The sequence below is a fragment of the Vidua chalybeata genome, chromosome 1 (assembly GCF_026979565.1).
Source record: "Vidua chalybeata isolate OUT-0048 chromosome 1, bVidCha1 merged haplotype, whole genome shotgun sequence".
Taxonomy (NCBI): domain Eukaryota; kingdom Metazoa; phylum Chordata; class Aves; order Passeriformes; family Viduidae; genus Vidua; species Vidua chalybeata.
The window spans coordinates 127,785,545-127,857,045 of NC_071530.1; the positions used below are offsets into that span (position 1 = coordinate 127,785,545).

General features: G+C 36.2%; 4 protein-coding genes across 8 annotated transcripts in view; 2 read left to right on the plus strand and 2 right to left on the minus strand.

The window, feature by feature from the left end:
- OSGIN2 (oxidative stress induced growth inhibitor family member 2) overlaps positions 1-6,096 on the plus strand; it is a 14,681-nt gene extending 8,585 nt beyond the window's left edge. For all 3 annotated transcript variants that reach the window (XM_053964418.1, XM_053964409.1, XM_053964428.1), the window contains 3 exons: positions 1,370-1,561; positions 2,235-2,326; positions 4,280-6,096. In XM_053964418.1, coding sequence (XP_053820393.1) covers positions 1,370-1,561; positions 2,235-2,326; positions 4,280-5,327 — 1,332 coding nt within the window. In that variant the 3' untranslated portion in view covers positions 5,328-6,096. The remainder of the gene's footprint in view (positions 1-1,369; positions 1,562-2,234; positions 2,327-4,279) is intronic.
- Positions 6,097-15,022: 8,926 nt separating this feature from the next.
- On the minus strand, positions 15,023-36,824 carry NBN (nibrin). 2 transcript variants are annotated; one of them, XM_053956770.1, is made up of 16 exons: positions 36,694-36,824; positions 35,117-35,250; positions 33,374-33,519; positions 31,929-32,088; positions 31,422-31,525; positions 27,153-27,270; positions 26,677-26,867; positions 25,488-25,588; positions 23,877-24,009; positions 23,170-23,433; positions 22,462-22,894; positions 20,374-20,445; positions 19,019-19,174; positions 17,883-17,996; positions 16,843-16,892; positions 15,023-15,216 (listed from the first exon to the last, which is right to left on the minus strand). In XM_053956770.1, the coding sequence occupies exons 1-16, from the start codon at positions 36,722-36,724 to the stop codon at positions 15,186-15,188; spliced, it is 2,238 nt and encodes a 745-aa protein (XP_053812745.1). In that variant the 5' UTR covers positions 36,725-36,824; the 3' UTR covers positions 15,023-15,185. The 2 variants fall into 2 exon arrangements, with proteins under 2 accessions (XP_053812745.1, XP_053812738.1); XM_053956763.1 differs by having other exon boundaries at positions 22,426-22,894.
- A 395-nt stretch (positions 36,825-37,219) lies between these two features.
- DECR1 (2,4-dienoyl-CoA reductase 1) lies at positions 37,220-53,737 on the plus strand. Of its 2 annotated transcripts, none has more exons than XM_053955973.1 (10): positions 37,220-37,424; positions 42,185-42,387; positions 43,311-43,368; positions 43,519-43,605; positions 46,035-46,182; positions 49,575-49,674; positions 50,902-50,974; positions 52,924-53,070; positions 53,387-53,449; positions 53,542-53,737. In XM_053955973.1, exons 1-10 carry the CDS (start codon positions 37,374-37,376, stop codon positions 53,599-53,601), a joined length of 990 nt encoding a protein of 329 aa, XP_053811948.1. In that variant the 5' UTR covers positions 37,220-37,373; the 3' UTR covers positions 53,602-53,737. The 2 variants fall into 2 exon arrangements, with proteins under 2 accessions (XP_053811948.1, XP_053811938.1); XM_053955963.1 differs by lacking the exon at positions 37,220-37,424 and adding an exon at positions 39,139-39,219.
- Positions 53,738-59,370: 5,633 nt separating this feature from the next.
- Positions 59,371-71,501, minus strand: part of CALB1 (calbindin 1) — an 18,170-nt gene continuing 6,039 nt past the window's right edge. Inside the window, exons 4-11 of the mRNA XM_053944277.1 lie at positions 67,774-67,857; positions 67,629-67,685; positions 64,583-64,660; positions 62,279-62,334; positions 62,142-62,181; positions 62,002-62,055; positions 61,780-61,851; positions 59,371-61,364 (exon numbers count right to left, since the gene is read on the minus strand). Of these exons, the coding sequence (XP_053800252.1) occupies positions 61,251-61,364; positions 61,780-61,851; positions 62,002-62,055; positions 62,142-62,181; positions 62,279-62,334; positions 64,583-64,660; positions 67,629-67,685; positions 67,774-67,857 (555 nt within the window). The 3' untranslated portion in view covers positions 59,371-61,250. The remainder of the gene's footprint in view (positions 61,365-61,779; positions 61,852-62,001; positions 62,056-62,141; positions 62,182-62,278; positions 62,335-64,582; positions 64,661-67,628; positions 67,686-67,773; positions 67,858-71,501) is intronic.

Below are 71,501 nucleotides of genomic sequence, written 5' to 3' on the forward strand. Positions count from 1 at the left end.
ATGCAGGAATTCCAGTTGTCATGTCCTGCGATGTTTGGGCACTATCACCAGGGAACACGTACTACTAACATACATAAAGTACACATAGTTCAAGTTAAAATATTCTTAAATACTAAAATTCTTACTAAGATTTTATTTTTAGTTATACTGGGGACATATATCCTCTATAAATACAATCCATTTTTCTTTTTGGAGCAGTATGCATCCTTCAGCGTTTATGTTGTATTGACAGTTGCTCTTGTGCTGTAGTTGTTACCCATGTACAGGCCCAATTTTTCTGTCTGATTTGATTAGTTAAATCTTCTCCAGCATTCTTCTTTCCACTTGTCCATTGGTTTGCCATGTTAACACTGTTTTTCACTCACCTCACTGTACTCCTGAGGGATTGCTGACAATGTTATCACTGTATTGCCTTTGTGACTAATTGATTTGAAATACAAACATGGATTTATGTTTGTAGGGGGTAAATAGGACTTTGTTTGGCTTTGGATTTTGGAGGGTGTTTTTGTTTCAGTGCTGTGCTATTTGCATGTGATGTTTACCCTAGGTCTCAAGGGCTTTTTCTTTGGCAGGAGAGTAAGTTGCCTAAGTTTTGGCTGCAGGTGTTTCATGTACTTCATCCTCTCCCAACCCCCTGATATTTTGCCTAATTAGGAAGCTAAGCTGTACTTTGTCAGCAAAAATTGGTCTTATGTGCAGTTCTTTCTTCAAATCTCTATTTTCTCTTCAAATATTTGCTATTGTATAATTTTTGCAATCATTGCCATTTTTAGAACAAGACTGGTTAATAGATGCTGAAATGTGAACTTTACAAAGTTTAGAAATTTTTCTCAACATTAACTGGTGTATAAAACAATCCTAGTTTTACTTCTAAAAATAATGCTTATTTTATCTTCATTATTTTAAGATATAATACAGTAAGTGTTGGAACTAGCTAAGAGCTCTCAAAAGAGCCTTTTCTATTTGATGTTTAAAGCTTAATGTTTTTAGATTCCAATTTTGATTTATCAAAATGGGGCTCCTAGAAATATTAGCAGTCCTTTGTAAAAGCAGTCTGCTGTCTATAAATGTAGATGTTACTAAGTTGCTCTCATCTCTATTTGTCCACATATTTCTTTGTTTTACAAATACTGACTTGCCCCAGAATAACTGTTATTAACATGTAATTTTTAAATGAGTGAGATGTACTATTCAGAGTTATAAAAAACTGAATCATAGCAGTTATTTTTGAAAAGTGTTTTGATTGAATCTCTACATTAAATACCTTTACCTAAAAGGCAATTTGAATTATGTTTTCTGTTGCAATTCAACTTCTGCACATCAGAATAGCATGATGAACATTAAAAGTTTGAAATTTGTCATCCTTCAGGATCTGGAGTACCTGTCAGAAGGCCTGGAAGGACGCTCCTCAAACCCAGTTGCAGTGCTTTTTGATACGTTGCTTCACCCTGATGCTGACTTTGGCTATGACTACCCGCCTGTTCTGCACTGGAAGTTGGAACAACATAATTATATTCCCCACATAGTGCTTGGGAAAGGACCACCTGGTGGGGCTTGGCATGTGAGTAAAAATTTCATCTTGCTCCTAGAGTAACTTGATAACGCTGTGTTTTGGGATTTTTCTTACTGCCTTACTCTAGGGCTGTTTTAGATGGTAGTGCCAATTGCAGTTTCAACTGCTCATTAGCAAAGCCCAAGTAAGTGGGGGATATGAGAAAGGAAGGGGGAAGTTACCCTTTACTTGCGTGTTTGTGACCATGAGTGCTGTCTTACATTACCAGTTTTTTTGTTAGTTCACAATTAATGAATTATAATGAAGAGTATTTTCTATAACTTTTTTTCTTGTCTGCATTGTTTCCAGGTGCTTTTGTACACAATCTTAATTGTGGTGTCTTTATATGATGCTGCTTTCACAAGTTTTGTGTTTCTTTCCTCTTTTGTATTTCAAATAACTTGCTTTTAATTTCCCTTTTACATGCTCTCTCTTCACCTTCTTTATTAGCTCATGTGGTTGCTTATTATCTAAGTGTAACACAGAAATAGTTCTTCAGTTCTTCATTTAATGTCCTGGTTTTATATTGTATTCTGGTATTTTGTTGCTCTAAATGAGTACAATGAGAAGAGCTTCACTGGTTTTTACATTTGAATTTTTTTTTTGAATTTAAATTTTACATTTGAATTGAAATTTGAATTTTAAATGTGTCTGATCATGCATCTTCATGTTTTCTCCATAGTCCATGGAGGGCTCTATGTTAACCATCAGTTTTGGAGACTGGATGGAATTGCCTGGCCTCAGCTTTAAGGAGTGGGCAGCTAGCAAACGCAGGTAAAGATACTGCAGAATCTACTTGGGAATCCTAGTGGCTATAAAAATACGGATAAATGGAAAATATTCAAACTTCACTGTTCACAGGAGGGCTTCTTGTTTAGTTTATTAAATTGCCTGATGGCACTGGAAATTCTTCTGCTGTGTGTACTCTGATGGAAAAAAGTTTAACAATGGTCAGGCAGAAATAATTGCTGGTGAGTGCACCGAAAGCAAACGTACAGGCAGTGGTGTCTTCCAGCAGCATTTCAGAAAGAGGCACTTGCTGAAAGCAGTCCTGATCAGAGGTGAGGGAAGATGGAGGAATCCACTGAAGGAGGTATTGCAAGTTCCTCTTTCAACACCCATGCAGCTGAAGTTGCTGTGCACACCAGCTTTCTTGCAATTCTGGAAGTTATATATTTCACCATTTGCTTTTACAGGCAAAACTGCAGCATCTGAAGTCTATGAATTTTAATTTTAAGAGAATAAGTCAGTATTTATGTGTTAATTTGTAGCAATAAGTTTCTTGAAAAAACTTGAGAAGAAAAATTACTCCTGTGCAAGCTCACTGGTTTTACTTCAGTTCATAAAGGTCTGTGTCAGCAGATGAACCTAACAACACTTTACATGAGCTTTTTCTAAAATTTTAAATTTTTTTTACTTTGTTCTAGGAATATTAAAGGAAATTGGTTTTGTACCATGTATGGGAAAAGAAGAAGTACAGTTACTTGAGCATATGTCTTTAAGGGCAGACTGTTAGTTATTTCGGGGCAACACTTGAAGTGAGGAAACTGTAGCTTTGTTTTTTAATTCTTTTCTTAGATAACCACAGCAATCTTGCCTCCTTATTAACTGAAATCCTGCTTATTATCTGAAGCTATGTATTATAGTTTTCAACAATGCTAAAGCCAGAAATGCTGACCTGTTATACTACAATTAAACAAGCTTATTTAAAAGGATTGATGATAATGTAAAATTCTAGTTATGTAGAATAGTTTCCTAAGTTTCCTTGCAAGAGGTGTCACACTGTCACATTATTCTCTTCAATAAATATCTCATGAGGATTTTCAGAGTAGTAACCTGAGCATTTAAAAGAACATGTGCTAATATATTTTTAGTCTAAGAAAATGAGTAGCCTGATTACTTGTAAATATGATTTTAAGTGTAATTTAGTGGCAATCGTGATGTTCACTACAGTTTGTTTTGCCTTCTTCCTAGAGCTTACTTCTAAAGAAGGAGCAAAATTCAAGCAGCTGTTCCAAATAATTACACTGTCAGCTATTTTTCTTTTAAATAAGACTGCAATAATCATGAGAAAAGCACAGATGTAATAGCAGGGTTGCAGTGCAAAAATGTTTTTTATTGAACACTTGAACCTCACAATCCTGTTTACATAGTTGCATTAACACTCTGTGTCATGTTTGCTTTGCTCATTCATGTGACATGGAACTACTTCATTTGATACTTAGTGAACTTAACCATACCCGAGGGAGAGGTCTTTTGTAAAGCATAATGAATACTTGGTTCCAGTAACATATTGAACTTAGAGTTTCAAAATTAGCACTTAACTATGGCATTTAATTAATTAGATTGTAAGTAAGTGTATTCTCACTGGGTACAAGTTTAGCCAATACTGTATTGTTGATAGTTGGGATGTTAAACTTTGTAAAACACTTCCATATGGAGCTGCTGTGATACTCCAGAGCTTTGTTACACCTAATTTGTTAATCACCATAGCAATTTGCATTTTATAAAGACTTAAAACTATATTTAAAAAGTTAGCTGGTCTTGTGTATCAGGAAACAAGAGAACAAATAAATCAAATGCATTTAAAGATGCTGAACTCAGTGTCATTTACACTGAGTAGATTAAGTCCTCATAAATTTGACCTGTCATGTGGTATGTCATATCTGATTTTCAAATTACAAATAAGGTCTATTTATTAACTGGAACCATTCACTTTTCTTTCAGAAATATAAAGAGTGATCGAGTAATGCCAGAGGAAATAGCTTGTTATTATAAACACTATGTTAAAGTCATGGGTCTCCAAAAGAATTTCAGAGACAATGTTTACATAACATCAGTATCCAGGCTTTACCGAGAAAAGGATGATGAAGGTAGAAGTCATCAAAATGAAGATATTACAGCACAGCATTCAGAAATGGAAGATGGACAGAAATCACTTATTAAGAGAAACTGGGAAGTCAGAGGTTATCAACGAGCAACAGATGGCTCTCATGTGCCCTTCTGCCTCTTTGCTGAGAATGTGGCTCTTGCAACTGGAACCTTTGATTCTCCTGGCCGACTGCAAGTTGAAGGAGAAGACTTTCCTTTTGTCCTCCATTCCATGTCTGACTTTGGAGCTGCAATCAGCAAAGGAAAGTTACGTGGGAAGGCAGACCCTGTGTTGATTGTGGGTGCTGGACTAACAGCAGCTGATGCAGTACTATGTGCCTATAACAACAACATCCCAGTAGTCCATGTGTTTCGTAGAAGAGTTACTGATACAAGCCTAATTTTCAAACAGTTACCTAAAAAGCTTTACCCTGAATACCATAAGGTCTATCATATGATGTGTACTCAGTCTCATACCGTGGACTCTAATCAACATTCTGCTTACACTAGTTTCCCTGAACACAATGTACTTTCCTTCAAGCCTGAGATGAAATGTGTTCTTCAGAGTGCCTCTGGACTGAAGAAAATTTTGAAGTTTTCTGTAGCCTTAGTTCTGATAGGTTCTCATCCAAATCTTTTCTTTTTAAAGGACCAAGGGCATAGCATAGGTCATCACTCTAATCAGCCCATCACATGCAAGGGGAATCCTATAGAGATTGATCCATACACTTACGAATGCACTAAAGAAGCCAACCTCTTTGCTTTAGGGCCTCTGGTAGGAGACAACTTTGTACGGTTTTTAAAAGGAGGTGCGCTGGGCATTGCACGATGCTTGGCAATAAGACAAAAGAAGAAACATGAATTGATTGAAAGTGGGGATGGAGGAGGTGATGGGGTACCATAAACGAGACATTAGAAACTCTCACGTCCGGGATTACAGATGTAGTCTTAACAGAAAACTCACTGGCAGCAAAAGTTGATAGCAGTCACATTTCTGTTGTGTACAAGTAATCTGCGCTTGTATTGCTTGGTAAAGGATGCTGATATTATGATACTTCACTCTTTAAAAACACAAAATATTGATCTGCTATTTCAACTGATCTCAACTGGAATTACTTCCAGATAAACAGAAAATGAGACTAACTTATCTTGGCCTGCCTGTCTGTCATCTCTTGCTCAACTACAAGAGCAGACTTCGTCTGTGAAAGGCAATGCCTACCAGAGTGGTTTTTCGTTTGAGTGTCAAATGCGACAAGAATACTCTTACCATGAAATTGAAATAACTTCTAAAAGCAGAAAGCTTGTTTAGTACAAAGTGATTCTTTGTCCCAAAGCAAATTTGGAGCCTTCTGCTTGAAATAAGAATTTTATTTATTTGCCACAGTAATACTTGGAGTGAGCACTTAGTGAAATGGTTTCTACTATAAGAAGGACTTCTGTAAGCAAGAAGTATTCCTCAACAGTTTTAAATTATCCTGGTAATTGGAATAAAAGAATAAGCATTCCCATTTAATCTTTAACGATTTGACACAATCCATTAATGTTTCTTCACACTATGCCTAGACTTGGGTGAGTGCACAAAGACTAACATGAGATGTTCCCCTACAGTGATATGTACATTTCTGAGAAAATGCATTAACATAAACAATAAAGTACTGATGTAAGTGCTCTTATTACAGTGTCAATATCATGAATATCTAGTGTACTACTGAAAAATTAGGTACATGAGAAAATTAAGGGGTTCTTGCTTCCGAGCTCAGGAAGACTGAATGGGATCACTTGGCTGATGAAGGTGGGGTGGGTGATAGATATTCTCATCTCCCATTTGACCAAAAATTGGTTCTCTTTTTTTTTCTAGAGCAGTACATGACAGTAAAATATTTTAGCCTGCAGTTTTTGAAACTTAAGAAAGGCTTATATCTTACAGCCACCTAAAAAACAAACCAATCTCAAAACTAATATGCAATAGTTCCTTTAAATCTTAAAACTTGTAATGAAAGACAAGGACTTAACTTGTACCTACCACTGAATCCAAGTTTCATCTTTCTGCTCCATAATGTAAGACCTAGATATCATTTGCTGGGTTTTACAGTAGTTAGTTCAACTAAACACACTCATAGGTTATTTACCATCATGAGGTTAAGTTAGCAAAGTGAATTCCCAGAACTCTCAATAGACAAAAGTGATTGGTTTTAACTGTTTCTTTACCAAATGTTTTAATTCAGGTCCAATATGATGGAAAAGGTGTAATTTTTCTGTTTGGGTTTTTTTTTTTTTTGTGTTAAAGAATGCCGTGTTAGTTTCAAGTATTCTGTTTGTGTGATTAAAAATCTCCATATTGAACTTCAGCAGATTTTAAAAAGGAAGTTAGGCTTTGTGAAACTGATAGTGGTTGCTGGTTTCCCAGCTGTCTTTAACTGTCATAAATGGTAGATAGCTGCATTCAGTAAATGCCTGTTTTCTGTGCCTACTGAATTACAGGGTTCTGTGGCTACTGCAGGTCTTTATGCATCTGAGTAAATTACTCAGAATTTGGACATAGAAGTTGAAAAGGTAAAGGATGCAAGGATTAAAATTACTATTTCAGTGAAAGTCCAAAATAATTTATGAAATTATGCCACTGCTAATAATAAATTTTAGTCTGGAGCCAATCAAGAGCATAAACACAAACAAAGGAGCATTTCTATCAATTTCTGCATTGTCCACATGGTTGGCTTTAGCCATGCATTGTCAGTACTAGTTAAGGTACTTTTTTATACTGATATTGAGCTGATTTTGATTCCACTAAAATCTAAGCTTGTTTTCTTCATATTTTAGTTGAGATTCTACAATTTGCCTTCTCTGGAAGAAACTCTGTATACAGCAACTAATTCTAAACCTGTGATACCTAATAATTTTAACTAAGTGCTAAATACTTGATTGTAGAATTTTATTGCAGTTTAGTTACTGAGAATACATCTGCACTGGGATTAAATTCCTGCAGCTTTGTATCAATGTAACTGCCCAAATACAACATATGGCATGTTACTGCTTTTTCATTTGTCACAGGAGACATTTAAAATGCCAGCAAAAAAAAAGATTCACTTAGAAGTTATTTTGCCAAATGGGGGAAAAAACCTTCAGCCCCTTTTCTAGCCTCAGCTGCTGCAGCTACTCACAACCTCTGTGTGTTTTAGTGACAATTTTGTAGAGATCTTTGACCTATTCTTACTCAAGTATCTTTCACTGCAATCTTACAGCACCTTGACATTTAACTGTTTTTTTTTTCATCAATCTTGCCAGTATTTTTGAGATAAAAAGTTGCATATGAGACCCACTAGTTGGGCAGAGAAATCTCAGTGGTCATGTTTATTAAGCCAGTGTAAAAATATTTTTTTCAACCAAAGCTTTGCTAAAAGATCATCTTGTGTCTTCTAGGAATTGTTAGATTTCAAGTTGTAGCTAGACTTTTTCATTTTCATCTTTTTGATTTTGAGAGAAATTTCTGTTTCTCTCCTGTTTAGTATTTTGAGGAACTAGGTAATAGAAAAGTTTGGGCTTTGCCTTAAGATAGTTTTACCTACTGCATTTATTGCTAATTTGATGTTGGCACTGAATAGTTCTCTTTTGGGGAAACACCTTGTTTCTCAGATTAAAAAAAAAAAAAAAAGCATTTGAATTTCCTGTATAATATAATCATTTACAGAAGGGAGACTGTTTCTTTCAACTCTTCTTTCATTGCAAAGAATAAACTTTTAAACATAGTGAATTTTAAAAGGGTACTTAGTACTTAAGATTTATCACGAAAATGCAGACAGGAAGAACATATTTTTTAGCTGAAGTAAGTTAATTTGGATTTACAGAATTTGTAAAGCTGTGTTAACCCATACTGTGTATTTTCTAATAGGCTAGTGGAAAAACAGCTTTTACACTTGGATTTGGTTCTTAATGCTGTGAAAGTGTTTCCTAGTTAAATTATTGCTAAGAGCATTTCAAGTAGTATCCAGATGCTGAACTTGGAGTAACATTTCTCCTACTAGATTTTCCTAACAATCTGCCTCTTTCCAGTACCTCTTCTGACTGAATTGTGCTTAAAACTTTTTCCACAAAGGAGTAAGCCTAAGTTTCACCCAAGTGAGTAAACACAGGAATCCTTTCTGTAAGTAATCCAGAGAGAGTGGTGACAACAACACCAGATTCTTCTCTCTCTCAGTAAACTGCTTTGTCTTGGACTAGAAGCTTGAGCTTGCCAGTGACAGCATGAAAAGAGTATGGCTCCCAGGAACAGTGGTTATGCACTGAGAAAGGGACACCAAAGTGTATCCTACAGCTCCTGGTCCTTTGTCCTCAGCACTTAGGGAATTCTTGTATTTTACTTCTGGCCTGGTGGATGTAGGCAATTTCTTTTTAATGATTGCATAGAGTGATGTTTGCATAATGAAAAATACTAATTTTGTAAAAGGAGGTGGCTATAGCTTCTTTCTTTCACAGTTCAAGAACTGAAAAGGCTAGAGCCAGAAGTCCAGAGACTCAAAGCTGGAGGAAATCAAACTAAAACTTCAACTTTGAGACAGGCCTGACCTGCATACTCAGTTGAAAGGAAGGGCCATTTTTAGGCCAAATGCTCTTAAAAGAGAATGAAAGGGAGTAAAATTTGCAAACTTGTAGTGAATCTTTGCTGCTGACAAGTGACCAGTGAGGGATGATGGGAGGAAAGCACTGAAGAACGTGAGCAGCATGAAGTGCAGACATACAGGTGCTGAAGTGTCAATAGGCTGGGGGTGTCCCATCCTCCTGGGGGGAGATCTGGGTCTGTGACAAGAGCTCTGCACTGGAGCTGTTCATCCAGCACCTGGCCGGGGATTTGTAACTGGCCATTAACTCAGGTACACAGAATGCAACATGTATGAGAAACTGTCTTTGCTGACGAAGCTATAGGACCAGATCAGCAACGCAGTGTGCCAAGAGATAAGGCTTTGTTACTCTGCTACCATATTTTCTACTTCTGAAAAGCAAGTAGGTATCTTCTTGTAATAGCAGGATCTTGACAGTGTTCCCAGACATTTCTAACAGGAAGAGGTAGCACACATGTGCTTTAAAGGCAGCTGATTTTATTATCATCCATACAGTAATGATCTAATTTTGAGTAAGTTAGGGAACCAAAAATGCCAAAAGGTTTATACTGTTACATTAATTTAGATAACGCATTAGAACCTTACAATAACAATGTTCTGTCATAATTTTTGGGTTCTTAGAGTGAGAGCAAGACAGGAGCATTCAATAGATGTGAGAGCTTTTTGTACAAATATTTTCCCCATTTCCCCTTGCCCAACCTGAAAGAAAAGTTTTGTCTGAAATAACTATAACAGTTGATTTTACTTAGCAGAAAGAATGGAAATTGAAGCATCTTTGACAGAAAAAGAAAGGCTTTGGTGACATTAGGGATACAAACCTGAAGTAAGGAATTATAAACAGCTCTTTTTCTGAAACAGTGTATTTTTGGGAATATGGTACACTGGGAGTTTCAGTTTGATTTATTTTTGAAGCTTGAATTACTCAGAGAATTGTGTTGTCAAGAATGACTTTGGTGTAAGGAACAAGTATTATAGGCAGGGGAAAAGCATTTCTAGTGTTATTTAGTAGCTATAGTGAATCTAAGTGCTGTTATAAAGATGGTTTTATCTATAGATACTAGAACATTTCAGCTCAAGATACCTTGAACTTGAGTTCATATTATACCTGTCTGCATGTTAGGTAATTTTCTAACTGATAACTTTGTACTTTCAGGGCATCATAAACCAACTCTTAAAACCTAGGCGTAATCAGTAGTCGTCAAAACCAGGAAATAACTTGTTCTGAAGACTAACTCTAATTTGCACCTTCCTCCTCCATGTCTTTATTCTGAGATTACTGGCAATGTGTAAGTACCAGCCTACAGTGGATGCTTCAATAAACTGTCCCTAGACACCCTCTAGAGACTTACATAAAGAAAATTAACAACTAGGTTTGCTATGTATTCACAAAATACTATAGAATCCTGGCATTTTTTAGGGTGTCCTTTAACTATATATACAAATATTTTTCATTGGTTTGGATGCTAGGACCAGCTGCTATGTGAACACTGAGCTGTTATTCAAGAACTGATCCTGCTACCTTACATCTCACTGGCACAATTTACTGAGTCAATACTCTGACCTTGCCCATTTCTGTTAGACCTGCTATGCTGGTTGTATGCTGGAATTCCAGTTTGAAATTACACAAAGGACTATATTCATCTACCTATGTTTGCTCACACACAATGCACCTGGACTTGGAGATATGTGTAAATATAATTTCTTTGTGTGTGGCAGTGTCAGTTTTCATCTTTCGCTGGAGTATGTTTGCATCATACTTTATTTTTTTAAGATGAGCAATGTAAACACGTACAGAACATTTTCTGTAAGTAACTTGTGAGCAAAACCTCTCTTTTGATTAGATGATAAATATTCCTGCAGTTTGCATGCTGGGCTTGTTTTATCTTAATGTGTGAAAACTGATTATAGGCTGAAGGCAAAAAATTTAAATAGTGTCACCTAGAAAAGTCAGTTATTTTGATTTTTGAGAAATATGGAACTCAAATCAAATGAAAGATCAAACTGCAGAGGAAAAGGCATTCGGAGAGCTGCAGTGTTCAGAATGAGGGAGAAGGTGTTTTGCATGGATCTGGTACTGAAACCAATGACTGACAGATTCCAGTAGTAAAAGCTGCTGCAAAGTAGTATGGGCAGAGTGCTAAAGCAAGTGGTAGGGAGTTGCTAGTCAGGGATATCTGATATTGTGTAGCATTTTTGTAACTATCTCACTGGAATGTCCTGATGGCCATCAGAGATTGCAAGAAGAGGGAGAAATAATAGTAAGGAAGAGGGTTCATTTTTTGGCACATTTGGCTTGAATTCTAAGGAGATACCAGAACAACCTGAACATAATTGGAATTTGAAAATCAAGCAATAATCAGTTTGGGAATTTGTGATGCAAACCAGATATAGCCAAATGTGACTGACCATTGATTCAAGAAATTGAAAAGAGCAAGAGAAGAAGGTGCAAGACTCCCTCCATTTTTATGGGAGAGGAAGAGAAAGGACTGAGAAATCATTTGTATCACATGGACTGGAGCAAGATGGGTGAGTGGGTTAGAGGTAGGTCTACAGTAGAAGCTTCAGTTACTGTCTCAGTTAGGAATTAAAGTGGAATAGAGCCTATCGCACATCAGGAATGAAGGCAAGGAAGGGACTTGGCATTTCAGAGGAAGTGGATGGGGAGGTGGCTGGATGAAGGAACTCAAGCTGACTGCAAACACAGTTTCCACATACAGGAACTGGTGCAATGACAAATGAGAGGCCAGCCCTGACGCACAACCTCCACCATTCTGGGAGAAGATGGAGGAGTTAAGAGTAGGAGAAGAAAGGACAGACTCAAAACAGAAATCACACTTCAACAGTGCAGATATCTTGGTAATCTTCTCCAAAAAAAAAACAAACAAAAAAAAAACAAAAAAACAAAAAAAAAAAAAAAAAAAACAAACCAAAAAAAAACCAAAAAAACAAACAAACAAACAAACAAAAAAAAACCCAAAAAAACCTGTGGCTTCCCCAACTGATGTAGAAAGTGGGAAGTGAGTTGAAATTGATGTGAGTTAAACTGAAAATTAAACATGTTTTCATGCAGGGATACAGCACCTATCCATGGTTTTAGTAGTACCTACAGTAATTCAATCTGCTTTAAACTGTTTTCATCAGCTAAGCTGCTGAATGCAAGACTGTATGTTAAGAGCCTTGCTAATAAAAAGTATATTTAGTTTATATATTGTGTGCATCTCCTTCCTGTAAGCAGTGTGAACAAAGGTAATAAATGTTAGGAAAAAAGCATCCCAAACAAACCCTCAAACTCCATTACACACAAAAAATGTAAGAAAGATCTGAAGTTTCTGCTTAGATGTATTTTTAAGGTGAAGAGCACAACTTTGTCAAAAAGGTGGGTATACCTGCAGACCATGAGTGTAGCAGATAAAAGAAACCTTAGGTATCTTCTCTGATTTACTGAACTTTTTTTAACCTTCTAAAAAAAAGCAGCACGAAACAAGCTCTCCCAGAAATTGAATGGTTGAAACCAGAGAGCACAAGCTGCACAGTGAAAATAGAGCACACAGCAAAATTTCTGAACTGCAGAATCTGCAAGTTGATTGCCCTTGCCTGTGCTCACAACCTTTGCCTTACTTGTAAGGCAACCTCAACCCCTCAACCCATGAGCTGTCCATCCTTCTCTTTTCTGATTCCATGATTCTCCCATCCTGCTGGGGAGTGTGAGAGTGGCTGCATGGGGCTTAGCTGCCTCAGGGGTTAGCCTACAACAGTATGTTCTACACCATAAAGGAAATACCAGGTGAAGTTAATGCACTAGTTCCAGGGATAAGGCAGATATTGATGTAATTTATTGGAAATTTAAATTTATTGGATCATGTAATTATGTCCTTTACCATCTATCTCAGAAACTTCAGTAACAGAAGGCCAAACCATTAAGCCAACAAGCATATTTCCTCTAATGTATTGAGGTCAAAATCATAACAAAAAATAAGTTAAAATGGAAGGAAGACATCAGAATAATGAATAGGAATTGTTACATGAATTTGGTGTCACAATTAAAACCATGGTTAAGGGGTTTGTACATCTATGCTTTTTAATGCAAGCCTAACTTCATATTGAAATAGCAGAAGCTCAGGTGCACTAATGTGCAGGCTTTTCATCAACTAGACAGCAGCTGAAACTGGATTACAAACCAAAATATATCACCTGTAGCACCTACTAGGCACCCTCAAGTTGGAATCCTAGAATATTCTGAGCTGAAAGGGACCCACACCTCTTAAATACTAAATTAAAAAAAAAAAAAAGTATCAAAGCTGGTTAATTCAGCTGTCTGGGATACTGGATTTGAAAAGCCCTAAATCATAAAAAATGAACAAAAGAGTCCTCTCAACTATGCCAACAGGGTTGTTTGAGCCCTTAGCAGATTGCAGTCTGAGCAGCAAAGGATTTAGCCTTTGTTGTAGAAGGCCCCTATACATTGCATGTCTTGTCCTTTCACCTTAAGAAATTCTCCAGCTGTTTTTTACAACTGTAAATACAACCTTTCTGAAGAATCTTGGAGAATCTTGTTCATTGATACTCTGCTATCCAAGCTATTAGCTTGAATTTAGTAACAACATTCCAAAACGTCAGCAGTCTACAAGGGCTGTTGGACCAGTAGGTCTTCAGCCAGAAAACCTGGAAATTCTCACAGTGATAGCAGAAAAAAACTCACCTGAGGATAGAACAGTCAGTATATCTCTTTCAGAAAGAATTTCAACTGCTTAAGAACTGCTTAAGTCTCTTTAAAGGTGTTTGGTGAATAAGATTTGATGTGCCCTGATGCAAACACTCTCACAGCTTTTGTGGCGCTCAGAAGTACTGGGCTGCACTTTGTGTATCACCTGGACATTGCTGACCAGCAAGAAGATGCCAAGACAGACCCAAGAAAACATTGGCTTTGGAAGGCCAAATATGCAGATGCATGTTGCAACCATGATGACTTCAGCACTTCTGCTTTCCTGACATGCACAGATCTCGCAATGTTGTTCCTCAGATCTGATGGAGACAACAGAGCGGCTTCAAATGGTGCAGCTCATGTTGATTGTATGCTCGGAGCTCTTGGCAGAGGGAGCGATTCTGTTTGTGTCAATTCAGTTACATCAACCAGATTACTTCCTCACATGAGGAAGGAGATCCTCCCTCTTGAAATAGGATGCAATAGAGCTACTGTCCATCTTAATCTGTATGTGATATCTGTCCATCTTTATCTGTATGTGAGACAGACTTCATACACCTGAGCAGGAAGTCTGGAAAGTATTTCTCACTGTACTTCCAGGGTAATCTCACTAATTGCAATCTTCAGATCATTAAGATGAGCTCTCCTAATCCACAAACAGGTAATTGTTTCATAGCTTTCACTGTCAATCAAACTATTTTGAAGACCGTATTTTTACATAGTGATTGCAAAAAGTAAAGGCATGAGAGAAAGAAATGAGTCATATAATTTAAAATTCCAAATTGTAGTTTAACAGCTCTTTGTCTGGCTTCAAAGTAGGTTTTAACATATGAACATTCAACCACACTGATTTAAAGGTGTAAATGAAAATATGTTTAAGCAAGAGAAAAATAAGCTGATTTTTTTTCAGTTCCAAGATACTCTGTACGAGTAACAATAGTATATGCTCTATAAAATGAACCACAGAGAAGTGGTTCATTATGAATCATATAATGATCATATCAACCATATCAAATACCAGTTGCATCTCAGCCTCAATAGATTTTCAATTCTTAAGATAATACCCTTGAAAGTACCTAATTAACAAAGCCTTTCTGAAAAAAGAAAAAAATAGCCTGATGCTAACTTCCTTTTTTTCCCAAAACAGTACTGATAACCACATTAGAAATAGCCTAAAATGAAATCCTAAATACCTACAGTATTTTACTGAGCATTACTCTAAAGTAAATAATGGGAAGGCCTTGAGAATGGTGCAATCTCTAAGTACCAAGCAGTGAAAGGAACTTTTCTTTTTTTTTTTTAATAAAAGCAAGACTTAGAAAATATGTCTTACAATAAGAGATATTCAAATGGTCATATATAGGAACATCATACACGCTGTAACCAGGAAACCTAAGGAACAGAAACCAGGTTTTGCCAGAGAAACACTGTAAATCCAGGTTATAAATTATCTTCTTCTTTTCACATTAGGATCATATCTGCAACAAAAAAATAAAATCTGTCACAAGTAAGTAAAACAATGATATTCAAAGTTTATATAGATATACAATGTGATGCAAACAGCTTTATTATATATTCACCAGTGTTCAGTCCTTTCCCTGACTACACTCCTATAATTAACTACAGTTACTACTATTTGAATGAAGGACGCATACGGTAGAACCTCTGTATGAACTTAAGATAACCTTTAATGAAATTTTCAGATTTCCTAACTAATTACAACCTTTAAATCTGATGCATGAACAAGCTCCTCCAAGCCTTTAATGTCCCAACACTAAGCTCTTTACTGGAAAAGGACACCACAAAAAACAAAAGAGAAGGAAAAGGGGTCCTGTATGTTTACAATGATGTACATTTGGCCACAACTCATTCAGACAAAACCTTTCTGCTGCTTCCTACTCTTACATAAAGCAGATCCTTGCCCTACCTTGCCCTTTATACAGCTTCTGATTGACTTAGAAATTTAGAGCTACTTTCTGGATATACTAGTTACCTGATTTACTGAAATATGCTTATAGTTTGACTCTACTTGACACTGCTATCCCTTGGCCTTTTCCATATTAGTGCTTCATCTCCCAAACTCCTGTCATTTCTTTACAATTCTGATGTGTTTTGTATTCATGCATGAATAACTTACAGACAGCACTGAATGATCAGGCAGTTTTACTTCCACTAATTCTGCTTTCGTTCATCAAGACTTTACGCTTAGACAGAAAAATGTGACAACTTGTGAGCAAAATTACATCACCAAGTATCTAGAAAGGTATTAGAAGTCACTGTTGTTGCTATACAACTCAGACTTCAAAAATTAAATGTATACCCTTTAAAAGAAATGCTCCATTATTAACTGTTAATGAACAGAGCAAGTTGTTAATGCAGTATGATTTTCTGAATGGCTCTAACATGTATTGGTATATTAGTATCGTGTTGGTCTGACAGTGATTCAGAAAAAAAATCCTTCTTCACCATATACATTTTTCTACCCAAATGCACAACTTTTGGTGTTAGTCAAATTCATGAGAGGTGAGAAGTCAAACACTGGTCACTTGTTTCTTCACATAAAAAACATAGAAAGCAATGAAGTTTTTGCAAAACAAAATGAGGACCCTGTATTAACTCTCAAAACAGTTACTTGATTTTATTGTTATAGCATTGTAACATGTTCATTCTAACACCTAATGTCTTCTGGACAGCAAATTCTATGGGAGAGTCTATGGATTGGATATGGATTCTATGGGCAGGTGAGGAGTGGGGAGATAAAGCAGATAGGAGTAGGAGATGATACACGATGGAAATCTCATATCAGAACAACAGCAGCTTCAACCCTCTCTGTGACTGGCTACAGAGATGCTGAAGTCACAAACATCATGTCATGTTATCTTTTCCACCTCACCTTCTCCCATTTTCTATGTTAAATGAAGCCTGAATAGAGAGTTTTTTTTCCAGAGAAATTGCTGAATCACTTTGACTATGTTCTATACATGGGAATACATTAAATTTTGTAAAGAACAGTCAAAGTAGCCTTTTCCAAAATCAAAATTTGTCCAAAAAAATGTGATGCAAAAAAATACACATTTTTCTAAGTACAAACATAGAAATCTTACCTAAAGAGATCATCGGCAAGTGATTCTTCTCTTGCATGTCGGTTCTGTTCCTAAGAAAGTTTATTTAATATTTGACTGTTAAGGATAATTCTAATGAACCCTCTAGGAAAGCAATATTCCTGCACTAAGAGTTTTCCCCAAGAAAGTAAATTCTCTCTAAGTACTCTGTTTAGTGCATATTCACATTAGACAAGTTATTTCACTACCCAAATTTGGCTACTGCTACCAACTAATGAAATTGAATAGTTTGTGAAAGGTGTCAATTTTGGTCAGAAACGTGCTTTTTTAGGTTTTAAGCACCATTAGAGAAATATAGTTTTAAAAATCTGATTATATAAGGGAAATTTTAATTACATTATCTATATTCAGGGATTAAAAAAATGAAATAAGTGTTGATGCAATTGCATCTCAATCAGGCTCTGGAAAAAATATGACTCATCAGCAAGTATTTTTAAGGAAACTATTGGAAAATGAAAGTGCTAGAGAACTGCTGTGGTAAGTGTTTTTTAGGACTTTTATACCTAAAGAGGTGCACAAAAGAAAAAATATTAAATTTATTCTTACTACATCGCTTCAATATACTCCAATAGAATCTTACTCATGCATTTTCTGTTCTATTCAAGAGTACAATATCAACGGTACTGTACAACTATTTGAACACAGTTAGCCATACAGAAATTCTTTCCAGCTCCCTGTCACATTTTCACAAGTCACAAGTTTATGTAGCGTTTATTTTACTCATCAAAAGATTGTTCTCATTTAGGTTACTGATTTTGCTTTCTATAAATATTTCTGATTGTATGAGTGTTGCATGCAAAATGAATTTAAATAACCAGAAAAAGATGAATGTTACCACTGACGTCTGACATTCAATAACTTTACTACTGTACATGCTCCCATGAGAATGTGTTGACAACTAACCAGCTGAGGTTTTATTTAAAAAATAAAATCCTGAAGTACTCCAGTAATGATCACAGGTTGGTATGATCACTTACTTTAGTCAATTTTTATTTGATCATGTTTAGAAACTAATTTCTTACCTCCATTTCTTGCCTTAACCAGTCTTCTAGCTCTGAATTCTTTTTAGCATGGTGAGCAATCAAATCTGATCCTCCAATAATGTGTGGAAGTTGTCCTGCCCCAGGGTAAGCTACCTGTTGGACAATAAATTCTTACAACAACAAGGCAAGCATAGTGCAAATAAAAGATCTATTTTAACAAATTCAGAAAGTCTATTCAGATATCACAGAAGAAAGTCAGGCAGTCTTTCTTTGATTAACATTCAAAGATCATATTTAAAAGTGACTGAAGTTATAAAAGCATTTACAGAAAGCTATTAACTCCCTCCTTTTACCAAAAGAAACAAACAAAAATACATCTGTTAAGTTAAATATAATAAATAAATTTCATAGTGCATTAAGTGGAGTTTGAAATATCAATAAACATCAGTTTATATTTTATTGCCGGACTGCATAAGCATATGTTACAAAACAGTGGAAAAGAAATTATTATCAGAAAATTAAAACATCATCTAAAAATGAGAGCATACTCCCAGGAATTTTATTATATATACTCCCAGGAATACTATTATGTGATCACATTCTATACATAGTATTTTACTGAAGTGCCTTTCTAGTAATCTCATACCGTATGATTTTACTTTTTTATTTTATTTCTAATATAAGCTGAAGTACTTTTACACTGAATACTAAGAATCATTTTGCATTTGTCTTCAGGACCCAAAGAAGCAATCATCTTACTTTTGTATGACACAGATTTAGTTCTATTTAGAAATCCAAGGTTTATTAGTTAAAATGGAAGATTCTGAATCAGCCTATGCTGTATATATAAGTCTTTGGAGAAGTGGAATTGCTAGGTTTTGGAAGTACAACCTGAAGTTATGGTAGCTATTACTTACAACTTATTCCAAGTAACAGCTTGGGATATAAGGGAGTGTAAGTATCTAAATAATCTAGCACAAGGTAAGCCTTTGTCAACCTGGTACTTCTTCAATTAACAAAATACTGTTTACAGTATAATATGGAATTTAAATTGTTTCTTTAGTTATTGTCAATTTATAAAAGATCTTTAGTAATATATTTCTACAATGTGAAGGGAACACTTCTTAATATTTTTAAATAGTGCCATCTTGTGACCATTTAAAAAACACACTAACCTTTTTGAACATTTTGAAATTTTTCTTTCCTCCATAGCTGGTATTTCCAGGGAGATGACTGTTCTGTCTTGGACGGCTGACAACTAGTGATCTAAACTCTGTCAACAGAAGCCTGCTAGGAAGATTGCTGGAGTCATCTTGCAGTTTGCTGTGGTTCTTATGTGGGAAGAAAAAGGAAGAAGCATTCAAGTATGTGAACAGACATAGAGCATATATAACAGTACAAACTGTAGAGAAATTATCAAGAGCAGAGCTAAGGAAAAGTTAGGATTACAAAACAGCGAGGGAAAGCAGCAGCAGTGCTAGAAGCTAAGATGTCTGAACTTCTGAGCATCCTTATATAGAATGAATAGAGTAAATTTGATTTGCTTGTGTTTAAATATATATTTAAATACTCCATGGCAGACAGAGTTGAACATCTTCAGCTCGATTCTAGCCTACAGATATCCACCCAACTCTAGGGCTGTAAAGTGAATTATATTAATGAATCAATTTTTTCTTGTCCATGAGAATGCTCATTTGCAAATTTGCATGCACACTTTGCTGCCTGGGGCTACATCTATGTGTATTCCAAAGGATGTCTGGGCACAGGACAAGTACACAAGTAACATTAAACTGTGTTCAAGGACAGCTCAGCCCAGATGCAGTACAGTTGTCTTATAGTAAAATATAACTGGAAGTCCTTTAATCTGAGCTGACCCTGCAGTTTGGTATACCTGCTCAGCATTCCCTCTTCTTGGGTTTTTGTATGTAGGTGAAATGGTATTATTCTGTCCCTTGTTGACTGGCTACACTCTATCTCTTCAGAATTTTTTTATTTCAGCTTCATTCAGCCTAGTCTCCTTTTCCTCTGCCTCACTGCCACTCCAAGCAATTCTCCTCTCCTTCCTTCCTTCATCTCACCTACAAAAATTAGCATGCTATCTACTGTTGATCACTGTATATGACATCTATTTTCCCAATGCTCCATCTCTTCCATTTTAGTTGCGATCTTACAGCAGACAAGATTACATCCCTGGCAGGTCTTTAAGTAGTAATCTAAGAAAATCATCAGTACAAGTATTAACCACATCAAAGAGTTAGTACAGTTGCATGTAGTTTCAGTCACCTTCAAGTAGCCACTCAAATGCCATTACAGAAACACACAGATGAACTACTTTTTTTTCCACAGTCTACAAGCTGGACTGCACTATTCAAATTTATATATGATTATGTTAAGTAGTACAATCTTCCAAACCTCCTTTACCCTGAAATAGGATCCCAAAATACTATGTTATTAAGAGCAAAATTTTGATGTGTTTTTGTAGTGCTTCTTAAAGTTTGCTGTTCAAACATACAATTAGCTGGCTCCTTACCAAGACTGGAGACTCTTCCTTGATATTACTTTCCATTTCTGAAGTTAGAACTGATCCAAGTTCCTCTTCTTTCTATTCGATTAAAAATTATTTTAAATATAAAACTGAAATGAAATGGAAATTTAATTACATAGAATTGTTTTCTGCTTTTTATGGTAGAATAAACATATTCAAATAAATATAAATTTTTAGACAGGAAAAAAATCTGCCCTATACTTTAAATTTTTTATGATTTTATGCACACTGTAACAATCGTTGGAGATTTTCTCTATTTAAAAATCACTACTATTTGTTCACTTGGGATTTTTTTCTTTCTTCCTTATACACTAGGAAGTTTTGTCCATCTGTACGATCTTCAAAGTTCTAGCAGGTTCTGGAAAACTGTAAAAGCTTTTGAATATAAAAAGTAACATTTTCAATTTGATATTTGAAGTGTAAATGTGTGTAAAAAGGACATTTCATTATCAGGACAAGAAAGTGTTCTGCAGGTTGATTTAAACTATTAAACTATAGTTTAAAACTAGATTTGCATTACATCATTTATTTTCAATGACTGATAAAATACCAAATCAGCTTTATGCACCCTGTAGGTTTTGAGTCAATTATTCACATTCTTTGTCTTGCCAGATACACAAGGTGCATCTATACTTAGAGAAAATAGTTATCAAATTTGCCTGGGGAGCTTTATCATTAAATCCCCTTCCTAGTCCACTGGAAATGTATTTTGCATTAATAAAGTAGGTAATTATTAAACTATGAAAATACTTCTTTTCAGCAGAAATCTTTAAGTGCATATCTGCTAAAGTACCAGTTTAGTTGCATGTAAGGTTTTTTTTCTCCTTCAGAATCCTGACAAGAAGTTAGACTAGAAAGAGTTTCCAAGCACCAAACAACAAAATTCAATAGACTATTCTAAGCACCAATTTTAGTCCATCAGTGCTCAGACCTAATAAAAAGTACCGACTGTCTGATAGTATAAAAAGGAAGAAACAAAATCCTCTAAATTATAGGACTTGTCTTTTAAAGTTTGCCTGTTAGTAACACACACAAAAAAAGAGCATTATAATGAAGTTCACACTTTGCCAGAAGCACGTTCCAGTAAAGCATCAACAAGGTGTCAAGCTGGTCTGACCTAAAGATGCATAAATTACTAATTCTTGTGTGGTCCAAGGAATCTTACAAATTCCAGTTAATCATGCATTCAAACTTTTAAACACTTAAACACTGCCTACACTGTAAATGGACTGGATAGTAAGTGTTAAAATATATATTCTAAATAAACAAAAAAACCCCTTTTGCTCTTATTCCTATTGCATTGTTAATACTCTAGACTTCTCAACATTGTTTTCATTTACAAACCTGCTTTTTTTCAACAAAGTGACCACTGTTAACTCAAGGTGTATTGTTTTCTTCATACCTCTTAGAAAATTCCCTTAAGTGTCAAAATCAAAAACAGAAAAATAATCATAAAAACACAAGCTGTCTTTTGGTTTTGCTGTTGTTTTGTTGGTTTTGGTTTAAAATTTCTCATACAGGAATTTTAATAATCTTTTCATACAACATCAAAAGACTCGAAAGATGTTGGACACTACTGTGGTATTCAACAGAAGAGGTCAACTAGAAGTTTCTTTAGAAAATTAATTAGAAAAAGATAATTGAGTACTATCTTAGTATAAATAACAATATTATAATTAACACAGCAACAGGCAGTATGAGAAACTTTTCTTGGACCAGGAATATATTCTCCTATTCTATTTACAGTATATAAAGTAAAAAAAAAGAGGAAAAGTTCAGAATACGAGCAGCTTTCAACAAACAAATTAAAAAATGCCCAGAAGAATGAAAAAACTTTTAGGTAGATGTAAAACTACAATGTTCACGTGCAAAAGAATAATCATTTTGAACTAAAAATTGATGTATGAGATTTAAGCAAACATTTTACAAAGCCACTTCCTGTATGCAGGCAACCTTCTCCTTAAAGGAGTTAATTGCATCCTTCTAACAAGGTTGCAAATTTCAAGATTAGGCATCTGAGAAGAATATAAAACTTACCACTACTTTATTCTCCTCTTGATGATTTACACTTACTTCTGGAAACCTGCTTCCTTTGGCTTCCAAACATTGTTTTTTTCGTTTACTGCTTTGAGCTTCCTGGTCATGATCTGCCATTTGATCTTCCCAGTCTATGTCTTCACTTCCAAACACAATTTCTAGAGCTTCTGTATCTTTAGATAAATCATCTAATTCCTTTCTCTTTTTTGGTGCATGATTTTCACTAGAAGTGGTTTCAGTGTCTGTTCTATCACTTGTTAGTTTGACACTTTCCCTCATAGGCTTTATACCCATGTCTTCTGCAAAATTTGGGTTTGAGTCAAGGATGTTATTTTTCTTTTGATGCTGTTTTGCTTCACTGCTGCAGATCAATGAAGTTGTAGATTCAGTGCACTTGGGAAGAGGCGATGACCTTTCCTCCAATTTTGCTAGTTTGGGTACAGATGTTTCATCTTCTTCAGCTCTTTCCCTTAGCCAGAAATAAATTACAAAAGAAAGAAATTACAAAAGCCTTTTTGAGTATGATTAGCTGTACCCACAACATAACAGCTTCTAGGGTTTTAGGGACTGCATTGTGAAATTTAAAGTACCCTTGAGGAAAAACTTTCCATTCTAGGAATTTGATCTAAAAATTACCTTTTTAAGTATGTGTCAAATTAAAAGTACATTGCTTGAGTTAAAATTTTCCAGAAACATCACAAACATACCAATAAGGGAAGTAATGTCAAGAACATTTCAACATACCTTTTTCTAGAAACCTGGAAGTAATTTGTAATTGAGTTTGACTGGTGACGTGAAGTACTCTCACGAGGTTTGCCAGCTTCTGAAATTTTAGATGGTGAGACAGGCTGACTTCTTTGACTGAACCCAGAAGTTCTGTTCCCTCTAGGTATTGATGTTCCTGCATTTACACTGCCACTTGTGCCACTGCTTTTCTTTTTGGCAGCTGTATCCTGGAAAGCCGTTTTCCTTTGCTGATGCACCTGGGAAGTATTCTCTAACTCCATACTAGATTAGAGAGGAAAGAAATACTAAATGACACACAGGAGGTTACCAGAGATACACTGAATCAGAGATACACTTTTTAAAAAAGCTATAGCTGTACTTTGAATAAACTTATAAACAATGTGCTAAAAACAAACTGTAAAATCTGCTATGATCGATACATTTTTATAATAGTGAAATGGCTCAAAAATTTTTAACAGTTCAAACAGTCAAGACAGATACGCAGTATCTACATGTACACTTCAAAGTCATCTAAATCCTATGGGATGCTTTCTGTAATCTAGTACCCAAAACCAGAAATTATTTCACTGCAGACAATTGACAGCAATTTAGTAAATGGCATTTCTAACCTGTATATCTTTCCCCATGGCAATAATACAGTTCCTCTGCCACAAAGTCTGCTTAATTTGCAAGTATTAGCTTAGAAATTGCTGTGAATACTTTACCATGTCTGCTCTTCTGTATCAGCTATGTATAAGGTGCTGCTATCTGCAGCAGTTGGCATTATGGTTTCATCCACAGCCAGACTCTGGGAAATGGCTTGGCCTACAACAGCTGATGCAGAACTTTCAGGTACAGCTGCAAGGCCAAAACAAGAGAAGAATTAGAAGGTTAACATCAAATCTGTGTTTCTTTGCATGTGCTATTGCACATTACTACCTGATCACGTGAGATCTTTGTAAAATGATCTTAAAGCAGTTTTCCTTAAAAAAAGCAGATTTATTAATTAAAAAAAAAAAAAACTGACAGAAATAGTTCTAAAGGACCATATTCTGGAATTCAGATTTAGTTAAATATTCTACTGATTAAATAATGAAATTCTGCTTAAATAACAATGAAGCATAGTAAGAAAACATATGCCAGTATGTACATAATGTACTTTAAAAATCATGTGGTGTATATTTTATGCAAAAAATAAAATATATATTACACAATATATAGATCATGCAAAACTGTCAGAGCACAAAATTTCTTATATTTACTCCTTTATGATGATCCCTTATGTGATTATTGTATCTGGGATACAAGTTTTTTCAATTTTAAACACTGCTTCCTTTAAACTCTGATATAAAGTCTGTTTACACAATTTCAGACAACTTAACTTTTAAACAGTTGAACCATTCAGACTGGAAACAAGAATCAGCATCTCTATCAGTATTGCATAAGTCTTTACTCAAAATACATTTTCAAGTAAGTAATGTTCCTGCATGTAAAGACAAACTTAGGGGGTTTGTTCTTTGATTTTTTTTAAATAATGGTAGGATTTTCTACCTGAAACAATATTTTGTAGAACAAACCAGAATATCTATAAAACATAATTCTCAAATTTTCATAGCAACAAAATATAGAATAATATGAAGAGGCATGAAAAGAGACAAATAAAATCTCTTTCTGTCTCTCAAAGACTTTGTTATTACCACATTAGCAAATACAAGCTTCAAGTCAAGACTTGGAACTTCCACTCCCAAGTTGCTACTTCAGCAAATGTAGTGATCATGTCTCATTGTCTTAACTTATGGAAAGATTATTTTTAGTTTTGAACTGTGCAGGAGGTATCTGTATTTTCCTAAAGCAAATTCTGTTTAGAGCAAAGGACAAAAAAAGAAAAAATTGTAAGTCTTAACAAATTATTTCCGTTCTTATTCTCTCGATTTCTGACATTCATCTTTTACTTCCTGATTACCCCAGTCTTTTAGGAAAAGACAGAATAGCATGGAATTCAAGCTACCACATACATATGAATTCAGTGGTCACTAAACATATCAACTTCTGATGTTTTTAAAGTACCTTTCCTTTCAATGTCACTGTTCTATGTGTCTGCCTTTTAGGCTAGTTTTAGATCCACTTTTGTATTTACATCTAAGACTCATAATTTTCATTGCAATTTACTGCAAGACCATTAAAAACCAATTACCCCTTTGGAGCTATATACATTTTTCATAGAATGTCACTCTTTTTACTGTTCTTTTAAAACAGAACAAATTGAACATCATAATTGATGCTCCTACACAGAAAGAAATACTGCCTCTTTGAGGCGGTTAACTTCTTCCAATTACCTTTGAAAGCATGCTGCTTTTGAGGGTTGCAGTATTTTTCTGTAGACATGAAGATAACTGCCAATCCAATTTCTGCCTCTGGAATAGCCCTAAGATTCTTGCTGTTAATATACAAATAAAAAAAAAAAAAAAAAAAAAAAAAAAAAAAAAAAGCTTTTCAGTACAGATTCAAAGACAACTAGGCAAATGACCACAGGTATGGCAAAGTACAAAATGTTCTATTCCTCCTCCAAAAAAAAAAAATCAGCCTCCAAAAAACACTACTGTTTTTCTCAATATAGTAGTCAGCACAATTACCCTTCATTATAGCCATGTCCTATATGTATGAACTCCCATGTTTTCTGCCGCTGTAGCCACTGTGTAGCTTCAGTAATCTGGCCCATATATCTCTCCTTTCCTGATTTTTGGGCATTTAACCACTTATGCCTTACCCCTGATTCAAAAATGTGTGAAAAGAGACTTGGAAGATCTGACCATTTCTTAAAAGTCAGGAACCCTTCCCCCCCGCAGTCTTCTGTACTACAGTCATGAGGAGACATTGAGTACTGTCTTCTCTACCTAGCAGGAAACTAGGTTTATGTGTTAGGATTGAGATTTTGTTTCATTGCTTTAATAAAATGGCATAATGATAATCCTAACATTTATAATATATGCAGTCTGCCCTCTCAAACGAAACTACCACCAAAACAAAAAGTAATTTTCATTAAACAGAAGCTGTTCTTCAAAAACAATGTATACAAATAATTATACAACAGTGAACCACATGACCTCAAGGTGCCATCTCATCTCCTTTTGATGAAATACATATAATCAATGAAATATAATAAATTATCTATTTTGAATTCTTAGACTATATTAATTTTAACTTCTTTTAAATAGTAGAAGAGAAAGTACTTGCTGGCTGTAATTTTAAAGCAGCTTCATTACAATGAATTTTTGTAGAACTGAGTTCTACCAAAAAATAATAAAAAGACAAGAAAACAGAATTCCATCAAATCCTCACAGAACTGCCAAGTTCTTTCTTTACTGCTTCCAGAAGTTTTAGTTACTCCGCTAAATACTTAGAACAATGTAAAAATGCCCTCTTTATAAGCAGCCTCCTGCTTAAATATGTATGTAAACACCATGACAAAGTCTCTGTACAGGTTCTGAAATTACCCTACTGCTGTACAAGAGAACAATGCTGCACCTTTCCAAGACAGTCAGAATGGAATCAGTCCAGTTTGTCATAGAGTCAGATCCTGAGATCTGAGAGTTTGCCAAACCCACATCAACTACACAAACTTCAGGAGAAAGTAGTAAAGGCATTTCTTTTCTTCCTTCTGTCATCAGCTTTACTTCCCCTCCGCCAAGAACAACTGCTGGACCCAGCTTCTTGTGCTATAAAGAGAATGCAAAAAAAAAAAAAAAAATCTTAGAATGCAAGTCAGTTCAGAGGTATGAGAATACAGAAGTATCAGTGTAGTACTTCTCACTGATGCACTGCTGCAGATGTAATATGTTCTGTTCCTCCTCTACATTTTATCTTGCTTAGGTCACTGTACTGTAGGATAAATACACAGAAATCCTTCTTTCCTGATGAACCCAGAATGAGTGTGATTTCAGAGTGAACAAATCTGTACTTAGCTACTCCTGCAATATTTCTGCAATGCAAAGCCTGATTACCTGCTTAGCAGTTAGAAATACAAAAGTTTTTCCTCTGAATATTTTTTTCCTTTCACGATGCTCAGATAAATCCAAGTTTTCACTGTCAATGGAAGGCTCATCAACTGGAGGATAAAAGCTGCAAGAACAGAAAATGAAAGTTACAAAATTCAGATTGCTTAATCAGTACTGACTCACAGTCCTTTCTGTTTAAGAGTAAAGTTCTGAAGTTAAAATCCTTCATTTCTCTGTTAAAACTACTTACATAAATAATTTTCAAGAGATTGTTAAGAAGAAACACAGCCCCCAATTTCTCAACATCAAAGATAAGACCAAGACTTTCTACTTCAGTAACTAAGAAAAAACACTTTAAGGAATGCATTCACCCAAAGTGCTGTACACACATCCACGTTCTTAGTAACAATACTGACAAATGAGACTGCAACTTCATTCTGCACTTACTCTAGATAATAATAAAACTCCACACAAAATTAATCATCTTGCTTCCTCTATCCTTCACGTGTGGACAGTCACCCCTCATTCTCTTTACTGTGTCAAATTGTGTACCACCACACTCAAGAACAGCCTATAATATGACAGCAGACAAGTACACTTTTCTTGCTGGTGGGATAGAGAACTGAAGGGATTCACTCTGCAGATTATTATTTCGTCCAATATAGGGAAGGTGAGCAAGAGTTTAGCTGGGAAACATATTAGGCAAAAATAAAATTCTACCCTGAAGCCCTAAATTTTGTCACCGCCTGTGACCTCAGCTCCAGTTAATGATGGCCTGCCCAGAGCACAAAAAACCTCTGGAGTTGGGACATGCATCTAACTAATAATTTCAGGATACTTACAAGATCTTTGAGCCACATATTCACTGCTACAGCAGTTCTGACAGAGCAAGGTGAAGGCATATATCAGAAAGAATGGAAACTACAGGTCAATTTTAACCAAACTGTACCACATGTCTACCCAAATAGCTGTTTATGTACATAGTTAGGCTGAACACAGAACTATTTATTCTGACAGCTGATTATATATCCTTTCCATACTACTATGCAGGAAAAAAAAAAAAAAGAAACACACAAAAAAAAATTCAGTTCAACAGCAAAGATTGGCAGATTCTAAGAAGAAATATATGAAATGCTGAAATATTGATGTTTTGGAAAAAAAATTGACCATATGTAAACAGAAAAACATCCCTCAAACACAAAAAGTAAACATATATTTAAAGCTGAACACAAAAGTAAGCACATAAATTTTTTACTTCATCCAAATATGCAATTCAATAATGATAGGCTAAAATGTGTTATGAATAGGCTATATAGTTACAGGTGCCTTTAAATAATCTTCATTCTTATGCATTCTTCACAATCTATTCTTCAAACTTTATATACCCAATTAAAATTAAGCAACCTAAATCCACCACATTTTGAAAGGTGGGTATTCGATCTATTTCAGCAGCCTGTTCAAATCTGTTTACAAAAATATTGTTGCATTGAAACTTAATAGGTATGATAAAGCCTACTAATTTCAAGTAGAAGAAGGGCAATTCAGATTGTAGTTATTATGCCAGAAGATTTCTGATAGAGGATTCCATAGAGACAGTTATTAACCTAAGATAAATACAAGGGACAAAGTCATCTTAAAAGATGAAAGGACAAGTTAAAATGGAAAAAAACAACAGTTTTCACTGCTTTGAAACTGGACTATAGTTTCTCTATAAATATATTTTAAAATCTCAATTTTTTAACTTCAGCATACAACTTTAACTGATTATGGTCTCCAAGAAAAACAACCTTTGATTTTCTTTATAAACTCTTACCCAATGCTGATCTAAGCTCAACAGGCAACAGTCTTTTGCAGTTAGGATTCTGAAGTGCTCCTCATATTTGGCCTTATAAGCTTTTAATAGTAACACCATTACCTAGAAAAGATCCTCTACAACCTTGAATCTCTCAATAAACAGATTTTGATTCTTGGTGAGTTTCTGTTAAAAACTCTGTTACTTTTCTTCTTTTTCAAAGCCCTGCACTATTGACACTGGCCTGCAGTAATAAAACACATTATTTCACACAGGACTGCGCTCATGCAGCCACTTGTGAAATCTTCAGTTATTGTTCTTCCTTGCACAAGTTGTCAGAGAGTACCTTTCTGAGGACTGGGGTAACACCATAAAACATCTCAAGAAATCCCACATTCATATAGGAACTGCAGGTTTGCCATTAAATGAAGTCTTACTGCAATCAAAAAAGATGCTTTAATTATTTTTTTCTTTTTAAGATAATGTTTCCCAAGACTCTTTGGGAGGAACTGGCTCTACAATAATAGTAAAGACTTAATTAACAGTGTCACCCAGTATTGCCATCTCAATATACTTCTATTTCACACCCAAACCACTATTGCCTCAAGCTGTCTGGTGTCCTGTGGCTATACCAGCTCAGGTCAGCTCTAGCTACAATGCACAATATAGAGACTCCCAGTCAAAGTTAGAAGTATTTTTGGAAATTTAATGAAAATAGTTGCTAAGTGAATTTTCAGCACCTTCCCATGAGCTACATTTCAAAAATACGACCTATTTAAAACACAGCAATTATTTTAAACATAAATCTATGTATTAAATCAGCTGTTTTATGTAGCTTGATGCAGAACTCTCTTTGAAAGCTACATAATGTATATTGCTAGAGTCACTATTTTAGCCAGTTCAGATTCTCTCAGCATCTTAAAAGTTAGCAAAAATATTTCAGAAAGTAAACATATCCATCTCTTTCTTTTTCAGGGAGTGCTTAAAAGCCAATTATACTGTCACTTCTGTATTAAATGGACACACATCCTGGTTGCAAGACAAAGGCACTGTTTACTTGTTCCTGTAACAGACAGGAAAAGCAGCATTACTACCAGGTATCATTCGACCAAACAAATTTCAAGTTGTACAACCAATCACTAGCTTTTGATGGCTTGTATGACCTGTATTACAAAAGAAAAAAAAAATCTCACAGGAAAGTATTTCAGACTAAATAGTTTGTTTAGTTTTCTTACATCCTCAGAAAACAATGCAGAAGTCTAAGTAGAAAGAAAAGTAAAAAGTAGAAGGAAAATTCATTCAGATTCTCTCTTTCTTCTGAAACTGAAGAACAAATGAGTTTTAAGCCACTCACAGATGACTGATTTGACATATTACATAAAAACTGCTAATGTAAAGCAGCTTCTAGAAACTAATTTCCTACCAATTGCTCCAGATTGGTTTCTGTATTTTTGTAACAAGGTAGTGTCATGTTCTGTGAAACATATTTTACCACATATCAAGCACAGCTTATTGTGAATCCTCTTGTTTTGTTTCTATTTCCATGAGTACACCAGAAGCTTGTTTAGTGTCAGCCTCAGTCTTCAAACTATTCCATCAATGGCTACTATCACACCTACTAAAGAAAATAAATTGCCATTTCCTAACATATATGTGTATTTATGACCATATGAATGTATATACATAGTGGGAATTTCTTACCTGTAAAAAACATGTGTTCATACAATAAAAAAACAACAACCACAACCCTCAAACAAAACACAAATGTCTCCCTTTTTAAGGTAAAATGAGTAGCAATAACGGCTCAGATGAAATTGTCACATACAATATTGTGACTATTTTACATTTTCTCACATCAAGAAAATAACCAGAAGAGCTATTCTGCAGTATTTATTGATTCCAAATTAAGAATTTGCTTTCGCAGTTAATTTAACCATGAAAACAATTAACATTTTATTCTCATTCAGTGAAAGTCAGTGCATGTTAGTCTCACTTCATCTCTCAATAGATAATTGAAAACCTCTTCTATTTCAGAGAATTCAATGGTCAGGCTAACTCTGTTCTGACCAAAGACTACAGTAAACTCAGTAACTAACAGCACATTGGGAAAATACGTCTACATAATGAAATAAACTTGATACAATTTCTTTTATAAAAGTGTAATTTCTTTATTTTTATGTATCAATTCCCATAAGTGTTTGAAGCAACATATAGATTCCAACAAAACAAAGTCCTTTTCAGAGACAGTAACATCTCTAAGCATAAAGCCAACTCCAGAGCTCATTTTATAACTCTAGAGATGAGAACAGTAAAATTGCTGGAATATTAAAATGTTAATCATATTAAGCATTCCTCTGCAAATAAAATTACTATGAATTGTGTATTATGTTAAAAATTATCAGATAAATGTGTAGTTATCTGATAATCTAACTCCCACAAATTTCATTCTGCAACACAGTAAACACGATGATCTGGCAACTTACCTTTCATGATTTGGCAACTGTTGCCTGGACTGAATAGCTCTGATTAATTCAGGAAAAAACTCTGGTTTTATAATTGGTCGAGCACAAATCAAAGCACATATAGTCTGAAAAACCAGAAAATGCAAATTTACTGCATAGAAAAAGTTCAAATAGAATACGGTTCAACTGACATTAGCTTTTTAAGATTTAAGATGTGGAAAACATCAAGCAAATAAAGCAATACTGATTTGTGCTTCTAGGATTAGAACAGCTTAGCTTTTAATTGGTGTCTTGATTGAAGTTATGAAAATGTTGAAGGCAACTGATGAAAATCACTAAGTCTTCAAAACTGGCTTTTTTTGTTTTCTTTCCCTTCAACCTCCTGTTGACATACACATCTTCTAAACTCAGAAAAAGAAGAGTTGACTACAGTTTTGTAGAGAAAAATCTTGAACAGGTCTAGAATTTAATTACCAGTGGTAGGAAAACTGCAAAGCAATGCTATCAACAGGCAAAAGCTCAACATACCTTAACAGTAACTTTCACTGATACCATTACAAGGTGGGTACATTCTTTTGTCCACTCATTCACTACAAGGCCTCCAAGCTGCTGGATGGCTTGATTTAAAGCATTTTTCTGAGCTACATCTAAACATGAGGAGCAAACAACCAAAGGTTCATATTCCACTCTGCAAAGAACAAATAAAAGAGAATTGCTTAAATTAATTCAGCCAATCATTATGATGAACAGGGCTGACTTAACTATGACATTTTGTATCTCATGGAAATCTGAAGGAAAAAAAAAAAGATACATACTCTAATCTAGATCAAAGTAAAATCTTCCTTCTTTAAAAATTCCTGAAGAAACAAAACACTAATTTTTATTTAGAAAAATTAATGACAATTTGACCTGATGTCTGAAATATTTCTATGGACTTGTGGCTCTTTTACAGATATCACATAGAATTAGTGCCTCAAGAATAATGCAAGGTCTGGGAATATCAAAAGAAATTTGAGTGTGTGCCTCCAAAAGCAAAAGCATGCTCAACAGGACAGGTCACCAACAGATCAATACTTAAAAACATGAGTGTCATAAAATGCAATTTCAATTAACAGTTTCCTAACATATCCATTATCCTTGACCATAAGCCTTTATATATAATTTAGATCTTCCATATCAAATTCCATATCAAAAATTATTTCATTTTTAGATTATTTAAATTTCTTTCTACTTTGTAGACTTTCTAGTACAATAGCCATGACGTATCCAGTCTCATGGTATGATTCCTGTATCAAGTTGCAGGTATGTTTACATAAAATATTGAAAAATAATTTATTGTACTAACTGGAGGAGAATGCCAAGTTTTTTCTAACAATAAACAATACCAGCAGCATTGATAAACTGAATAAAATTTTAAGGCACAAAGCCACTTTCTGGTTACTTTAACATTGATTTTAATGGTCATTAGACTTTTTCTATTTATCTGCTACTTCATTTCTAGAAGTGCTTCCTGTAAATAAACAGATAGCACTGACTACCATGTTAAATTTGGAAAAAAAACTCAAGTTGGGTTCACATCCTCCTGCAACATCAGTTCTTTTCTCATTACATTATGAACAGCTAACAAGGGCTCCAACAAACTCTAAACATTTCTCCCTTCTTCTTATTTGGTGTAGGATTTTGTTCTTTGCCTAAGAGAGCCTGAAAATACTCACTGTACATGACAGGTTATTTTTTAAAATGCCAATGTTTTCTTATGTACAATTTTAATCTCCTAGTGTCAAAATAAATTATGTAAAAATATTATGGAACACTATTTCAGAAGAAGGTGTGGAACAAAGGCAAAATACTACTTACCTCCTTTGCTTTCTAAAAATTAATCATTGCTTTATCATTTGCAAAGTTGCATGATGCCTAAAATACTCTTCTAAAAATTTTTTTTTTACTTGGTATTTTATAATCAAAACACTTACCTAAACTTGCTCTCAAAGACTCCAAAGTTGATTCTGTCACCAGACTGCAAAGACACTGAAGTACCATTGAGGTTTGATCCATTAACAAAAGTACCATACTTGGATGTATCTTTTACTGTTAATATAGGTACTGAGAGAGACTGACTCTGAAAATAAACATAAATAAGTCATAATAGTTTATCAGAATGAGACAGCTTTATCAGAAACAAGTTATTATCATTATGAATCAAAGCAATGGATAAATAAGAAGCAGCTCAAAAATATCATCTTAAATAAAGACTTTGGACAATAAGGCTTGCTATATGTAATTATTTATCTTCTGTTTTTTGCTGTAGAGGAATGAGAGAAAATATACATGTTTTTAGCTTTAGAACTTTAGTGCTTCTTACGCTTAGTCTTTTTGGAGATAGCACTTTGTCTTTCTGGAGACTGCATGGCAGTCATTCATTGCCCCAAAGCCTGAGCTAGTGCAATTTAGCAAGGCTCTGAGATTTATTATGTTTTTACCTACCACTCAGTTCTATCCTGGGCATTGGGCTGAATAGCAAGTAAAAGCCTAAGGTCACCTGAGGGCACTTTCTTATGCTTCCTTCCATGAGGAATGCTAGAGAAACCAGCATCTCTTGAGAAGAGGTTAGATACTGATGGATTTCCAAAGTGGCTCACAACCCAATGACAACACTGACAGCTTGTTTCTATGAAATTCTGCCATGCAGTTATATGCTACTACACAGAATAGGTAAGGTGTGAAGGGACCACTGGAGGTGATCTAATCCAACCTGCCTGTTGAAGCAGGTTTCCTTATAGAACACTGCTCGGGATTGTCTCCAGGCTCCTTTGGAGTATCCAGAAATAGAGACAGACTCCATAACCTCTCTGAGCACTCTGTTCCAGTGCTGAGTCAGTCTTGCAGTAAAGTTCTTTCTCATGTTCAGGTGGAATTTTCTGTGTTCCAGTTTCTGTCATTGTCTTTTGTCCTACTGTTTGTCCCCACCAAGAAGAGCCTGGCTCCACCCTCTTGACACCCTACCAGCTACTGATAGACATGGATGAGGTCCCTTCTCAGTTGTCTCTTCTCAAGGCTGAACAGGCCCAGATCCCTCAGCCATTCCTCACAACTGAGGTGCTCCTGTCCCCTCATTATCTTCATAGCCCTCCACTGGATTCACTCACTATTTGCAGTATTAAAGGGACAAATATATTTTACATGTTTTCTTTTAAACACTACATAAGGTTACATAAATTAAATTTCTGCTGACTGGCTTCAAAACATCCATAAATGTCACAACACTTACTGACAGTAAATTGCTGATTGCTAAATTTCCTTGGTACATTTTTATTTTCCGTGCCCTAAGCAAATACAGAATTAATGATGTGAAATGAAACAGAAACTAAGTCTGCAGTAAAACAAGTGAAGCACTTCCCAGAAACTAAAATTTGTCTGTGTAATTAAACTTAATTGCATCATTTTCCTATGATTACTTTAATACAAATTCCTAGTGAATCTTCACTCTTGGATAAAAGGAAGCTTGGATTACTAAAATTATGCCACTAAATTCATCAACGAAAGCAAACAAACCTAAGGGGGAAAAATAAATTTCAAGATAAAAAAAAAAGACAGGTGATCAAGGGTTCTACTCCAAGCATAAAACTGGTGAGAGCAAAATGAGAGTATGCATGGTCACGGCAGCCTGAATTATCTCCACAGTGCATTGATAATGCAGTAAAATGGTGGCTACTTACAGGGCTTGTTTCAGGCCGACTTACGGTCAGAACTGCATGACTTCGACTGATAGACTGATCATCCTGAATTAAAATTGTGCAGTTTCTGCGTCCAACAATATATTCTACACCGCTTAAAAGCCGATATGGCTCCCCTGGAAATAAACAAGAGACAGAAAAATACCAATTTAGGAAAAAACCCCACCAAAATACCTGAAGTACATGGGAGAGACACTGAGAAGTTTGTAGTACCTCTAAATCTCAGCTTTGCCATGCATCATTTATGGCCAGAGCATGGTGCCAATAATGCCAAGGTTGTGGGGTTTATCCCCATGTGTACCATTCACTTAAGAACGGGGCTCAATGATCCTTCCAACTTAAAATATTCTGTGACTCTGAATTCTGTGATTCTACTTAAAATTATCCATTTAGCTAATAGACAAAACATCTTTCTTTCTTTCTTTCTTGCTTCCTTGCTCTGTCCATTATAAAAGGATACACTTTACAATAAACAAAGCAGTTTCAGAAGTGGTAGCACACCTTTGTAAGGATACATAATTTTTTGAGCATATATTATTTATTCACATAACTGTATAAGATGTTCAGTGGGAAATGTCCTCCTAATGAATGTAAGGAGATCTTCCTGTAAATCAAATTGATACTTTGTAAGTTCAGTCTCTGACCAATGCTTATGCTTTAGCTTATGCTTTGTATCTGCCACCTGGCAGTGAATGGCTTGACTCTCTCCCAAAGGTGTGCTACCACTGGTCAACAGAAACAAAAATGTTTCTTGATGAATATGAGTATATACAGATAAATTCCAGTTATCAACCCTGGCAAATAACTTTCCAAATATGAACTGTGCAGAAATGATCATTCTGAACAGAATGAAGAGTGTTTTGATTCACTCAAGAGCTCTCCAGGTAGTAAGAGGTAAGTCAGTTCATTTCAACATGATTAGGTGCTGTATCCACCAGGAAATAAATCGAACATCCAAAATCTCCTCACAGTGAAACAGGAAATAGAGCAGATGCAGTTGTGTTAAGTCTGTTCCTTATAAGCACAGGAAGAAATATATGTATTATATGATACCTATTATTAAAGCTCCTATGGACAAGAAAAGAAAGAAAAGCATAGAGGCGATTTAGTTTCAAAACTCTTCATGCCAAAATCGTCACGAAGTTCAACACATGGTCCTTGAAACATCAACACAATAGTCACACATGGTTTCTGGGGTTGCTGCCTCAGAGTTCAACTCTCCAGGTATTTCAAAGCAGGACTCTGTAACCTGCAGCACCCTAAGACATCCCACACAGGTTCGAAAAGAAGCCCTGCTAGGCTTAACAGGCGCTGTGGTCGGCAGTGCTCCAGTGAAATACGGAGGGTTCGCCATGGACGAACGCCCCGAGAGACCAGGACTTAGATCACCATCGGCCCGAGGCAGCACGGACACCCAAGCCCGGCCGGAGCCGGCCCTGTGGAAGCTAGCACGGCGGCACGCCCGGGGACCGGCGCAGGCGACGGTCGGGGCGGGGAGGGGGCCCGCGGTGCCCGGGCCCAGCCCGCCGGAGCGGCGGAGCGGTCTGGCCTTCCCTCACCTTTTCCCGAGGCGGGCACCAGCTTCCACATCCTGGAGCTCCGCCCGGCAGCCCCCGGCGACCCAGACAAGGCCGGGCCGGGAAGAGAAAATCTCGGGATCTGCCGCGGCCGCCGCGATCCCGCGCGCCGGGCCGGGGTAAGGGGAGAGACGCGACAGAGGGCGCCGCCTACTGGCCTCGCGCTACCGCTGCAGCGCTGGGCCGGCGCGCGTGCGCGGGGCGGGGCCGGAGGGACCGAGGCGGGGCTGGGCAGGGGTCGGGGCGGGATCGGGGCGGGGCCGGGACCGGGTCGGGGCCGGGGCCGGGCGGGGCCGGGCTGGGCAGGGGTCGGGAAGGGACCGAGCAGGGGCAGGGGCCGGGAAGGGGCTGGGCAGGGGTCGAGGCGGGGCCGGGCAGGGGCCGAGGCGGAGCCGAGGCGGGGCCGGGCAGGGGCTGGGCCGAGACGGGGGCGGGGCTGGGGCGGGGCCGGAGAGGGGCTGGGCAGGGGCCGGGGCGGGCGCTCTTCCGCGGCTCTCGCCTGTCCTCGTGTCGCAGCTGGTCCCCTTCGCCCCGTGGCAGCGTAGATCGGGGCTGGCATCTCACCGGAGCCACCTCTGTGGCCCCCCGCGACCACAAACCAGGCCGTGCAAAACTAATACATTCAGTCATATCATCGTGTTCACTTTCACCACAGAAATACAATGATTATTTCGCAGGTCGCTGTTTGGCACATCTGCATTTTCCAGTGCATGGTTTGTAGTTTGTTTCCTCTTGCTAGCATTGTTCCGGTGAAGCTTCCTAAATTCTGTAGTATTTGTCACGGTAAAAACTTCCCATGAACTATATACAATCTGTTTCTCCAGCTGTTTTTGGTTTTTTTTTTTTTTTTTTTTTTTGGTGGTTTATTTCCTGAGGTTCTTTCTTTGTTGCAGTTTTGTTTTGTTTTTCTGTGATTACAAATGCCTTGAGACTCAGTGTGGTTGAATTGACTGTTTGTAATGGCATGTTACGATGTAAAGTCTTAGAGCAACTCTCTAACTCTTACCAGATATTTTCCATATGCTGCTTTAATGGTAAATGTGGCAACTACTGCACAGCAGTGTGGCACTATTGCTTCAATGCCTGCCAGACTGTGTGTAGAACTTACAAAGATGTTACTTTAGAGCTTGCTGTACCAACAGAGCATCAACATTTTTTTTTTCCTAAATGCTGAACATTTAGAAAAAAATAGCTCTTTCGCCATTTTTATACAGGGCAATGATGACTAAGCTGTAGGATTTAAATTCTGCTTCCTCTGAACTCCCACAGAAGCGTGTAATCAGTTTATCTGGAATTCTTATCAACTCAAAAGTTGATCGCACAGACCTACTCTACTGATAGATTTGTTGTCTTTCATGCCAACTTTTGTAACTGCATAGATTCACCAAGTGTAGTGTCCTCCCCTCAAAACCTGAAGCTTTATTAAATCTGTTGGTTCTTACAGCTATTATGCTACTTCCCCAACCCCTTACCCTTCCTTATGAGCAGATACGACTCTGCAGGTTTCTGTGTCTGGTTACCAAGGCTGTGCAAATGGGTGACTATCAGTCAGTCATTACTTTTTCCATCTGTCAGTCTCTGTGCTCAACACAGATAAATCAACCATTCTCCAACTCTCACAGCTGGAACTGAAGGCACCAGGGCAGTGGCTGTGGCTGAGAAGGTGCCTCTGTGTTGTTCCAAAATAGGTTCTTTCACCTGGTGTGCAAGAGGCCACACCAGATTTGATTTATTTATAGTTTTGTGCAAAAAGGCAAATCCACAAGGCCAGCACAGGGAAATCAAAACTTTTCACTATTTAAACATTTTAACAAACAAGGGCATTCATGTTCATTGGCTACCAGTTGCCTAGTTCTCTTATTAATTAGCATTCTATCTTCAATTGGTTAATGATTTTCTCACTTCTCATGTTGTTTAGTCCATATACTCAGTCGTTCTTTTCTTTTGGGTCACTGGGCAATCTCCCCCGTCAGAAATACCCAGTCAGAGCTGACACGAGCGAAAGATGCAGAGTTGCCTTTATTAGTTTTTATCATGGGGATTCTGCCAAGTGCCCTTGGTAGCCCATAAATTCTGCATTCTTTGTGTCCACTGTCAGTAGTACGTCCCTCTTCCCAAGTTTTGTTAATCTCTCTCTAGGTCTGAGATCACTGAAACATGTCAAGCCCTAAGCCTTAGCAAGGCAATTCCACCGACAAATAATTTGTTTTTCACCTGGACATCGCTTAAAGCTTGTTTGCTCCTTTCTTGTTGATTAGGCTTGAAAGTATACAAAGATCAAACATCAAAGAACGTCCTTTCTTAAGAAAATTTTTACATCTTCTAGTTTCGCAGCACCCGAGGCAGGGGCGGTCTCGCCGGTTCCCCGGCGCCCGCCGCTGCCGGTGCCCGCCCGGCCGCCGCTCCTCCCCGCGGAGCAGGCGCAGAGCGCGCCGGGGGAAGATGGCGGCGGCGGCGCGGCTGTGGCGGCGCGGGGTGCGCGGCCGCTGCGTGTTCGGCGCTGGGCGGGTAAGGCGCTCTCTGTGCTGCCGGGGTGAGGGCGGACGGGCGGCGCCGCGGAGATGTTCCGACAACTCCTGCCCCGCCGCCCCGGCTCTGTCCGGGCGCTGTTGTCCCGTCAGAGGGAGGGCACGGCGGGGCTCTGCGGTTCCCGCTGCCGGGGTTGGGGAAGCAGCCAGGAAGGGAGTACCCCTCGGTTCTCCTCAGCTGTCGGCCCGTCCGCCGCGGAGCCCCCGCAGAGGTGCGGGCTGAGCTCCCCGGCACACGGCCTGCTGCCCCACCGCCGGCCGCTCCGTGCCGCCCGCTTGAGTGGTGTCGCCCTTTGGCCCCGATAGCACAGCTGTGCAGCGCCATCCATTTAGGTAAATGGCTGGAATGTTGTTGTCCAAGCAGTGGCGTGGCTTGACTTGTGACCGAGTTGGAGTTATGGCAGGCTTCCAGTACCTGAAGGGAGCCTACAAGAAATCTGGAGGGGAACTTTTTGCAGGGCCATGTAGTGACAGGACAAGGGGAAATGGATTCAGTTTGAAAGAGGGTGCTTTAGGTTAGATATGGACATGTTGCCCAGAACAGTTATGGATGCCCTACCTGTGGAGGTGTTCCAAGACCAGGTTGGACGGATCTCTGGGCAGCCTGTTACAGTGGAAGGTATCCCTGCCATTGGCAGGCGGGTTGGACCAAGATGATCTTTAAGGTCCTTTCCAATCCAAGCCATTCTATGATTCTGTGACTGTGTGGATATTGCTGGAGGCCATTTCTAGTGAGTTCTCCACGAGCACAGTGCTTCTTTCCAGTGACTACTTTTGTGTTTCTGAGATGGCTTTCTGCAGTAATTTCACAATTCACTTCCACCCCCTGGGTGAGGGTTGTTTTTTGATTTGTCAGTGATTTGTGTGTTTGTTGTTTGCTCTTTGTTTTTTCTAAAGCTGTTTACTGACTTCTTTATATCTCTGTTTACACCTGAGATTTAATTTAAAATCTCAGCCTTAAGCAGTGGCATGATTAAATTGCATGGATGCTGTCATAGAACCTCTTGTGCAAGCCAGTAAGGAGATGATAGCAGTCTGACTAAAAGATTGCTCAATTATAACAACTTTACTGGCTGGTCATCATTGCCATACTTTATTAGTCTTGGTGCAGCCTTCTGCTTTCCTCTGTTATGGCATGGCCTAATCTTCCCCCCTGGAGCACAAGGAAAGCTGCTTGCAGTGTTTCTTTTGTGGGAGAGCAAGAAGACTGGGCTGTGTCTGTCACTACCAGAGCACCTGATCAGGGAGTCTCAGCACTCCTCGGGGTTATCTCCATGTCCTGAAGGAAGGGGGAGTCCAAATGCCGTCTTGATTTGCAGTCTCTGCCATGAGCTGCAATTCTCCAGAGGGAGCTTTTTTCCTGAAGAGAGATGAGTAAGGGCCTACTAAGAAAGTCCCAAAAGGGAACCTTCACATTTCCCTTTCCTGCTTAAAGCACCATGCTTTAAGTTGTGTTAAATTGTCTGTGTAATTCCATGGTTGTTCTCTCTGTTTTCACCTGAATTACCTATGCATATGTATTACCACACAGAAAGATCCATGTGCACACTTCTGCTGGCCAGCTTCAAGCTCTGTGAAACCCCCAATGCATTGTAGCTGTGGGAAATCCAGAGTAATCATCTACCACTAAATATATTGTCTCTTAATTTTAGTGTTCAAAATGTGAATTAGTAAACAGAAATAAGGTGCAATATTTTTACTATTTTAAAACTACCTTTCTTCTTCATGTCAGTCTATTGAACAATTGCATAGTTTTCTTAACAGGATCATACAACAGTAACCATTCAGTTTTCTTTCACAAAATTGTATTAGATTTTTTTTTTTGGTATTAAAATAAGCACATTGAAGGCTCAAGTACAAGGTAAAACCAGAGAAAATAAGTATAACTTACAGTCTTCTAATTGTTTTGCACATCAAAAATAAAGTAAATCTAGTTTTGTCATACTTGGAAGCATTTGCAGCTTCAGGTTATGGTAACTTTTGTATTTTAAATAATAAGGGAATTTCTCAATTATTACTGCAGTGCTGCTGTCCCAAGGCATTTAATTCAATACTTAGATTAGGACTTGAGTTAGTTTAGCATATTAGGATGCTAGAAGTATCTTGTTCGCTATTTTTGCTGCAACTTTCTTGGAGACATCACAAATTTCTCAGTACATTTGTGGGGTATTTTCTTACTAGCATAGTTTTCTAGATGTAATACTGAATTTTCTTCTTTTTTCATGTCTGTTTTTAAACATGTTCCAATCATGTGTCTTTTTGCAGGGGATCAATCCTTCTGAGGCTAATGTACTGTACATGGTATTTCTGCTGGGATAGGGTGTGATGCTGATAATGTAACCCTGCCCAGTTTTGTCTGGGAAATGGCATTGGTTTCCTTAGCAGCTCCAGTGGCCATTAGGGCAGGTGTTGTGAAGTTTGATTCTGTCCTGTTCTCCAGTAGAGAAGAAGGTTTGGTTGGATGCAGTAGTAAAGGATCAAAATCATGAGTCTGTTACTGAAGATTTTAAATTTGTAAATACATGCATATGTAGCCTAAAATCACATGGATTTGTTTATGCATAAATTACAGTGCATATATCAATCTGATGCCCAAGTCCTTCAGTAATTAGTTCTTAATGGTTTCCCACATGCTTTAGTAAAAGTGATAGATACAAGAAAAGCATGAAGTAGCAAGAAGCATGACTGAAGTATTTTTTCAGTAGTTCTCTAGTTGCAGTATAATATATAAAAATAGATCAAGTGCTTTCCTAGTCTAGTGATAGCATTTAGGTAGTGATAGCATGTGTGTTGCTATAATGCGATTCTTATATTCATATATATTTACTTAAAATAAGGGAGTTATGATTGCTACCTCCACTGCCATAGGAAAATCTGATCATGTGTAACAGTCCTGCATACAGAAAGGAGAAAAAAACTAACTTTTCTGGGTTTTTTTCTTCCAGTTTTTCAGCCGTGGGCCAAATGTGCTGCATCAAGACAGCAGTGCACCACAAGCTGCATTCTTCTCACCTCTTCAAAAAGTGATGTTGCCACCAAATACCTTCCAAGGGAAAGTGGCCTTTATAACTGGTGGAGGTACTGGGCTTGGCAAAGGGATGACAACAGCTTTGTCCAGTTTAGGTGCCAAGTGTGTTATAGCAAGCCGGTAAATATTAATGAAGATGTTTTAGAACTTCCATTTAGTACTGACTGTTTTATTCTTTACAAACCAGAAAAAATTATTCCATTTGTTCTGTTACAGTACACATTTAAATTGCAATGTCATATTGTAGATTCTAGAAACTTGCAAATGTTTATTGGTATAAATCTGCAAATGTTTAATGGTATAAAAATCAGTAGAAAGAAATAAACTAAGCACATTTTCATGAAATGTGGCAGCAAAGTAAACAACCTCAAATATTAGTCATAAATTCAACTAAAGCCTTAAAGAGAACAAAAATTTGCAGTGGGCAGTGTTGAACAGTAATAAATGTTATTACAGGTGTTCTTGATACAGATTTAAATTACAATAAAGAATTAAATCCATTCCTCTTCTGACTTTCGACAAGAGCCCTGATTTTCCTTTAATGATGATTTTCTACAGCTCTTAAGAACTGCAGTAGAGTCTAGAAGCACTTCAGTAAAGTATAGAAAAACAATCTCATTTTAAATCAAAATAAACAGAAGTGTTGTGACATTCATCCTAACAGTAATTTGTTTAGTTTTAAATGTAAATATGTTATTAATACTAGTAGAGTAGTAGCTAAAACTAAGTTTGTTATGATCGTGTGCTTTTTTTCTGGCTTATCACATGTTGTTTAGCTTTAGAGTCTCTCATGTTGTCACTTCCGAGTTGCTTTAAAGTAGCACTATAAATTACTTAAAGTTTTCTTTAAGAAAGTTAGTGGTTAAGCTTAGTTTTAATCTACTGTGTTTAAAACTATGAGTTTTAATTGATGAAAATCAGCGGCATGCATGTGCCACACACATATTTTAAGTTGTAGTTCATATTTGCTCAGAAAAAAAAAGATTTTAGTAATCTGAATTGTAATTGCATTTAACTGATATAAGAGATGTTAATATTTCTAGGAAGCTGGATGTTTTGAAAGGAACAGCAGATGAAATTTCTTCTAAAACAGGGAATAAGGTAAATTTTTGCAGAATTATGAATGTGTTATGTATTATACTCTACATTTTATTGGATTTTTTTTTTGCATTTTTATGCTTCTGTGGACTTGTTTAATTTATGAATGATATAGTTTTTAAGTTTTAAAACTGCCTTTTAATTATTCTTTAGGTTCATGCCATCCAGTGTGATGTGAGAGATCCTGTTTCAGTTAAGAATGCTGTTGCTGAAACAATCCAAGTGGCAGGACATCCTGATGTAAGTCTTCTAGGGAAAGGAAAGAACTTATTCTTCATTACTGAAAATACTTTGCATAGTAGGTGTGAAGAAACTTAATAAGATAGAAAGTTAATGGAATATAAAAAGACACTAGACAGAACAGTGGCAGTACTTCAAGATAAAGCTCACACTCATAGTTAGACCAGTTACTCTATTCCTGTGGTTCTTAAAATATTTAGTGGCCAAGTAGACAAAACATTTTTACCCTTACTCTGAGGTCTAACATCTCATTTCAAATAATGGGACAATTCTGGAGGGATTCTTTGAATTAAGGGAATGGAATATTGCCCTTAAATCCTCCTGAAAAGGTGATTTACCTGTGTTTACTGAATTACATCTTAGCACAATGCTTCATAAAACAGGAAGGGAAAGAACCATAAATGTCTTCTTTGATCCTTGCTTAGCTTATTAATATACACAAAGAAGGTCCCAATTTGAAGATTAAGTTCTCATAAAATGAAGAAAAAAGTCCTTCAGTCAAGCCAAGCATCTGTTTTTTAAATAGTTTGGCACAAAGGAACAGAGCTCCTTACATCAGATTGTGAGGAGGGCGATCTGGTGCAGTCTGAAGGATGATAATCATCAGATTCTGATTTGTGGGATAACAGCTTGGATTCTGCTAGCTAATAGAAAGTGTGATAATGTAGCATCATTGTAAAGGACAGTCAAATTTAAAACTGTTTACTGTAAATTTAAAACTGTTGTATATGTGTTACAGATGATTTGCACTCACAAGGAGCTTCCTATAGATGTGGTAGAGAACCTACTGAATTTTAAATGTTGTAGAAAGTAGAGAAATTGTAGGCTATACAGCTGTATAGCTGTATGCTATAACAGTGTTAGAAATAAGGCAACTCACCGTCCTGATTTGTAGACAAGATTCTCTGGATATTATTTTGACTATTAGTTAAGGCAATTTTTGGCCAAAGTCAGAATCATGATCTTCAGGTTTTACATGTGTGCAGAGAAGGAGGAGATTTCTTCCTGTATAGTACAAATTTAGAGCATCAATAATTTTCTGAATAAATGCTTCCCATGACTTGTTCTTTGCAAGCATTTACTTTCTCTTTAATTTCACATATTTTGTGTATTTAAGATAGATGTCAGAGTAAATTGAATATTCATTTCTTTTTGTCCAGTTTTTCTTGTAGTTGCAGACATGAGGTGTTAGTTTATGAATCCTGGGTATCACTTACTGCTATACTACATGTGAGGTGAGATCTCAAAGACAGAAGTTAATGGCAGTAACTTGAAAGTCCTTAGAGCTTTATTTTATTCATTCCATTCCCAAGAATGTTTCTCCCAATTAGAAAGCAATCATTTTGCTTTCAATCTTTTGTCATGGCTTATTTTGGCCGTCCTACATACCTAAAAGTTCATATGGTACAGTTTTTAGTTCACTAGTTTTATTGTTGTGTCTTTCCTGTATTTATTCAGTGATTCAAGGAACCTCCTTAGTATCTCAAGGTGTTTGGATTTTTATTCCTTCAAATTTCAGGAAGGCCTTTAAATTGAATTTGCTGTCCATATGTATAATTAATGGCTGTTGTATATTATTAGTTTTACATTCATGTAATGTATACTGTGTTCTGTTTTGTTATTGAAAATTCCAGTATCTTCATTAGAATTTAGCCCAGAAGTTCTTCAGGACAAATAGTTTGTTTTATGTGCAAACCTACATGAATCAAGGTGCCATTCTATTTATAGTACATAGTTTTATTCTTCAGCACATTATATTATTAAAAACGGTAGATCTGGCTACATAATTTTTGGTCTAAATACTGCTAATGTGATGCTTAGTGCCCTGAAGTGAAAGTATCGTCTACCTGATGATTATTCATAGGAAGTGATGGAAGTACATCTATTCAACAAAAGTTTTGTAGTAGTTGTTTGCAGTATGTTGATTGTATCATAATATTCTCATCACAACTGATTTGAATTCTGTTATGCAGCAGTCACTTCATCCAGACTCTAGTCATCAGGTTGCCACTTTTTGCTTCTATTCCCATGTGTCTGTTATATTAAATAGGTGTGATGCTGGAATTTGATAGGGGCAATCTTTTCTGTGAGGATGCACTTGAGATACTATGGAAAATAGTGACTTAAGTCAGCCTCTACATTATACAGTTCCTCAGTACAGTAGTTTGGAAATACAGCTCATTTTCTGTTACTGATACTTTATCTGTGTGGGAGATCATAAGATTTCTTCTAGATTATTCTCCCTCTTCCCCTGCCCCTTATACCTCATTCAAAGAAGGTATTTTTACTATTGTCCCTGGAAACACTAAAAAGCTTCTTGTAAATTCTTTACTTTTGTCTCAGGAAGAGTTATTTTTAGTTAACTCTTTTCCTTCTTTTGTCTCAGGAAGAGTTATTTTTAGTTAACTCTTTTCCTTCATGTGTTTCAGGTTGTGATAAACAACGCAGCTGGAAACTTTATTTCCCCTTCTGAACGACTTTCTGCTAATGCCTGGAAAACAATAACTGATATTGTACTTAATGGTACTGCTTTTGTAACTCTGGAAATTGGAAAGGAGCTCATTAAAGTACAAAAAGGTATCTTAAGCATTGTGACATATTATTACTTGCTTTTCTTGCCTTACTGTTATTATAGCCAGTTTTGAGAGTTCATGTGAGAAGAGAAATACAATTTTTAACATTCTTCTAGAAAGGAATTTTTTTAGTAAAAGCTGTATTTAAGTATCACACAGTAGATCTGGCTAACAGCATTGTAGTATTGGGCCGTGGAATTGGACCCAGAGGCCAACTGAGGCCAAATATGAAAATCTAATTGCAGAATTCTAGTTGTAAAACATTTTTAAAATTAAAAAAATAAAGCTTTGTGTTAAAAAAAAAAAAAGCTGTTATTTCTTCTGAATTTTCTCTGTGCATGTTAATTTCATTGAACTGAACATGGGATATTTCTTTAAATGAACAAGAAGTCAGGATATCTCTTTCAATTTTCGTCCTACATTAAAATAAAATTTACAGCTGTGCTATATGACTAATAGTACTAAAACATATTACCTTTAAGATAATTTGAAAAAGAATTTTGGAAATGAAATCAGTGTTAGATTTTATTTTCTCAGGTTTAATTCTTAATTCTGGACTACCTAGAAGTTTAATTCAATATCACAGCTTCACCTTAAAAATATTATTTTCTTTTATATACTATTCTATAAAATATATAATATATATATTTTATATATTCTTTTATATACTATTTAGCCAAAGATTTATTTAACCAGCTCATTGTTTTAAAAGGAAATGTGATGTATGCCCTTCTATGTTATATCATAGATTATTTACAAAGAACTGCTTTCATTTTACATTCCAGTTATGAATTGAAAAACAAGGAGTTTGTTTTATGAGATCAGAATAATATAATGTCAAATTCATTAAAAAGCAGTGAGATATAATTATGGTTTTCCATATGCCCTCGCTACTGAATCCTGTCTTCTAGGTACAGCCACTGTGTTGAAATACTACTTTTGTATTTACCCTGGTATTTCTTTAACCTCTGAATTAGCTGAATTTCTTCAAAACCCTCTCCAAAAAGTATTCCATGAACTTATAACTATTTAATTATAACAATATGAAGTTAATGTTGTTTCAGTGGGTCTATAGCAGTTTTTGTTAGCATACAAGTATGTCCCCTCTCTATTTTAGCAGCACATGAAAAATTAATTTCCACCATTCTAGTGCTGATATTCCCACATGAGAAACCCATCCCCAGCTATGACTTACTATATCATTATGGCAGACCATTGAAATACGATCTTCCAGGTGCACGTGGTGTGCCCGTATAGTAATGTGAAATACAAATTGAAACATGCTTTTGTTTTTGCTGTTGTTGAATGAAAACAACATTACTTTTCTTACTTCTGTCCTCAAATTTGGTAAAATCCAGACCTCATTCACCTTCATTTTTGTCTCTCTTTCTTTGACTTCTGAGCTTCCAAAACGTGTGAATTTCTTTTGCTATTACTTGCATGTCTTCTTTCTAGGGGAGTCCATCTGTAAATATGACTTTTTGTTTAAGGCTTTCTTTAAGGCATGTTTTTGTAAGTAAGTCATATGTATGTGTTTGTCTTCTCACCTTCATTTTCTTTGTACTTGCTTGTTTTTTTTTTTTTTTTTTTTTTTTTTTAGTTTGAGCAGAGACCTTAGTTTCTAAAGTGATGCTACCTAGTACAAATATTTTAGAGCAGTCGTGAGGATACTACGAATCTGACAGTTTCTAGAACACTGGGATGTCCTTTAGGTCTGCAGTCTGACCTACATTAAGTCTAACGTAGTAAATAAAAGTTGTCTGCTTTTAGACTGCATGTCTGTGATGGCATTTAAAAGGAATTTGTAATCTGCTAGCATGTTACTTATTTTTGAAAAGTAAGGGGAGCTAATTGATCACTTATTGTCCATTTTATGAATAGAAATAAATTTCAGAAATAAAAGTTTTTTAGAAATTTTTAGTTTTTTAGAAACTTTTAGAAATAAAAGTTGTGTATGAGATGAAGTTTTCTTTAAATATCAGAGCTGTAAAATTCTCAGTTATTCTTACTTCTGTGTTAGGTTCACCTAGCTTACCTGTATTTAACCTATATTTAAAAAGAAAACCCATTGTTTAATTCTACAAGATGTATAATTAACAATCATCTCTAGATAACTTCACAGTTGTTCTATGTTTTTTTGCCTTTCAAAGACTCCCAGTGAAGACTCCTTTTTTATAAACAAGGCCCATGGTGTCTGGATATCTGCTGGCATTTCAATTAGTGCTTGTTTATGATTCTCTTTAGTTTCTTTTGTGTAATATTACTGTAATTTTTTCCCTGAGTCTCTACTTACATGCAATCTATCAGTAGTGTATATTGTTTTAGAAATATCCCCTGGGCAGCTATTCTAATGAAATTATTTTTAAAATATAGTAAGTAGAACAGTTATTTTAGTTAGTGTGACGCAAGCAGTGAACTGTCATCCCTTGTCCTTCATTTCCCAGCTACAGTAAGCTCATGCCAGTCATTGATCAGACATAATTTGCAGGATTCTATAAAAGAAAGATTAAATAAGCAGTTACAGTTTCCATTATACTCTAGAATGTTTTTTTGCTAAATCTGTTATAAAATACAGCATATAAAAGAAAGTAGTTCTTTTATAATGGAGTTTGTTGTGATAATAATAGGAAATGTTATGCAGGTTCATTCTGTAATTTGCTTGCTGCAGAAAAGGCTTCTGAAAATTTCTTTAAAATATTTATTTTTCTGCATAAACATTAACTCAAGCTCTCAGCTGTTAATTTGAGATTATGCCAAATCTAACTGTTACTGGTGATTTTTTTCCATGTTTGGCTTTTTTTGTTTGGTTGGTTTTTGTTTTGGGTTTTGGGGGTTTTTTTTGTTTGTTTGGTGGGGGGGTTTGTTCAGTTTTTTTGGTGGGTTTTTTGTGGTTTTTTTGTTGTTGTTGTTTTGTTTTGTTGGTTTTTTTTTTTTTTTTTTTTTTTGTTCTTTTTTTCACCCCACTCAGTAATTGATGAATTTAGGGCAAAATGTCTGGTTAGTGACAACTAGACTAGGGCAACTTATGAAAAAACACTGTAAGATCTTAGGCCGTCACTCCAGTTAGACTAATTTATGCATTAAGTTCATTATTAGTGGAACTCTGAGGGCTTAGACCTTCAGAGCCTAATCAATAGCTATTTGCACTTACCTGGAACAATTCTTAACACTCATGCAACAGAGGGAACTGAAATAAAAAGGCTTGAAAAGAAAGTTTCAGACACTATATTTTTAAAATGCCTTTTCAGTGCCCAGAGTGAAAAGGTATCCCTACCACTTGAGCTGAAAACTTCTGTAGCATTTAGCTTGCTTTTACCTGAACTTGAGAGTTTGATCTTCAGGGTTGTTTGGTTTGTGTGGTGGGGGTTGTTTTTTAAATATTTTTGCACCTTCTAGGAGCAGCATTCCTGGCTATTACAACAATTTATGCAGAGAGCGGTTCAGGATTTGTGTTGCCGAGTGCCTCTGCCAAGGCTGGTGTAGAAGCAATGAGCAAGTGAGTAATACAGCAAAATGTGTGCTTAGGTTTCCACATCCTTAGGATGGGGTAATTGGTCTATAGAAATGGAGCTCATTAGTGTATTCCCTATATTTCATTGTACCACAAGAGTTCAATCCAGGCTCCAGTATCCTAGCAAGTAAATAGTATGCTGACAGGTTCTTACAGGGGGAAGTATTAACTGCTACTGTTTTTTTTTTTTTACAAGACAATGACAAGTAGAACTACTTATTTTAGCAATTGCAAGTTCCAAAGTTGGTTTCACAGAGTTTTGATAATCAGGTTCTCTTGCATTCTCATAGGTGAACAGCTATTTGTTTGAGATCTATAGCACCTTCCACATTCTTTTGTCTGAGGAAAATACATGCCTTTTATTTGGGTGCAGTATAGTGTGGCTTCAGCTCTGTTTAGATTCATCAACAAATTTGTTTCCTCTCACTATTTAAAATTAAAGTCTGCAGCTCTACTTATTTCAGAACAGTATTATTTTGACATATCCATGGTGCTCAGCAAACAAAAGGATTTCTATTATTTTTAATTTCAGGCTAGTCCTTCATAGCACATACATCTTTGCTCTGTACTTCAGCAGAAAGAATTGAATAGATTGAAAGCCTTTTAGTAACTAGAATTCTTTATCTGGAAGAAAATGAGGGACTGAGTAATGGTCTTGATTTCTGTTGTACAGAGCTGTAACGGAAATGTGTACTTTTCAGAGACGTTATGACTCAGCTAATTCATTCACCATTGTAGATCCAAAGTACTCAATATGCAGAGAAAATGTCATAAAGCAAAACTATTCTAGTGGTCTTGTTTTAAAATGTATCCTCTGTTTTCTTTCAAAACATAATGTGAGAGCTATGTTGCAAATGTTAGAAATGTATACTTGTGGGATAATCTAAATTGCCACAGAAAGATGATGGCCTGTTTGGTATGGAATTCAGGTGCCAACATCATCTGTGCTTTGCAAGGGAGAAAGCATTTCTCCTTCACCCTGCTTTGCATAGGGTGATTACGATAGTCCTCTGTTGGTGAATGAGATTTGAGATTTTTTTTGCTTCTCTGAAATTACTTTGTTAAGCACAAAAAAGCCCTTTAAGTAGAAATTGTCTGCTTCAGGAATGTTTTAATATTTACACATTTGATTAAATTTTAATTTCTTTTTTTCTGAATAGGACTACAATATTGTGTTTAAAATATTGATGCATTCTGTTAATGAATTTTTAGGTCTCTTGCGGCCGAATGGGGTAGATATGGCATGAGATTCAATGTGATTCAACCAGGTCCAATAAAAACAAAGGTACATGGCATGAAGTGAAACACAGCCTTGAATATGTTTTGTAGTACAGACTTAACTTCACAACAGTCTAACTTCTCTGTAGCTGTAAATTCTAATATGATTTCCTTGATAGTCAAGACTGTGCTGGAATACTGAACACACTTCCCTCTTAGTCTTTTTGTAAAATAGGATTTCTTGAACTTCTGAGACCTACCACTATCCCTTCTACTACACTTGATATAAACAGAACCTTTTTTTTTTCGTGTTTCAAAGAATTGATATATCAAAGTACTTAATGATGATTCTTATTTCTGTGTACTTAGTTTGTCAAGTGGAGTGAATTTTTACAGTTGTTGGAGTAAAGTTCCTGTTTCTGCCTAACCCCTGATTTTTAAACTAAACATCTGAAACATTCCAAAATCTTAGAATCTCTTTTAGGTGTATGAGAACAGAATCTCACTAGTTTTGTTGAAAATCTCAAAACTAGAAAGAGAAAAACTAAGTTGACAAGGAAATGAGAAGCTTTGAAGTGAGTGAGAAGGAGGACTGGAGGGTTTGAAGGAAGTAATCCAGAGCAGGTGGAACAGGAAGAATAAAGAAAGCAGTCCTGCAAGAAGAGAAAGGAGGATCCATTTCCCATTGGATCAAATTATTATGATTATGAGCACTAACAACTAATAATGGTATTACTTCTTCTGTAAAATATTTCACAGTTGTTTTTGCTGTTGTTTTGGGAAGAGGGGTGCAGAGTTGGTTCTTTTTTACTTTATTGTGTGTTTGTCTTATTTAATATTCTTTCCTTTTTCCCTCTTGTCAGTTTTAGATGCTACGCTGGAAAACTTAGTTTTGACTCTTTTCACTAGAAAGAAAAATAAGTGGCAGAATTAGCAGGATTATAGGAATGTTGAAATACCATTAGAGGGTCAGACCAAGAGTTCTCCAGGCATTGTATCTTGTGTATTTTAAGTAAGAGTAGAAGAAAAACATTTGGCAAGTTAAGGGATTTAAATGTCTATAGTTCTACATCCAGTTAATGTTCCTTTTTTGAACTAATAGTGTATAACCTGCTTGGGATACTGTGTGTTTTTAATAAAATGCTGCATTTGGAGTGTGGTTCCGACTTGAAATTTTCCTGAAAGCATGAAAAGGCCGACAGCATATTGCAAAATCAAGGTTTTCTGCCTTGGGGGCAATATCCATGGCTTTAAATCATATTGTTTTAAGTCATGATGGGAAAAGAGTAAGGCATACACTGTTAGGCTTATAAACTGGCAATTAAAAACATGGCAGTAGAAGACTTAAATGGCATGCTTGCAGGCATGATTACATGAATTACAATGTGCTTTAAATCATAACTCCAGTAATTTAACATAAATGTTACTGATACATTTCTGATTTTGAGTGAGGAGGTTATTTCCTTGTGGAGGAGCAGAAAAAAACCCTTTTATTTCCTGTGCCATTTTAAGCTATTCAAGAACTAAAGCTTCCAATTACTTCCTTTAGCTTTAGCAGTTGCTGCAATTTAACTGAACTTGATGTTTTTTTCTTTTCCATTTTATTTACTCTGTCATCTATAATTTATTTCTGGTCACTTTCCTGTTCCTCTTCTCCCCTTTTTCTCTCCTCTGTCCATGCAGCAATTTTGAGTCTTGGTTATTTCCTCAAATGTTTATCAAGGGTGTTTGAGGAAAAAAAGGATAATTAAACCCTTTTGTTTTTCACAGATAGATGGTGGGTGACTATCCCAAATGGATTAAATTCCAACTTATCATCAGTAGATGCATATCAGTGCAACAGGAATAAATTGCTTTTCTTTTCTACTTCCTCCTTTTTGTGCTACTGACAATTAGGGTGTAGACAACTTACTCACAAATATTTACTTCCATATTATGTATGTGGAGTCAAATCTCTGTTGGATTTTATTTTCTGATGTTATAGCTTTTTTTTTTAATTTTCCTTTTAATTCTCAGGGTGCTTTTAGCCGCCTTGACCCAACAGGCGCTTTTGAGAAGAAGATGATTGAGAGGATTCCCTGTGGTCGTCTGGGAACTATAGAAGAAATTGCAAATCTTGCTGCATATTTCTGCAGTGACTATGCAAGCTGGGTTAATGGAGCAGTGAGTTTTGGTTGATCTTGTTTTTACAATTAACCTGATGATGGTGTGAGTATTGCTGATATTTTCTTAAAGCCCTGGTTTCAGAAATGAAACAAAACATCTTGATTTAAAATTCTTTGCAAGTATTATTTATCTTTTAAGTGTAGTGCATGGTTGTTAGCATCTTTAAAAAGAACTTTTAAAAGTGATTGTATTGCATTATTTTGAGAATGGGCATTTTTCACCCAAATCAGTAAAATTTATTTTTATAGTTCATAACAACGGGATACTGCAGACATCACGCAATTACTAAATACACTGTTTGTGCTCTTTCTAGGTTATCAGAATGGATGGTGGAGAATATGTTTCTATGGCAGGAGAATTCAATGAGTTGAAGAGGGTATTCATTTCCTTCTTTTCTATTTTACATTCAGATACTTTGATGTGCAAGTATTATATGAAATTCCAATAAAATCTCTTTTGTTTTGTTAGGTTACCAAAGAGCAGTGGGATATGATGGAAGCAATGATTAGAAAAACAAAAGGCTCCTAAAGTACATAACTTTATGGTGGAGATTCTTGGAAATGAACCACTACTTCTTCATAAATATTTAGAAATAACCAATTGAGAAATAGCCTTCAAAATATTTTTAATGCTAATTTTAATAAAATATTTTGAAATTGTGGTATTTTGAATATAGTTTGTATATTTTTCCAATGTAAAATCTATTCTCTTGCCAATAGTGAACAACAGTTGGTCACTAATATTTCATTGGTCTTTAGATTGTGTTACATAGCTGTGCTATGGTCTACAATCAGCCTTTTTTCTTTTTTTCTTTTTTTTTTTTATCTTCTGAGGATTTTTTTTCTCATATATATGCAAGTGTCTCCTAATATCGTAATACCAATAGCGTTTCAGTACTATCATAACTGAGTGTAATCATTAATCTGAAGAGAGAAACAAAATACTAGCTCCTAATATTCACACTTCAGTAAGAAGTTCTAAACTTGCAGATACAGATTCACATTATTAGCAGGACTACATACACTGAGAAAAGATGTAACTCGTGTGGTTACTTAGGAAATCTTGAGATGCCTAACTGTCTTGGTCTCATCTTTTGTGACATTTTCAGTCTGTTAATTATCTTTTTCTGAACTTTAAAAATGGCATTTACAGACCTGCAGTGCCTTTCTGAGGAGCTTGCTCTTTGTCATTATGAAGTTGATGTTCTTGAAAATGAGAAGCCAAAAATCATTTGTTATTACATATATGTGACTATGGCAGCTCCATAAAAAGCAATTTATTTGAGACTGTTAAAGGGATGTTGGTATACTGAGACTGAAAGTGTTGAAACCTCATTTGTTGAAATGTACAAAAAATCCCTAGGTTTCATTTGCATTCACAGGCTGGTACTAAAAAAACTTTTAGATGGCATTACCTCTGAATCTAGTCAATTTATCCCAGATAAAAAAATTGCTCTCCCTGTTTTATCCAAATTTAGAGAGTTGGTAGATTTTGTCCCTCATCCCTCAGACAATGGCTGGAATTCTTCAAAGAAATTATCAGCCTCTGGCCTTTACAACTGGAAATCAATGAAATCGATGCTTTTTTTTTTTTTTTTTTTTTTTTTTGTGTGTTTAACCAGAGCTCCAGCCTGTCCCCACATACAAACATGTACATAGTTTTATGTGCTTTGAGACTGATACAGTGATTTAAGAGTCAGGACAGTAGAAGTAATTTAAAGATGTCTTCCTTCAGGTGCTGGTGGTGGTCATGTATTTTTCCACACAATCCAGGGCATACTTAACATATGCTAACATCTGACTTTGAAGTCACTTGATTGGCTTATTACAAATCTGAAGCAAGCTAAGGTGTATTCTGCTGGAAGTGTGGACTGTATTTGTGCAGGTTTCCATGTGCCTTTCTCCTCTGAGTAACAGTCCTGTGTGGGATTGAGCAGCCACTGATAATAAAACAAATCAACTATGTTTATTGGAGCAGCCTTCAAGATGTTCTTGAGAACAATGTAAAGCTTTTTTATGGTAACTTGGGTTTGGTAGGTGTGTTGTCAAGATGAAATTCTGACATGACAGCCATGTCTTTTCCCCAAAAAGTGATTTAATTGAGAAGTTAGGCCCATGTATACTGTTTTTTGCTCATCATCCTTTGCATATAATTATATTGTCTCGTTGTATGGGACACAGTTCCATATAAGAGTTTGACATTTGAAAAGAAGTGCTTCAGAGAAAAATTCAAATGTATGTTTGTGAGATGTGGTAACATAAATTATTTCTCTGGAATATTTAGTAGGTTATCCTCTGGTGACAGGCTGTCAATAAAAATAAGTTCCTATCAGTCTCTTGCATCTGTGGATTTCTGTGACTTAGTATAGCTAAGTGTGTTGTGTGGTTGAAGTACTGGACTGAGATTGGAGCTAACCATGTTCAGTCTCTGAAATTGCCATAGACTTCATGTGACCTGAAGTCATTTCTGTAGCCAGGTGTACTTTGCAGTATTCCCTCAGAGCTGGTCATTTGAAACAAGAAGACTGCCAAGTTCCTTTTAGCTCACAAAACATAGGTCCTGTTTGGGGCACAGGTGGGAAAGATCAAGAAAAGAGGCATATTCCAAGTCTCAGCATGAAATTGGGATCCAGTTTATGCTTGACTTTGGGTGCTAGGAAGCACTTCTGCCTGTCATATAGCTCTCTGCCCTGTGTATAAAATAATAGTAACATAGGATAGCAGATTTAGCTTCATCTGACATTGTCAGAATATTGAAGGGAGGCCTCTTAAAGCCTGTCTTGCAGAGAGATACTGGGGATTTATTTACTAACAGAATGTTTCTCATTTGTAGACATGGATGCTGCTTCTGAAGTCTTGTACCAATTAACCGTTCATAGCTAAATGCGTTATTAATTGTAAAGTGACAAAAAACCTGTTTATAAAGTGATGGAACCAGAAAGCACATTTTAAGTTTTAATGAGCATCTATAATAAGAATAGGGTTTATTTTATCTTGCTTATGCCCATGACATCCATTTCAAACTATTCAAGTTAGTTGCATTTTGTCTTGACAAGGTGTATACAATATGCAGGTTTTAGAAATGGCATATAATGTTTTAGGAGTTACATGTTACTTAACTTAAAAATACTTGCTAATATATAGACGTAGTTAAGTGAAAAAAATGTAACTGATCTTGTTATCCACTGCTGCAGGAGAATGGAATAGTCTGGATGGGACATATTTCCTTCAGTAAGAGTTGTTAGACTTGGTAGGGACAGGAAAGGAATATTACTATGAAGACATGTATCCTAAACATCTCAAGTATATGTTTTGCCTAAATACAATGTAATTGATACTCAAGTAGCAACGCATGATATCTGAACTCAGGAAAAAAATAAGAGAAAGAAGCTTTATAGCTACTACTTAACCTAGGCAGTGTCTTCTGGAAATTCCAAAAGAAGCTGTCCCTAAATGCTGATGAGGATTAGACTGTCCTGAAAAAAGCATAAAATACTGCTAAGACTCAAGAGGTGTCCAATCCATAAGCATACCCCACAGCTTTGTATTACTCACAGACTGAAATAAAGCACAGTCATCACAGCTTCTTTATTCCAAACATAGCTAAACTGGCAGGAGAGGTAGTGTCTGTACTGACTTAGGCTGGCATATTTGCCCTGAGGTTATTACATTTCTCACCCTGAGGTTACCAGTGAGCCCCAATGTAAAGGGAAGAATTAAAAAAAAGTATTGCTTTGTGGCAAAATCATTTTATGAAGTTGGAGGGACAGGACTGTGGAGGAATGAGTCAGAAAAGGTGATGGTGTACATTGGAGATTGCAACAGGAGTCAGTAGGGTTGCAGAGGCAGTTGAATTTTCATGAGTCACAAGGATGCTTCCCTAAAATCCAGATACCTTCTTAAAAATTACTTTTGCATGGTCCATCAGTGAAAGGTGTTATCATTTCCATGAGCTCAACTTGGAGACACCCACAAAGGGGATTCATTGTCTGTTTTCAACCAAAAAGTGCATCTTGTCTGCTTAATTAAATCTTGAGATTACCCTTTTTATTTCTGCTGGTGATTTACTGTCTTTGAACCTGCTAGAATTTATTAGATTAATTCAGTGCTGCAAAAGTGTTACTGTGCTATATTCGGGGCTTATCAACAAGTTATGAAAATCATTTAAGATGCAAATGAGAGAAATCTGTTGTATTTCGTCTTCACTATGATACCAGAGCTGCTGTTAGTCTTTAGTTCTCCTAGTTACGGGAACTCTCTCCTCTTGAATATTTTATTTACTGTTGAGAATATTGCTTCTATTTCCCAAGTTGGGGATTTGCTTTACAAGGAGAGGATGATACTATTTGAGGGAACTGTGAGTTCCTGGCTGTCTGTACTGGCTTCCAAGTTCATGTGAATTGCTCATTTATATTTTCTTTTTTTCCCTTACTAATAACATGTAACTAAAGACACTGAATTGCAAGAAAGTTCATACCATTGTCTTCCTCCAATATGGCATCTTGTGTTGTAACTGCTAAATAAGTAATGCCACTTGAACAAAGGTAACCCCACACACAGTCTTTTATGTGATCATTTAATATGCCATAAAATAAAATAGTCTTTGGGATTTGAGTGCACTGACCTGCTTTTAGTTGCTGAAGAACAACTTAAATTGATTTCATAGGGAATTGGAGGTGCTCAACACTTTAGAAAATCAGGCCATGTATATTCAGGTGCCCAAGTATGCATTCTGTATCTTTTCAAAGCCACAGCAAGTAGGAGTGGATTTCAGTTGCCCTCCATAACCAGTAGCTATAACCATGATTATGATGAGGGCTTAGTAAAAATCAGAAAAAGCAAACCTTATGTAGAGAAACATAGCCTTAACCGAGGTTTAAGGGGAGTTTAGCAGCAGTGTGTACGTATTTTATTCATTGATGAGATTCATTTTGCATAAAAGTGCTGATGACTGTCAGCACCCTGGTCTGTATTTGACATTTGCCCATGGAATATGGTGTTTAGAAATTTCATCAGCTTGAAATATTGCGTGGATAATATTTTCAAAGCTGGATAACTAAGTTCTAAACAAGGAGGATTAGCACTGTGCTTTGATACTGCCATGAACTGTTGGTGATAGAACAGTGAAGCAGTGAATGAAGGAGAGCCAAAATATTTGTTTCAAGGGTTGTGTTGAATCCTGATTAAGTTGTTGGTGGAAATTCATATGATATTCTCCATAATGGTTAGCTGGGCAGTGTTAATGGCCCCTGAGGTGCCCTGATGGACAGTGCTGTGGGCCCAGGTGGAAGCAGGCACCCACTCTGCCTGACCTGGTACTGTTAAGGTTTACTTCTGTCAGCAAACACGGCATTTAAAATGCCAAGGGTTTGAAGGGCCTCATTTTTACTATTGTTATTTTTCTTTAAGTTTGCTGGTTTATGCTTTAAAATTTCTAGAAGGTCACCTTCTTTGATTTGAGTACCTAGTGATATATTAAGTTTTAACCTGTACATATTTAAACTAGAATGGGCTAAAATATTTTACTACATACTTGTAATTTGTAGGAGAGTGGGTTTTGGTATTTGTTAGCTTGAGTGTTTCTTTGCGTGTTTATTTTAGTGTATTTATAGGCAGCAAAATGGTTAATAGCTTAATTAAAGAGGATCCCAAGTAGCTCTGTTTCAGTTTCTGTGTTTAGCTGGAATATGGCATACCTGCAGTACATCATGTAATTAATCTTCATGCATGCTACAATTTTTCTTTGGTCACCAGATGTCTACTAGAAGGAAGAAGAAATCTTCCCTATCATCACCTCTCTTATTATTATGCTTTGTTCTGCCCCAACCCTGACATTTAAAAATCAGTCTTCCCAGGAGTGATTTAGAGTTTAAAACCTGGAGGTTTTACAGCAGTTTTGAGTGAGCCATACTTGTCACAATTTGCTTTGCACTGTCACTTTGACAGTAGAACTGGGGTTCTAAATTGCTGTCTTTTAATCCAAGTTTTATTTAAGAGAAATAACTGCAGGAAAAACCCTGCCTGTGGGTGACAGAGACTTGCATTCTGTGTTGTGCCCTGCAGCAGAGCCAGCTGGTGGGCAGCAGCAGTAGCACAAGGGTGACTTCAGAAGGGATCTGAGACAGGTACCTTTACTTATGTTCAGGAAGACAGATTTCAGTTTCTGTGGTGACTCTGTCAAAACACTTTAATAGCTTTTCCTCTCACTGTAACGATGTAGCAAACATATTCCTATACACAAGGTTTGGGGCTTTTTTCTTTACCCTTTTAAAATGTTAAAATAAGGCAAAATCCAGTGTTTCAAGTGGACAATATGAACAATATCAATCATTTATTGTACTGATAGGCAGATTCACTGTTCCTTCACTTCATGTACACAATTGTATTTCACATTGCATAGAGAAAAGAGGAGACAAGCACGTAAGACGTTAAATCACTGTGCATGGAGTGGGAGTAAAACAGTGAGAATGAACTGGCTTAACCTTAGTTTTTTGTGTGGATTTTTTTCCCAGCAAGACCCTTTCCAGCACCACCTACCCCTTAACTTTCCAAGGCTCAGGCTGGAGAGAGCCCAAGGCTATTAGGTCATTTCTGAAATGGTATTTTGTTGCTTGAGTTCACCTGAGGAATTCAAGGACTCATTTCACTGGGAGTTCAATGACTGTAATCTTGAAGGATTGAGCCTCATTGTTTGAGACACATTTTAAATAAAATTAATTTGCTTCCAAATGCTAAATAAGACACAGAAACACATCTGAGAAGTTGTATATAGTTAATCTGCTAACCTGGAATTGCTTCCAAAACAGTTGTACATGGAGGCAGCATAGGTTTATTGGCATTAAGAGGCAGCCCAATTTCTCTCCTTCTCCAGTACTTACTGGGAGCAGTGGCCTGGACATTCATGAAGTTGTCTGGCATAAAATTGGTGTGAAGTAAAAAGGAAGCCAGGCCAAAAAAACCCAAGGATGCAAGAAGATAGGGCTGCTTCATAGTATAGTTCCCATTTAAAAAATACATCTCTAATATAATAAAAAGCAGAGCCCACCATTTACTAAATTACTAAATTGTTATAAAATCTGTACTGTTTTTTCTTCATTTATTGTCAAACTTTAGTGCTAGTGAGATAGACTAGTAATTCAGTGTAAGATCCAAGGAGGCACATTTTTTTAAAATAGTCAGTTTGTCCTTTACATGGTACAGATACAAGAATCCAGGAGATACACAAACTAGACACCAATAATCTTAGGATATTAAATTTAATTATAGATTACACAGAATATGATGTAAAAACAGCAATTTACTAGAATAATTATAACCTGCAAAATGTGAAAATAGTTTAGAAAATGGATTGTCATATTCTCTGACACAGCAATAGTCATGAAAGGTACACTTATAATATCATATGTTAATCTGTGTATTAACTATACTACCTGTCATTTAGCCAGGATTTCAAGACAGATTAACGGCATTTATTTCTGAAGTGCCTATGTTTAAATTCAATAAAACAGCTAGATTGAGAACACTATATTTTTATCAACTACTGTATGGAGATCTATTCCAGATAAATGCTTTGTCTATATGCTATGAATTCATAATGAGAAGAGTAATTGTAAGACTGCAGAGAGTACAACCTGTAAGTGGGTGGTTTGACAACTGAAAATATTTCTTAGTGCCTTATTAAATTTTTGAAATCAGACATGCCAATGTCTCTTTCCTATTTCAGACCTAGATCATATTTAATCTGAATTCATGTTTTATATTTTAAAACCCCACATTTATTTGTTTTGGGAAAGATGTGTGTATATGTGTAGATCTTTTTGTTACGTAGTTTAACAAGAAATGTTGCAAGTGTCAAAGGATATGATGACCACAGCAATGTCAGCAGGTTTAATTTTTCTCCAGCCATGTTTATGAAAGCAAAAACCCAACCAAAACCAACCCTCACATATTTAGTTTCTTTTTGAATATACAGACTGGCCCAAACACTGACATTCTCTTTATCAATCTTATTGTTACAAAAACTGTACATTACAAACAGTATAGAAACAAACTGAAAGGAATGTGCCACACATCCTGGCTAATTTTCTATATGCAGTTTAAAAATACAGCCTACTCCCTTATAGTGCACAGTTATTGTGTAGAGTACATCACTAGTTAAGTGGACATGATAGAAGAGCTCTAATTTTCCTCAGCACAGAGAATAAGAGCCAATTCTGCTCGGTAAAGCTTTCCTCCATCAGACAAGGCCATGATGCTTTTCTTGTATGTTGCAAGGTTGGTAATGTCTAATTCCTATTTAAAGAACAGATAATGCTTTATAATCCTGTTTAGTTATCAGCATGAACAAGTTTACTTCCAATGGCAGGAAATGAGAGAAAATCCCAGGTATTCTCAGCCTGTCCAACAGTAACACACTAAAATGTTTTTATATATTTGTATGTTATCCATTATATGATAGCCATATGTTAGCTTGCTGCTAGCTGGTGTCTCAGAGGCAAGCAAGCTCTTGACAATGTGACTGTGTAATCAAAACTCCCCTAGTTCAGGATTTACACTGCTATTATTTCCACCACAATTTTTAGTTGTACTTTGACTTCAGGAATTATGACTTAGAAGATCTATATTTATCTTATTAGGGTGGATTAAAGCGTCCTTAAAATCCAAGTTAAATCTAATCTCTAAGGGGAAAGAAGCCCTCTAGGATTACCTTTTTGTTCTTTTCACAGAGATCCTTCAGTAGGGCATCAAGTTCATTTTCATCTATATAGCCATTACCATCCTGAAAAATACCATTAAAGATAAGTTTAAACATTTATTTTTAAATGTTAAAAATAAATTTTTCATTTCAGACATTATGGCTAGTTCTCCACAAATTCAGAAAATAAGTGCCAATAAGCTACACCACTAATAACATTTTTTAAAGACTTACTTGATCATACATCTCAAAGGCATTATTGAATTCTTTTGCACACATTTTGACACCCTAAATGCCAAAAGGAAAACAAATCCATTAATGACACCAGTTATGTGTGATGTAACAGGTTACCTGAAGAATGTGAATATTCATACCTGAAATTTAATAAGAAAATTTTCCTGTACAGGGAGCAGTCTTTGGAGAGAAAAAAAACAAAGGTCAAAATATTTAACTGTTCCCATTACAGCACTTGGTATATGATATTTCTTGTGAAAAGAAACAGAAGACATACCTGGCCAGTTCAGTAAGCTCCAACTTTCCATCATTGTTTGCATCAAACATCCTGAGCTGAAAGAATATATAAATTTACATTGCTAATCAAAATTAATCAACCTAATGAAGAAAACACTTATTTGGAAAACTTAAATCCAATTAACTTTGTCCTGAAATGATGTCCCCAGGTCACATTTACTGTGTAATACGTTTAAGTACTGACTAAGTAATTTATAGTAATTAATTCTACTGCAAAATCTTGATAAGTAACCAGATAAGCAATTCTGATTAACCTGTGGTAAGGTAGGTCTTAGCCTGCCTACACTGCTGAATGAATGTCCTGTATGAGAAATGTGCATGCTATTATTTATAAATGAGAGGAGTGTTGATGTGATAATATTTTACTTTTGACTTCATGTCATGATTGGGTAATAGAATCATTATTTTCTGTTCATAAAGATGAAAAACTGTTGGGTTAAGTAAAGTAGAATCCAAGGCATTCAGTTCCCAAGACAGAAAACAATAGATATTTCATTCAATTGAACACATCTAACTATTTAAGTGAAGACAATATTTTTTTTTACTGTGATATATTTAAAAAAAAAAAATGAACAGATGTTGCAGGTGATCCTATTTTCTTGATGGTATGAAAATGGGAAAATAAATCTCTCCAAAGAAGCATAATTAAATTATAGTAATAACTTTGTTAATATAATTTCACAAAATAAGTGATTATTATTTCTAATAATTTTTAATAACTCTACTATTAAAGGTTTTTCCTTTGAGGCCTTGAAAGGATGAGTTCCTGCCACTTAAAAAGCACAAACAGCTTATAATAGCTGTTAGAAGTAGATGAAGATATTGATCCTGCATAGGACTTTCTCTTCCAGTATTTATATCTGTATAGTTCAATTTTTCTACTTTCAAACATTATATTGCACTTGCTGCATAAAAGAGTCACAAAAGCAGCAGACTACAAAACATTGTATTGAAAGCACCACCACCTACACGCCATCCCATCACCTGCAATCACAATAATTTTAGATGTAATTTATAGATAAGAGGAAAAGCAACATCCTGTGCTGATATATATGCATAAACATATATCCTTTTAAAGAGGGAGCTAATGTGATGCAATGAGAAAAGGCCTAATTTCACTTCATTAATACAAAATAAATGACAAAGGATACCAGAAAAAAGTAACCAATTCTATGAACATTTATTTCTAGACAGCAGGATGGTTCCTTTTAACACTTCCTTCCTTTGTATAAAAGCATCTGCCTTGTGTGCATTTCCCAGGAAAATAGATTTGCATTTGAGGGAGGTAAGCAGTGGCAGCTGTGAAGTGAACTTATTTTGTATTTTGATGAGTTAGTGGCTGGCTCTGCCTGCCAGCAGCTGCTCAGGACTGTGTGTTTTTTATTATCCTTCTGTTTTCTGTGGAGATGATTGGAGAGCTGGGCTTATTTTTTTCTCTTTTAACTAAATTCTTTGTCAATGCATGTCTCTGCAGAGGCCAGAACTTACAGCACACTTTAGGATGGAGGTCAAAAAGCTCCCTGAATGAGAATGTTATCTTCAGCAGCAAATGAACAGTGACAATTGTGTGTAAATTTTTTATACTGGTACAATGAACCAGCAGACTTTTTCCAGGAGAAACACAAGTTTTGTTCAGCCAATTTTAAGCCAATTTGAGGCCAAGTGCATCTACATAGCACATTTTTGATTTTTAGAAGTATTTTAGGATGAAAACAAGCTGGTAAAACAAAAAAAGTAGATTTATACATTTCCTGAAGACCAGAATTCTGTCTTTTTTTTTTTTCTTGAAAAGTCCATGCAGAAGTCAGTACTGGTCCTTACCATGGAGTGCCATAGCAATGAGATGGATGGATTGTTCAAAGGATGGGCTGACAAAGGAAGCAACAGTTTTGCTATAGTGTTTATCTAAAATATCAATTTTCTGCCTTGAAGCAAGGGGAGAAGGAAAGTGTGAGATATTTGTAAATCTAAGGAAGCCACCATGCAGTGATGTCTTTTAAGACAAGAGACAGACACCACAGCACTGAAAGAAGGCAAAATATAGAAAGTAACGCCAAATTAATTTGATCTAAACAATATAATTATGATAAGAACAATTTTGCTCCTATGAAATGTGAAGACTTTGGTTTTACAGCTAGCAACACAAGGGAGCAGAACAGGGAAAATATAATGGCATGTCACGATGTTATATAAATACCAAGAAGGTTAAAAACTGCTGGACTTTTCTTTTTAAACAGTACTGAAAACTGCCCATTAACCCCATTATGCCTCTAAATAAACTTACCATTATTTCTGTGTATTCCGTTAGCTTTGAGTCTTCAATCTGCTTATTTGCTTTCTGTAATAAATCTTTCAAGAAGCTCTGTTAAAATAAATAGAGTTAAAAGGTGAATTTTTATCTACTTACTTGACTTGCTAACTTCAGATTAAAGTAATGGGAAATACTACTTTACTTCCACTTTAGTATTTACTACTGAAGTTCCAAATAAGTAGGAAAAAAAAGTTATTAACAGCTAAGAGTATATGTTTCTTTTGGTAAGTTCTAGAATATTGAATTTTATTTGGAAAAAGTAACTAATAAAACTTCCTGCATTGTATGCCATTTGTTGTATTGTGAATTTGGAAAAAAGTTTGGCTTTCAAGTATCCTGCTTCTTAATATGCACTATCAGTAAACTAAACTAATTAACCTTGGGTCTCCTTGAAAACTTGTATGCCTAATCACTTCTTGCAGCATCTGAACAATTTTACAGAAAAGATCAATGATTAATTGAGTTTTGTCCTTGCCTATGGCATTACCTGATGCTAGAAGTGAACATTGCTTCTTCCTACTTTGTATTTTAAATGTGTACAGCCAATTTCAATGCATTTGAATGAGAATTTGATGTCACATGACTTGAAACACCAGCCATTTTTACTTTTAAAAATAAGATTGTTTCCACCCATTCCATGTTTTAAATTTCTGTACTAGATCTGTGACAGCAAAAAAAAGGAAGATACCAAATTGTAAAGCAAGGGCATTACAAGACCTGATGAAGGACCTAATTCGTGTCATCAGCTGGAGTGTCATTATCCTTGCAGAATTTTCCCTTGTAGAAAATGGGAGAGCTTATAAGAAAATATGCTTGCATTCCTGGACCTGAGTGCAGCCATGTCAATAATGGTATGACTAACACTCCCCAACATGACTAGCAGCCTGGCCCGCTCCAGGCTGGAGGCCCTTCCTGGTAGCTTGTATAATGAAGAACATGACTGAAATGTTGTGAATGGATGTTTCAGAAACATGTTTATTGTGTGCTTCAATTGAAAATAGAACTGGAAGGGAAATTAAAAGGCTATTCAGTTCATGTGTCAAGAAAGGATTCTATCTATCTAAACTTCCTGAATTAGTCTCTGATCTGAGCTATTGCCAAACAGTTCCTAAATACAGGCAGTGATGAAGAGTCTGCCTCCCCCTTAGACAACATACTCTACTGCCATTACTATTGTTAGAAAGTTTTCTTGATTTCCAGCTTAAATTTCACTTACAAAGTTGTAAGTGGGTGTACTCCTCCCATAGCAAATACTTAAAAATGTTTTTGCTTGCCAAGAAATACTGATCTAAAAATAAAAGTGGACATTTATGTCTTATTTTCAGTGTTAAAATGACCTCTTTCTCTGAGGCAAATGAAACCTCACAGCACAAGAGAGATTAGTTTAGAGATTCAGTTAAAATGCCTTCATTTTTCAGCTGGCCCTCAATCAACCCTGCCTTTTAAAATCTATTTTAAAATATAGCAGTCAGCAGGCATCATCTAACAGCTGGAGAGTTCTCAAGTGCTACCTTTTCCTGATCCTGCAACTTTAAAAACACTGGCCTGGTGCAACCAGTCAGCAGAAGAATGGGCTTGTCTGCCTGAGGGTTACCCTAAGCTTAGATCCTCAGCAAATGTCACACAGATATCAAACTCAGAAAGGGAAAAGGAAAAAAAAAGAAGTGAATTTTCTGTCATGGATTTCTTTTCTGAGCAGAAGAACAGGAAAGATTTTGAACAATTTGATCTCCTGATGCTTTATTTAAAACTTACATCACTCTTCTTTATACCACATATGGACAAACTAGTCCAAATAAGATGAATGAACACAGATAGTTCTCTTGCTATGAATTGCTTTGATTCCTTTGAATGTAAAGCTACAATAATGAATCAAATGCAGTTGAACTGTGGAAAATGGCACCTTTCTACTGAGAAAGCTGTTGTATATGAGTATCTCTGCTATGAAGAAAGGCAGAGAGAATTGGGACGCTTAAGCTTGGAGAAGAGGAGCACATCAGGAGAACATCATCAAAGTATATAAATACTTCAAGAGAGGGTGCAAAGAGGATGGAGCTAGGCTACTGACAGGACCAGAGACAATGGTGACAAAGTGAAACACAAAATGTTCCCTCTGAGCATCAGGAAACACATTTTCACTGCAAGGATGACACAGCACTGGCACAGGTTGCCCATGGAGGCTGTAGAGTCTTCATTCTTGGTGACATGCGAAGGCCATCTGAACAAGGTCCTGGGCAACTGCTCTGGGTGGTATTGCTTGAGCAGAGGGGTTGGCCCAGATGACCTCCAGAGGTTCCTAACAACCACCCTGTGTTTCTGTGACACTAACTCAGCATCAGCAAATTAATGTTGGTTGTATGACTAGGGAAATAAAATCACTCTTGTTTCAAGATTTCTTAACTGTGCAAGGCTGAGATGCCTAATGGGGTAACCTTGATTCTGCTCTTATTTGTGTATATTAAAGCCGATACCAAAATCCTACTAGGTTAAGCAAGCAGAGGCAGCACAATTCCATTTTGTTAGTCTAACAGTATTAGAGTTAGGAAATTGTAGGGTTACATGGTACTTGAGACAGAATCAACTGATCAACTGTCCAGCAGCATAGTGATTAATAGTAGTGATGCTCTTAAGAAAAAACAAACCAAAGCAGCTCTTTTCCCTAAGAGACCAAAAAAAAAAAAAAAAAAAAAAAAAAAAAAAAACCAAAACCCAACATAGCTGTTAGAGAGACTCATCTTGCTTAATCTTCCTTACTTCTGAGCTACCTGGTACCCTAAGTCATTTGATACCAACACTTACCTGAATTAAAACATGGCTTAAAAAGCATTGATCAGATTAGAGTTTCACTTTAAATAATTTACTGGTGATAAAAACATCAGCTAATTGTATTGCATTTTTTGTCATGTTTGAAATGCAAAAACATGCACAAGTGGGATGTATCTGAAGAAAGAGATAGCAGCACAAGGCTGTAACCCAACACCTGTTCTCATGTTGTGCATGCTCATAGATACTGGTTTACCTTAAGTTCCTCAGAATCAATGAAGCCGCTGTGGTCGCTGTCATATTTCCTCCATGTCTGCAATCAGAATGTAAATGCTTTAATGATATCTTTATGGCAGGCAGGTCTTCGATGGTTTTATAACAGACAACTTTTCATACTGTACCTGCATGAAATCTTCACTTGACTTTAGCTGCTGGCATCTGAAGAACAACAGGAAATTCTCTTCCGTTGGCAATACCTGAGCAAGCTGTAACAGAGTTTAAGAAAGATTAAATTTTGGCTCTTCATCAGGCCAGCTGAGCCTGTAACAGAGCATGAAGATTTTTAAAGTGTACAGAATTCTTTGTGCTCATACTGCTGCTGCCGTATTGTGGCCCGCTTGGAAGCTTCGTCCTGCTAGCTGAAGTGTTTGGAAGATGCCTCTGAAAGGCTTCTGGCCTGCAGCTTTGTCATAGTCATCAAGGTCAAACAGAACTTGAGGTCTGAGAGAAGGGAGTGAGGTAGCACTTTACTAAAAGGGTAGCCAGGGAAAGGGGAAAAAAATTCACCCATGCAGAATTAGAATCTGTATTAAAATCCATTGAATCAGCATGAAGGGAAAGCATAACACAAGGATTCACAGAGGATAAGTGTGAAGGACCATGAATGAGAAAACAGAAATATAGACTACTCAGATACCAAGAAAGGTATACCAAGAAAGAAAGGAACACTGACATGAAGAACATGTGTGTAATATAAATGGTTAAATATAAGAAAAAGCCAGGAGAAAAAAAAACAGAAAATAGGGAGAGTAAGGGATGGCAGTTCTCATTTGTCAGTCACAGAGATGTGTTCAAAAAGAGCTATAAATACCAGAAAGAAATCAAGAGGGCTTTTAGCCCTGCAAAACCAGGGATGGTTCTTCCAATGCCTCTTCTCTACAAAAGGCTTTTTTAAAATCAGACATTATTGTACTGATTATTGAAAATGTTCATTTACTATAACTCAATTTTGGCAAGTGACAAATGTAGAAGATGGAAACTATGCTGTATAATTTAATGTAAAATCATGATTTGTTTTTAACAAAAGCTCAATTTTTTTTCTGTACTCAAAATGTATGAAATATGTTTTGATTAAAAAAAAAAACTTTTTACTTGAAGAATAGACCAGCTGTGCTTACTATGGAGAAAATGGAGAAAGACAGATTTCTTAGCAGCATTCTTTTATGTAAAATGACATCTGCAGACTTTCTGGAGTCCCATCTTAAAATTTTGATTCAAATTTTTGTTTTTCTGCCTTCGTTTCACACCCTCAAATCTTTTGTTCTGCCTATTTCAGTGCTACTGCCTAATTGCTGAGGCTTTTTTATTGGGAACCAGCAGAGCCATTAGTGTCTTCAGCTCTCACCTGACAGACACAACAAAGTTATGGAGATATATCTCTTGTTTCTCTAAAATCATATATGCAAGGAATCATTTAAATTCTTTTAGTGTTAGTACAGCTGAAAAAACACATCAGAGCACTCTCCTTACAGAAATGGTGCAGCTGATGACAGGCTGTCAGGCCCATCAGAGCCTTCTCAGTGCTTTTGCTAAGTGGATGAACATGAAATCAAAATCAACCCAAGAAATGTGTTTTTGTCAGCAGCTTTAAAAACCTACTCCATTATAAATAGAATATACACTTATGGGAAAGTATATATTTATGTGTACACAATAGCTAAATGTGTGTAACTTAGTCCTGATTTATGAAAAAATGTCTTTATTTCTTTCATGACAGAAAATCTTTGATTTTTAGAGTATGCTCCTATTTAACAGCAAATGTTGAATGGAAGAAATATTCAGAATAAAAAAGATAGTTTGGGTGTAGTGACTGATTATAACAATGGAAAAGGATTTGCTTGTGTCGAAAATATAAATAAGATGTCGTTCAATGACATAGGTAACTCCTGTGAATTTTGCAAGGGCACCATAAAATAGTAACTGTCCAAAGGATCATTAACAGCCTATTAGCAGCACCAAACTGTAATTGAGGCACAGAATATATTACCTCTGAAAGAAAATTACCTTATTTTAAGCTATACCTCTCACCCTTTGTGAGTCTCAGGAGAAAGCATTAAATTGCTTTTTGTGGAAAACTCTGCAGTATTAAAGGGATGAGTAGATTGTGTGGAAACTGGTTCAACTTCCCAGTCCCAGTTTTATACCACTATCGAGAAGAAAGATGGAAACCTGGTGCTATTTTAAGTGATGACTTCTTTGTGGAGATAAGCACAGGGGGACTTTGTGAGCATCTTTGAGTAAGAGTGCAGACCATTGCAAGTCTATGTACAGCAGCAATAGAAGTTTAGTGAGCCTTGAGCTTTGCTGCTTTTATGGAGAAGGTTGGTTGTCTCTGGATCGCAAATAATAGAGGACAACTACAAAGCCTGAGACTGGTTTGACTTCTCTCTGGTCAGCTGCAGGCTGAGGTGTGTCTTTATAGGCTACCTAGCAGAAAAAATACTCTCAGTACCTAAAACAATATCAGAACTATTTTCTAGACATTGTTGTCTAAGTAAGTTCTGATGATCTTTAATGTTATTTAAAATTCCTTTTGCTTAATAGAGTGAATTTGCTTTTTAAAATCCTATAATAGAGCATGGGAGTACAAAGAATATTTTAGGCTAATAAGTAGTTGAATTTTTGGCAGCAGTAATCTTCAGATAATTTGAATGTGAAATTGCTGCAGTTCTGAGTTTTGAAACCTTGAGTTTCACAGCAGCATTTTAGTAAAAGCATTGGTCTCAATGAGTACAAAAGGTGAATTAAAGGTCTCTTACACAATGGAAAGAAAGTGGGCAGGTCAGGCTCTGCCTTTAGCTGGAGGACACTGGATAATAGCCAGCGAACTAACTGCAGTGTGCTTGCAAAGACAGAATCAACACTTAATCTGAGCTGAAAATCCACTTCTTCCTCTGTGAAGCCATCCAGGCCTCCTCTTTATCTCAGTCAACAGACCTTTCCTGAAAACTCATTATTGGCTGGCACATTCTTTGTCAAATGCTGTGTGTCCATTTTGAGGGCTGGGAGTCTGAATGGCTTTACATAAGTTTTCTTAAACAGCTGTCACACAATTTTCAGAAAAACGATTTGTCTACTATGTAAATGGGAACAATCTGGAATTACTGGATAATTTTTTTAATATAAGGAAGGAGAGTCAAGTCCAAGTACCAACTTTAATATCGAACTGCTCTGCACGTACCACACATTTCATGAGTTCCATCAGCACTTTCCAAATCGAGCTTCATGCTGATTTAAGGGAAACAAAATAACAGCTATTGGGTTTGGAACTGCTATATTAAGGGAGAAAGTCCCTTCAGTCACTGAACTCCTTACTATCACTATTCAGTTGCTTCCGTGAATGCTGAGCATGCTTGGCCCTTCACTGGGGGTGGTGAGCCATATCAGACCCTATTGGATTTGCTCATCTTCCCTCATTAAGTCAATATCAGAATCAGAAATAGAATTTGAAAGGTAAAACTTCCAGTTATCTTTCCTAACTGAAGAGCCACAGTCTTTTTCAGGCACTGTTCACACATTCTTCTTGCATCACTGCTGGCTCCACAGATATTCAAAAAGACTAATTTAAATAACATTCTTCAATAGGAAATAAATTAATATTTGTTGGTCCAAAACAAAAAGAGTTATGTACCAAATAAACACTACTTCTTTCTAGATGCAAAGCTATTTGATCAATGCTAAGTATTGTTAAAAGATGCACATTTAAAAATCAGTTGTGGCTGCAAGTGAGACAAATTGTTCACATTTCTGTGGTAGTTTAGTCATAATTACATATGCCTTTAAAGAAGTATATAAAATTTAGACATATGACAGAGGAGAAAAGGTATCTTGAAACGATCGATTGTATCAG

Excerpts from the sequence above, each read along its gene's own strand:
- NBN (XM_053956763.1), bottom strand. The coding sequence starts at position 36,724 with ATGTGGAAGCTGGTGCCCGCCTCGGGAAAAG. Across the intron at positions 25,589-26,676 it reads ATTCTGACTGTCTTGGAAAG|CAAGAATCTTAGGGCTATTC; the intron begins GTGCAGCATTGT and ends GTATATTAACAG. Across the intron at positions 24,010-25,487 it reads AAAGCAGCATGCTTTCAAAG|CTGTACCTGAAAGTTCTGCA; the intron begins GTAATTGGAAGA and ends TTGGCCTTGCAG.
- DECR1 (XM_053955963.1), top strand. The coding sequence starts at position 39,154 with ATGGCGGCGGCGGCGCGGCTGTGGCGGCGCGGGGTGCGCGGCCGCTGC. Across the intron at positions 53,071-53,386 it reads CAAGCTGGGTTAATGGAGCA|GTTATCAGAATGGATGGTGG; the intron begins GTGAGTTTTGGT and ends TGCTCTTTCTAG. Across the intron at positions 53,450-53,541 it reads AATTCAATGAGTTGAAGAGG|GTTACCAAAGAGCAGTGGGA; the intron begins GTATTCATTTCC and ends TTGTTTTGTTAG.